At 44.3% G+C, this 72,089-nt stretch overlaps 5 non-coding genes across 5 annotated transcripts; 1 reads left to right on the forward strand and 4 right to left on the reverse strand.

Annotated features, from left to right (window-relative positions):
- Window positions 1–26,750: 26,750 nt before the first annotated feature.
- LOC135040966 (U1 spliceosomal RNA) lies at window positions 26,751–26,914 on the reverse strand. Its single transcript, XR_010234706.1, has one exon. It is a non-coding gene; the product is annotated as a U1 spliceosomal RNA (small nuclear RNA).
- Window positions 26,915–28,879: 1,965 nt separating this feature from the next.
- LOC135040970 (U1 spliceosomal RNA) lies at window positions 28,880–29,042 on the reverse strand. The gene has a single exon (XR_010234711.1). It is a non-coding gene; the product is annotated as a U1 spliceosomal RNA (small nuclear RNA).
- A 152-nt stretch (window positions 29,043–29,194) lies between these two features.
- Window positions 29,195–29,358, reverse strand: LOC135040964 (U1 spliceosomal RNA). The gene has a single exon (XR_010234704.1). It is a non-coding gene; the product is annotated as a U1 spliceosomal RNA (small nuclear RNA).
- Window positions 29,359–30,033: 675 nt separating this feature from the next.
- LOC135040968 (U1 spliceosomal RNA) lies at window positions 30,034–30,196 on the reverse strand. Its single transcript, XR_010234708.1, has one exon. It is a non-coding gene; the product is annotated as a U1 spliceosomal RNA (small nuclear RNA).
- Window positions 30,197–34,094: 3,898 nt separating this feature from the next.
- TRNAN-AUU (transfer RNA asparagine (anticodon AUU)) lies at window positions 34,095–34,168 on the forward strand. Its single transcript has one exon. It is a non-coding gene; the product is annotated as a tRNA-Asn (tRNA).
- The last annotated feature ends 37,921 nt before the right edge of the window (window positions 34,169–72,089 follow it).

A 72,089-nucleotide genomic window follows, 5' to 3' on the forward strand; every position in this document is an offset into this window, starting at 1 on the left:
AACTGAGGAATGCCTAAGGCCTTAGCCCAAGTTAAATCCATAAAGTTTCCTGCAGCTCCACTGTCAACAAAAGCCGACACCAAAGAACTGAGGCTGCCAAAGGAAACTTTAACTGGGACTAAAAGGGAGTTATTCGAGGAGATAAGCTGCAGACCTAGGTGAACCCCCTCACAATTCACCTGGTCAAAGCGTTTCCCGACTTGTTCGGACAATTACGAGCAAAATGTCCCTTACCCCCACAGTACAGACAAAGACCAGAATTTTGCCTTCTGGCTCTTTCTTCAGGAGACAGCCGGAAGAGACCCATCTGCATGGTCTCCTCTACGTCTTCAGGAATGGAATATACACACGGACTTGACCTTACAGGTGCTCCCTTTTCAGCCCTCCGCTCTCTGAGACGACGATCAATCTTAATAGAAAGCTCCATGAGTTTATCGAGAGTCTCAGGAGCGGGGTACTGAAGGAGACTGTCTTTTATAGACTCTGATAAGCCGAGGCGAAACTGACTGCGCAGGGCTGGGTCATTCCAGCCACAGTCGTTCGACCAACGGCGAAACTCCGTACAATAAACCTCTGCAGGATTTCTACCCTGTCTGAGAGCGCGCAACTGACTTTCAGCGGACGCCTCTCTATCAGGGTCATCATACAAGAGCCCTAAAGACTCAAAAAAAGCGTCAATTGACAACAATGCCGGATCCTCTGCTCTTAAACCAAATGCCCAGGTCTGAGGATCCCCCTGGAGCAAAGAAATAATAAACCCGACCCGCTGAGATTCAGTACCCGAGGAAGTCGGTCTTAAACGAAAATAAAGTTTACAGGATTCTTTAAAATTAAAAAAACTCTTTTCTATCACCAGAAAAACGGTCAGGCAAATGCATCTTTGGTTCAGGGACTACCCTTGGGGAAGCTCGCAAAAGATCTTCCTGCGACTTCACCCGAAGAGAAAGATCCTGAACCATCTGAGTAAGTTCTAGAATCTGGCTGACTAAGAGCTGACCAGGATTTGGCCCTAAACCTGTTGGATTCATGAGGCCGATAAACTCTCACAAAACTGAATGAGAAAAAATTAAACCCTGTTTAATTTTAAGTTTTGGTATGGCCGGTAATAATGTTATGATTCCAGCACTCTGGTCAGAGAAGATCTTATGGCAAAGACTGGAGCACTGGAACGGAATGCTGGGGAAGGGAGCAGGACAGGAAAATAGCCCCTGGCGCCCTAACTCTGTTGTCTCACCCGTGTTGTCAGAAATCCCCTGCGAGACTATGGTTTCTTGAGCCCTTGGCAGCCGCGTTTGAAGGGCGGATTATGTCTGCCCAACTTCGATGCCCCCCGGTCTTAATGAGAGACAAAGGGAAACCTGAGACAGGGTGATAACAAGAGGCCCTCTAACTAAACAACCAGGCCAGGGGCTAAGCAAACTCAAAACTATAATATGTGCGGAGAAACCGCCAGGAAAAAGGACAACCAAAATATCCACTTGTCCAATTCTCCTACCCGGCACCGCCAAGTACCAGAGAGGACTTGTGGAAGCGGAACCCTCCGCAAGTGCTCCAAACACAAAATATAAAAGGTAAAGCGGCTGAGCCGCAACACACGGCAGAGCCGCAACTCACGAACACCACTGGATATAAAACGGTGATCAGTCAGGACTCCAGGGAACCAAACGACCTCTTGGGATGAGATGATAACTCCCGAATACCGGACTTCTGCGGACTGGAATGATCGGATACAGCAGGACTGGAAACAGACTCTCAGCAAACAAAGGCAGCATGCAGGAAGCTATTACCGGCGTCTGTGAGAAGCCCTGGGAGTGTATTTAACAAGGAGTCCTCCAATCAGCTGCTAAAGGCTGATTAGAATAAATGCCGTGCAGCTGCCTTGCTGCACGGCCAGAGAGCAGGTGAATATCTTAATTTCCTAAAGCCTAGCAATGGGGAACGCGGTCCGCCAGTGGCGTCCCCGTTGCTAGGGTCCGTGCGGCTCAGCGCGCCCGGCGTCTAGCGTTGCTAGGGAGCCGGCGGCTGTACGTGCACGGCGTCTCTAGTTGCTAGGCGCCGGGCCGCGCAGACCATCAAGCGGACCCCGGCGCCTAACAGTATGACTCCCAAAAACAACAACCGCGTCATTGGGACCAACTGCGATTTTGGCAAGTTTAGGAGCCAACCATGTTGTTGAAGAACTGTCAGGGAGAGTGCAATGTTTTGCACCAACTGGTCCCTGGATCTCGCCTTTATCAGGAGATCATCCAAGTACGGGATAATTGTGACTTCTTGCTTGCGAAGGAGAACCATAATTTCCGCCATCACCCTGGTGAAAATCCTCGGAGCCGTGGACAGACCAAACGGCAATGTCTGAAATTGGTAATGACAATCCTGAATTGCAAACCTTAGGTAGCTTGAGGCAGTGGCTAAATGGGAACATGTAAGTAGGCATCCTTTATGTCTACCAAAACCATGAAATCTCCGTCCTCCGGACTGGAGATCACTGCCCTGAGAAATTCCATCTTGAAATTGAATTTCTTTAGGAAGAAATTGAGGGATTTCAGATTTAAGATTGGTCTGACTGAGCCGTCCGGCTTCGGGACCACGAAGAGGCTTGAATAAAAACCTTCTCCCTGCTGACTAAGGCCAATTTGAACAATCGGTGAGGGGGAACGTCTTGAAACCCCAGTTTGTACCCTTGGGACACTATTTGTAAAACCCACGAGTCCAGGTCCGAATGAATCCAGAACTGACTGAAGAGTTTTAGACGTGCCCCCACTGGTGTGGGCTCCTGCAAGAAAGCCCCAGTGTCATGCAGTGGATTTGGCAGAAGCAGAGGACAATCTCTGGTCCTGCGATCTTGAAGAGGCTACAGACCTCTTCCTTTTCCTTCCTTTACCTGCAAAGAAAGGGGAATCTAAACTTCTTGCATATCTATTGGGCCAAAATGACTGCGGTAGATAATGATGCGTCTTCATCCGTTGACAGGGAACATAGGGCAAGAAGGTTGACTTACCATTGAAATGAGGATGCATCTTGCTGCCTTTCCAATGAAGCAAGTTTAATTTAGTAATAGGTGAAAAACCATCCTTACAAAGGTGTTAATCAGAGACTTGGCTTTGTGGACACTTTTCAGAGAACAAATTTGTTAGCATAAAAATAAAGCCAGAAAATGAAGAGCTGTTTAATCACTCAATTGGATTTTTCTGCCAGCATATTTTTTTTCTCTGCAACCCACTGCTAAATTGTGCTTTCTAGCTGTTTTTATAAAATCACTGAATCAAATCTAACTCTGATTACATCAGAGAAGGCCAGGTACCCTACACCATAACAGGGGGTTTGAAATTTTGACTTGTCTACTTAAAGATCACCAAAATCTGATAACAAGGTCAATTAGGTCCCTGGGTGGGATTGAACCACCAACCTTATGGTTAATAGCCGTACATACTAACTGATTGCGCCACAGAGACACTTTGCAAAAGTCCATACTGACAAAGGCTAATAAGCATTCATCTAAAACGTTTCCTAGAAAAACTTTAAAAAGTCAATAATCTGGAGAGTTTTTGTAAGATGTTTCTTCCATCAACCAACGAAGAAACACATTGGTACTTTCCCATGATGAGTGAGTGCTTCAGGATCTCTTGCACTTACATGTGCAGCAGAGTACTGCAATGGAAGCATGCTGGGCCCATAACCCAGAGGTAGGCAGATTGAAACTATCCTCTGCTATATGCATTTTTTTTTGTTAATTAAAGTAATCCAAAACTGGGATTGATATTTTGTCTCTTTTATTTTTACTTAAAGTACAATAACTTTTACCATTTTAATTTGTTTTAATAGTATATTGACAGTATTGTTTTCTTTCAAAAATCCACTTCATTTTCTTTACCCTATTATTAAAATGGTAATTGACAAAAACAAACTACATTGTCACCAGAAGAGCAATACAAAATGTACAAGTGATATATTAAAATCATCTTTCCAGCTTGAATTTCAATGATGCATTGGGTCAACAATTTTGTGAGAAACATCTTCACCCTTAAATAAAGATTTTCTTAATTCCTTACCTGTGTGCTAATTAGATATCACCTTGTTTTAACATTAAACAGACTTCCACATGAGAAAGCAGCAAGGATGCAGTGGCGTTAATGTTTCCTGGTGTCAACCTGTATTATTTCAGTAGACATTGAAATGAGGATACATCTTGCTGCCTTTCCAATGAAGCAAGTTTAATTTAGTAATAGGTGAAAAACCATCCCTACAAAGGTGTTAATCAGAGACTTGGCTTTGTGGACACTTTTCAGAGAACAAATTTGTTAGCATAAAAATAAAGCCAGAAAATGAAGAGCTGTTTAATCACGCAATTTGATTTTTTTGCCAGCATATTTCTTTTTCTCTGCAACCCACTGCTAAATTGTGCTTCCTAGATGTTTTTATAAAATCACTGAATCAAATCTAACTCTGATTACATCAGAGAAGGCCAGGTACCCTACACCATAACAGGGGGTTTGAAATTTTGACTTGTCTACTTAAAGATCACCAAAATCTGATAACAAGGTCAATTAGGTCCCTGGGTGGGATTGAACCACCAACCTTTTGGTTAATAGCCGTACATACTAACTGATTGCGCCACAGAGACACTTTGCAAAAGTACATACTGACAAAGGCTAATAAGCATTCATCTAAAACGTTTCCTAGAAAAACTTTAAAAAGTCAATAATCTGGAGAGTTTTTGTAAGATGTTTCTTCCATCAACCAACGAAGAAACACATTGGTACTTTCCCATGATGAGTGAGTGCTTCAGGATCTCTTGCACTTACATGTGCAGCAGAGTACAGCAATGGAAGCATGCTGGGCCCATAACCCAGAGGTAGGCAGATTGAAACTATCTTCTGCTATATGCATTTTTTTTTGTTAATTAAAGTAATCCAAAACTGGGATTGATATTTTGGCTCTTTTATTTTTACTTAAAGTACAACAACTTTTACCATTTTAATTTGTTTTAATAGTATATTGACAGTATTGTTTTCTTTCAAAAATCCACTTCATTTTCTTTACCCTATTATTAAAATGGTAATTGACAAAAACAAACTACATTGTCACCAGAAGAGCAATACAAAATGTACAAGTGATATATTAAAATCATATTTCCAGCTTGAATTTCAATGATGCATTGGGGCAACGATTTTGTGAGAAACATCTTCACCCTTAAATAAAGATTTTCTTAATTCCTTACCTGTGTGCTAATTAGATATCACCTTGTTTTCATATTAAACAGACTTCCACATGAGAAAGCAGCAAGGATGCAGTGGCGTTAATGTTTCCTGGTGTCAACTTGTATTATTTCAGTAGACATTGAAATGAGGATGCATCTTGCTGCCTTTCCAATGAAGCAAGTTTAATTTAGTAATAGGTGAAAAACCATCCTTACAAAGGTGTTAATCAGAGACTTGGCTTTGTGGACACTTTTCAGAGAACAAATTTGTTAGCATAAAAATAAAGCCAGAAAATGAAGAGCTGTTTAATCACTCAATTGGATTTTACTGCCAGCATATTTTTTTTTCTCTGCAACCCACTGCTAAATTGTGCTTCCTAGCTGTTTTTATAAAATCACTGAATCAAATCTAACTCTGATTACATCAGAGAAGGCCAGGTACCCTACACCGTAACAGGGGGTTTGAAATTTTGACTTGTCTACTTAAAGATCACCAAAATCTGATAACAAGGTCAATTAGGTCCCTGGGTGGGATTGAACCACCAACCTTATGGTTAATAGCCGTACATACTAACTGATTGCGCCACAGAGACACTTTGCAAAAGTCCATACTGACAAAGGCTAATAAGCATTCATCTAAAACGTTTCCTAGAAAAACTTAAAAAAGTCAATAATCTGGAGCGTTTTTGTAAGATGTTTCTTCTATCAACCAACGAAGAAACACATTGGTACTTTCCCATGATGAGTGAGTGCTTCAGGATCTCTTGCACTTACATGTGCAGCAGAGTACAGCAATGGAAGCATGCTGGGCCCATAACCCAGAGGTAGGCAGATTGAAACTATCCTCTGCTATATGCATTTTTTTTTGTTAATTAAAGTAATCCAAAACTGGGATTGATATTTTGGCTCTTTTATTTTTACTTAAAGTACAATAACTTTTACCATTTTAATTTGTTTTAATAGTATATTGACAGTATTGTTTTCTTTCAAAAATCCACTTCATTTTCTTTACCCTATTATTAAAATGGTAATTGACAAAAACAAACTACATTGTCATCAGAAGAGCAATATAAAATGTACAAGTGATATATTAAAATCATCTTTCCAGCTTGAATTTCAATGATGCATTGGGTCAACAAATTTGTGAGAAACATCTTCACCCTTAAATAAAGATTTTCTTAATTCCTTACCTGTGTGCTAATTAGATATCACCTTGTTTTCACATTAAACAGACTTCCACATGAGAAAGCAGCAAGGAAGCAGTGGCGTTAATGTTTCCTGGTGTCAACTTGTATTATTTCAGTAGACATTGAAATGAGGATGCATCTTGCTGCCTTTCCAATGAAGCAAGTTTAATTTAGTAATAGGTGAAAAACCATCCTTACAAAGGTGTTAATCAGAGACTTGGCTTTGTGGACACTTTTCAGAGAACAAATTTGTTAGCATAAAAATAAAGCCAGAAAATGAAGAGCTGTTTAATCACTCGATTGGATTTTTCTGCCAGCATATTTTTTTTTCTCTGCAACCCACTGCTAAATTGTGCTTCCTAGCTGTTTTTTTATAAAATAACTGAATCAAATCTAACTCTGATTACATCAGAGAAGGCCATGTACCCTACACCATAAGAGGGGGTTTGAAATTTTGACTTGTCTACTTAAAGATCACCAAAATCTGATAACAAGATCAATTACATCCCTGGGTGGGATTGAACCACCAACCTTTTAGTTAACAGCCGTACACACTAACTGATTGCGCCACAGAGACACTTTGCGAAAGTGCATACTGACAAAGGCTAATAAGCATTCATCTAAAACGTTTCCTAGAAAAACTTTAAAAAGTCAATAATCTGGAGAGTTTTATAAGATGTGTTGAATACTGTGACAGAGGCAACCTGCTGAAGGCCTAACAGTTATGTGTGTGCACTACGGGATAGTACGTATATTATGTATACATCCAATAAGCAAAGGGTTCTCATATTCACTAGTATAATATGAAAGCATAACAGAATCCATTTTGATTCTAGCTAGATGATATAGCAAATTCATCTTGAACTTTTTACACACCCTGAGAGAAAAACAACTTTGTTGGCTAAGTATTGTTTCCACATACGCACTTTCTAAAAGCTCATAGAGACCAGATGTAATTCCTAATATGGACACAGTTGAAGCTCACGAGTATCTTTTTAGTATTCTTGACAATTGTCCCAATATTGCATAACTCTATTGCCTAACATTGTATTCCTGGGGTATGAAATCATATGGGAGGAATATACAAAAGGGGTGTAACTGTGTATTATATAAAACTCATTGTTGATACGTGTATGTTGTTGTTAAATGATTTGACACAGGACGAGAGAATGCTACTTCTCCCCTGTATACGGGCGTGGCCCTTTGAATAAATAATAATTGATTTTTATAAATCCATTTTCAATTCATTCTTTTACCTAACAACCCAAACAGCAACAAGATGGTTAATTTAGTTAATCCAAGAGAATTCAACAGATGGGGGCTATGTCCTTGGAACTATAGATCTCGATCTCTTCATCAAATTCTCAAAGGGGTGTGCCAGCCAGCCAGCAGCTGATGATGGAAGGAACATCCCAAGTCATAACAGCACTGGTAAGTATAGAATACCATGGTATGTGCTGTATTCCAGTACATGCTGTTTCTATACCTGCCAGCTGTCTGTGTGATTGTATTTTTTATAATATGAGAATGAGAAGTGGAGAGATTGAAAAAAAACTAGTAAAATAACTCAGGGACCTGTTTGTTGTTGCTTGTTTGTAAAATGAATACCAAAATTATGTCCAAATCGGTTGAAGGACCAAGTAACTCGGAAATGATGATTGACAGATGCTGTTGCATGTAAATAAGAATACCAAAATTAATTCAAAGATTTGAGCAAAGAAACAGTGACCTGTGTTTTTCACTCTATGAATGATTGCATGAATAAGTGCTTTGGACCAAGAGCCAAATAAAGTAAAAAGCACATAGATCACCTCCACTTGTTAGTCAGCTACACGTGTATAAGAAGGGTACATTAGAAAAAAATAGAGTGAACAACCCGAGGTTATAGGGATTATATGTAACTGAGTGTAAGTATATATTGCAATACTGAGCTGCTAAGAGCTGCTGGTTGTTTTAAGCATAACCTAAGCATGTTGCTTTGTGATTGTAGTTGTGATAAGAGGATCTACTGCAGCTTCCCAGTTGACAGACGTGTCGCGTGTGTGAAAAATTGCAGGGATTGCGAATTTTTCCAGCGTATGGGAAGGGCAGGGAGGATTAACCCTAAGTGTGCATATCATGTATGGAAGAAATATTCCATAGAAGCACAAATTTTGTATAGTACTGTGACAAAGGGTACAGTATATGTTTTGCATTTAAATCATGCTGTATAATATTGGCCTGATCAACCAATACTAAGCGTATTTTGAAATCGGCAAAACTGTTGAAATCTGCAAGAAATTGAAGTTTGCAAACTGTATTTAAATTTGTGTGTTATGGTTTTGTGTGTGGGACATAATGTTCAGTTAAGTATATTCTCAGATCTGTGTCTAATGGAAACCTTCTGTCTGTGATTGGCATGGTTACAAGTTTTGAAATAATAAGGTTTGTGGTACCGAAACCGGACGGTTCGGTGAGACCCATTTTAAATTTTAAATCTTTGAACACGTATATAAAACGGTTCAAGTTCAAGATGGAATCGCTCAGGGCGGTTATCTCAAGCCTGGAGGAAGGGGATTACATGGTATCACTGGACATCAAGGATGCTTACCTGCATGTCCCCATTTACTCTCCTCACCAGGAGTACCTCAGATTTGTGGTACAGGACTGTCATTACCAATTCCAGACGCTGCCGTTTGGTCTGTCCACGGCACCGAGGGTGTTTACCAAGGTAATGGCCGAGATGATGATACTCCTGCGAAAAAAGGGAGTTATAATTATCCCGTACTTGGACGATCTCCAGATAAAGGCGAGGTCCAAGGAACAGTTGTTGATCGGAGTAGCACTAGAATTAAAATTTTAAAGCCTCCTGTTAGGCCATCATCTACACGACATAGCCCTGAATTTTCCAATGCGCAGCTCTTTGCAAAAGAGAGATATTGGCAAGGAAAAGCTGTCTTGTACCTTTGCATTTTTCTCCCAAACGAAGGACACTAGAAAGAAAATTTTAAAGCCTCCTGTTAGGCCATCATCTACACGACATAGCCCTGAATTTTCCAATGCGCAGCTCTTTGCAAAAGAGAGATATTGGCAAGGAAAAGCTGTCTTGTACCATTGCATTTTTCTCCCAAACGAAGGACACTAGAAAGAAAATTTTAAAGCCTCCTGTTACGCCATCATCTACACGACATAGCCCTGAATTTTCCAATGCGCAGCTCTTTGCAAAAGAGAGATATTGGCAAGGAAAAGCTGTCTTGTACCTTTGCATTTTTCTCCCAAACGAAGGTCACTAGAAAGAAAATTTTAAAGCCTCCTGTTAGGCCATCATCTACACGACATAGCCCTGAATTTTCCAATGCGCAGCTCTTTGCAAAAGAGAGATATTGGCAAGGAAAAGCTGTCTTGTACCTTTGCATTTTTCTCCCAAACGAAGGTCACTAGAAAGAAATTTTTAAAGCCTCCTGTTAGGCCATCATCTACACGACATAGCCCTGAATTTTCCAATACGTAGCTCTTTGCAAAAGAGAGATATTGGCAAGGAAAAGCTGTCTTGTACCTTTGCATTTTTCTCCCAAACGAAGGACACTAGAAAGAAAATTTTAAAGCCTCCTGTTAGGCCATCATCTACACGACATAGCCCTGAATTTTCCAATGCGCAGCTCTTTGCAAAAGAGAGATATTGGCAAGGAAAAGCTGTCTTGTACCTTTGCATTTTTCTCCCAAACGAAGGACACTAGAATAAAAATTTTAAAGCCTCCTGTTAGGCCATCATCTACACGACATAGCCCTGAATTTTCCAATGCGCAGCTCTTTGCAAAAGAGAGATATTGGCAAGGAAAAGCTGTCTTGTACCTTTGCATTTTTCTCCCAAACGAAGGTCACTAGAAAGAAAATTTTAAAGCCTCCTGTTAGGCCATCATCTACACGACATAGCCCTGAATTTTCCAATGCGTAGCTCTTTGCAAAAGAGAGATATTGGCAAGGAAAAGCTGTCTTGTACCTTTGCATTTTTCTCCCAAACGAAGGACACTAGAAAGAAAATTTTAAAGCCTCCTGTTAGGCCATCATCTACACGACATAGCCCTGAATTTTCCAATGCGCAGCTCTTTGCAAAAGAGAGATATTGGCAAGGAAAAGCTGTCTTGTACCTTTGCATTTTTCTCCCAAACGAAGGACACTAGAAAGAAAATTTTAAAGCCTCCTGTTAGGCCATCATCTACACGACATAGCCCTGAATTTTCCAATGCGCAGCTCTTTGCAAAAGAGAGATATTGGCAAGGAAAAGCTGTCTTGTACCATTGCATTTTTCTCCCAAACGAAGGACACTAGAAAGAAAATTTTAAAGCCTCCTGTTAGGCCATCATCTACACGACATAGCCCTGAATTTTCCAATGCGCAGCTCTTTGCAAAAGAGAGATATTGGCAAGGAAAAGCTGTCTTGTACCATTGCATTTTTCTCCCAAACGAAGGACACTAGAAAGAAAATTTTAAAGCCTCCTGTTAGGCCATCATCTACACGACATAGCCCTGAATTTTCCAATGCGCAGCTCTTTGCAAAAGAGAGATATTGGCAAGGAAAATCTGTCTTGTACCTTTGCATTTTTCTCCCAAACGAAGGTCACTAGAAAGAAAATTTTAAAGCCTCCTGTTAGGCCATCATCTACACGACATAGCCCTGAATTTTCCAATGCGCAGCTCTTTGCAAAAGAGAGATATTGGCAAGGAAAAGCTGTCTTGTACCTTTGCATTTTTCTCCCAAACGAAGGTCACTAGAAAGAAATTTTTAAAGCCTCCTGTTAGGCCATCATCTACACGACATAGCCCTGAATTTTCCAATGCGTAGCTCTTTGCAAAAGAGAGATATTGGCAAGGAAAAGCTGTCTTGTACCTTTGCATTTTTCTCCCAAACGAAGGACACTAGAAAGAAAATTTTAAAGCCTCCTGTTAGGCCATCATCTACACGACATAGCCCTGAATTTTCCAATGCGCAGCTCTTTGCAAAATAGAGATATTGGCAAGGTAAAGCTGTCTTGTACCTTTGCATTTTTTTCCCAAACGAAGGACACTAGAATTAAAATTTTAAAGCCTCCTGTTAGGCCATCATCTACACGACATAGCCCTGAATTTTCCAATGCGCAGCTCTTTGCAAAAGAGAGATATTGGCAAGGAAAAGCTGTCTTGTACCTTTGCATTTTTCTCCCAAACGAAGGACACTAGAAAGATAATTTTAAAGCCTCCTGTTAGGCCATCATCTACACGACATGGCCCTGAATTTTCCAATGCGCAGCTCTTTGCAAAAGAGAGATATTGGCAAGGAAAAGCTGTCTTGTACCTTTGCATTTTTCTCCCAAACGAAGGACACTAGAATTAAAATTTTAAAGCCTCCTATTAGTGCTTCATCTAAACGGCATAGCCCTGAATTTTCCAATGCGTAGCTCTTTGCAATAGAGAGATATTGGCAAGGAAAAGCTGTCTTGTACCTTTGCATTTTTCTCCCAAACGAAGGACACTAGAATTAAAATTTTAAAGCCTCCTGTTAGGCCATCATCTACACGACATAGCCCTGAATTTTCCAATGCGCAGCTCTTTGCAAAAGAGAGATATTGGCAAGGAAAAGCTGTCTTGTACCTTTGCATTTTTCTCCCAAACGAAGGACACTAGAAAGAAAATTTTAAAGCCTCCTGTTAGGCCATCATCTACACGACATAGCCCTGAATTTTCCAATGCGCAGCTCTTTGCAAAAGAGAGATATTGGCAAGGAAAAGCTGTCTTGTACCATTGCATTTTTCTCCCAAACGAAGGACACTAGAAAGAAAATTTTAAAGCCTCCTGTTAGGCCATCATCTGCACGACATAGCCCTGAATTTTCCAATGCGCAGCTCTTTGCAAAAGAGAGATATTGGCAAGGAAAAGCTGTCTTGTACCTTTGCATTTTTCTCCCAAACGAAGGTCACTAGAAAGAAAATTTTAAAGCCTCCTGTTAGGCCATCATCTACACGACATAGCCCTGAATTTTCCAATGCGCAGCTCTTTGCAAAAGAGAGACATTGGCAAGGAAAAGCTGTCTTGTACCTTTGCATTTTTCTCCCAAACGAAGGACACTAGAAAGAAAATGTTAAAGCCTCCTGTTAGGCCATCATCTACACGACATAGCCCTGAATTTTCCAATGCGTAGCTCTTTGCAAAAGAGAGATATTGGCAAGGAAAAGCTGTCTTGTACCATTGCATTTTTCTCCCAAACGAAGGACACTAGAAAGAAAATGTTAAAGCCTCCTGTTAGTGCTTCATCTACACGGTATAGCCCTGAATTTTCCAATGCGCAGCTCTTTGCAAAAGAGAGATATTGGCAAGGAAAAGCTGTCTTGTACCTTTGCATTTTTCTCCCAAACGAAGGACACTAGAATGAAAATTTTAAAGCCTCCTGTTAGTGCTTCAGCTACACGGCATAGCCCTGAATTTTCTAATGCGTAGCTCTTTGCAAAAGAGAGATATTGGCAAGGAAAAGCTGTCTTGTACCTTTGCATTTTTCTCCCAAACGAAGGACACTAGAAAGAAAATTTTAAAGCCTCCTGTTAGGCCATCATCTATACGACATAGCCCTGAATTTTCCAATGCGTAGCTCTTTGCAAAAGAGAGATATTGGCAAGGAAAAGCTGTCTTGTACCTTTGCATTTTTCTCCCAAACGAAGGACACTAGAAAGAAAATTTTAAAGCCTCCTGTTAGGCCATCATCTACACGGCATAGCCCTGAATTTTCCAATGCGCAGCTCTTTGCAAAAGAGAGATATTGGCAAGGAAAAGCTGTCTTTACCTTTGCATTTTTCTCCCAAACGAAGGTCACTAGAAAGAATTTTTTAAAGCCTCCTGTTAGTGCTTCAGCTACACGGCATAGCCCTGAATTTTCTAATGCGTAGCTCTTTGCAAAAGAGAGATATTGGCAAGGAAAAGCTGTCTTGTACCTTTGCATTTTTCTCCCAAACGAAGGACACTAGAAAGAAAATTTTAAAGCCTCCTGTTAGGCCATCATCTATATGACATAGCCCTGAATTTTCCAATGCGTAGCTCTTTGCAAAAGAGAGATATTGGCAAGGAAAAGCTGTCTTGTACCTTTGCATTTTTCTCCCAAACGAAGGACACTAGAAAGAAAATTTGAAAGCCTCCTGTTAGGCCATCATCTACACGGCATAGCCCTGAATTTTCCAATGCGCAGCTCTTTGCAAAAGAGAGATATTGGCAAGGAAAAGCTGTCTTTACCTTTGCATTTTTCTCCCAAACGAAGGACACTAGAAAGATAATTTTAAAGCCTCCTGTTAGGCCATCATCTACACGACATAGCCCTGAATTTTCCAATGCGTAGCTCTTTGCAAAAGAGAGATATTGGCAAGGAAAAGCTGTCTTGTACCTTTGCATTTTTCTCCCAAACGAAGGACACTAGAATTAAAATTTTAAAGCCTCCTGTTAGTGCTTCATCTAAACGGCATAGCCCTGAATTTTCCAATGCGTAGCTCTTTGCAATAGAGAGATATTGGCAAGGAAAAGCTGTCTTGTACCTTTGCATTTTTCTCCCAAACGAAGGACACTAGAATTAAAATTTTAAAGCCTCCTGTTAGGCCATCATCTACACGACATAGCCCTGAATTTTCCAATGCGCAGCTCTTTGCAAAAGAGAGATATTGGCAAGGAAAAGCTGTCTTGTACCTTTGCATTTTTCTCCCAAACGAAGGACACTAGAAAGAAAATTTTAAAGCCTCCTGTTAGGCCATCATCTACACGACATAGCCCTGAATTTTCCAATGCGCAGCTCTTTGCAAAAGAGAGATATTGTCAAGGAAAAGCTGTCTTGTACCATTGCATTTTTCTCCCAAACGAAGGACACTAGAAAGAAAATTTTAAAGCCTCCTGTTAGGCCATCATCTACACGACATAGCCCTGAATTTTCCAATGCGCAGCTCTTTGCAAAAGAGAGATATTGGCAAGGAAAAGCTGTCTTATACCTTTGCATTTTTCTCCCAAACGAAGGTCACTAGAAAGAAAATTTTAAAGCCTCCTGTTAGGCCATCATCTACACGACATAGCCCTGAATTTTCCAATGCGCAGCTCTTTGCAAAAGAGAGATATTGGCAAGGAAAAGCTGTCTTGTACCTTTGCATTTTTCTCCCAAACGAAGGTCACTAGAAAGAAAATTTTAAAGCCTCCTGTTAGGCCATCATCTACACGACATAGCCCTGAATTTTCCAATGCGCAGCTCTTTGCAAAAGAGGGATATTGGCAAGGAAAAGCTGTCTTGTACCTTTGCATTTTTCTCCCAAACGAAGGACACTAGAAAGAAAATGTTAAAGCCTCCTGTTAGGCCATCATCTACACGACATAGCCCTGAATTTTCCAATGCGTAGCTCTTTGCAAAAGAGAGATATTGGCAAGGAAAAGCTGTCTTGTACCATTGCATTTTTCTCCCAAACGAAGGACACTAGAAAGAAAATTTTAAAGCCTCCTGTTAGTGCTTCATCTACACGGTATAGCCCTGAATTTTCCAATGCGCAGCTCTTTGCAAAAGAGAGATATTGGCAAGGAAAAGCTGTCTTGTACCTTTGCATTTTTCTCCCAAACGAAGGACACTAGAATGAAAATTTTAAAGCCTCCTGTTAGTGCTTCAGCTACACGGCATAGCCCTGAATTTTCTAATGCGTAGCTCTTTGCAAAAGAGAGATATTGGCAAGGAAAAGCTGTCTTGTACCTTTGCATTTTTCTCCCAAACGAAGGACACTAGAAAGAAAATTTTAAAGCCTCCTGTTAGGCCATCATCTATACGACATAGCCCTGAATTTTCCAATGCGTAGCTCTTTGCAAAAGAGAGATATTGGCAAGGAAAAGCTGTCTTGTACCTTTGCATTTTTCTCCCAAACGAAGGACACTAGAAAGAAAATTTTAAAGCCTACTGTTAGGCCATCATCTACTAGACATAGCCCTGAATTTTCCAATGCGTAGCTCTTTGCAAAAGAGAGATATTGGCAAGGAAAAGCTGTCTTGTACCTTGCATTTTTCTCCCAAACGAAGGACACTAGAAAGAAAATTTGAAAGCCTACTGTTAGGCCATCATCTACAAGACATAGCCCTGAATTTTCCAATGCGTAGCTCTTTGCAAAAGAGAGATATTGGCAAGGAAAAGCTGTCTTGTACCTTTGCATTTTTCTCCCAAACGAAGGACACTAGAAAGATAATTTTAAAGCCTCCTGTTAGGCCATCATCTACACGACATAGCCCTGAATTTTCCAATGCGCAGCTCTTTGCAAAAGAGAGATATTGGCAAGGAAAAGCTGTCTTGTACCTTTGCATTTTTCTCCCAAACGTAGGACACTAGAAAGAAAATTTTAAAGCCTCCTGTTAGGCCATCATCTACACGGCATAGCCCTGAATTTTCCAATGCGCAGCTCTTTGCAAAAGAGAGATATTGGCAAGGAAAAGCTGTCTTTACCTTTGCATTTTTCTCCCAAACGAAGGGCACTAGAAAGATAATTTTAAAGCCTCCTGTTAGGCCATCATCTACACGACATAGCCCTGAATTTTCCAATGCGTAGCTCTTTGCAAAAGAGAGATATTGGCAAGGAAAAGCTGTCTTGTACCTTTGCATTTTTCTCCCAAACGAAGGGCACTAGAAAGATAATTTTAAAGCCTCCTGTTAGGCCGTCATCTACACGACATAGCCCTGAATTTTCCAATGCGCAGCTCTTTGCAAAAGAGAGATATTGGCAAGGAAAAGCTGTCTTGTACCTTTGCATTTTTCTCCCAAACGAAGGACACTAGAAAGATAATTTTAAAGCCTCCTGTTAGTGCTTCATCTACACGGCATAGCCCTGAATTTTCCAATGCGTAGCTCTTTGCAATAGAGAGATATTGGCAAGGAAAAGCTGTCTTGTACCTTTGCATTTTTCTCCCAAACGAAGGACACTAGAAAGATAATTTTAAAGCCTCCTGTTAGTGCTTCCTCTACACGGCATAGCCCTGAATTTTCCAATGCGTAGCTCTTTGCAATAGAGAGATATTGGCAAGGAAAAGCTGTCTTGTACCTTTGCATTTTTCTCCCAAACGAAGGACACTAGAAAGATAATTTTAAAGCCTCCTGTTAGTGCTTCATCTACACGGCATAGCCCTGAATTTTCCAATGCGTAGCTCTTTGCAAAAGAGAGATATTGGCAAGGAAAAGCTGTCTTGTACCTTTGCATTTTTCTCCCAAACGAAGGACACTAGAAAGATAATTTTAAAGCCTCCTGTTAGGCCATCATCTACACGACATAGCCCTGAATTTTCCAATGCGCAGCTCTTTGCAAAAGAGAGATATTGGCAAGGAAAAGCTGTCTTGTACCTTTGCATTTTTCTCCCAAACGAAGGACACTAGAAAATAAGAATTTACTTACCGATAATTCTATTTCTCGGAGTCCGTAGTGGATGCTGGGGTTCCTGAAAGGACCATGGGGAATAGCGGCTCCGCAGGAGACAGGGCACAAAAGTAAAGCTTTTACAGGTCAGGTGGTGTGTACTGGCTCCTCCCCCTATGACCCTCCTCCAGACTCCAGTTAGGTACTGTGCCCGGACGAGCGTACACAATAAGGGAGGATTTTGAATCCCGGGTAAGACTCATACCAGCCACACCAATCACACCGTACAACTTGTGATCTAAACCCAGTTAACAGTATGATAACAGAGGAGCCTCTGAAAGATGGCTTCCTAAACAATAACCCGAATTAGTTAACAATAACTATGTACAAGTATTGCAGATAATCCGCACTTGGGATGGGCGCCCAGCATCCACTACGGACTCCGAGAAATAGAATTATCGGTAAGTAAATTCTTATTTTCTCTATCGTCCTAAGTGGATGCTGGGGTTCCTGAAAGGACCATGGGGATTATACCAAAGCTCCCAAACGGGCGGGAGAGTGCGGATGACTCTGCAGCACCGAATGAGAGAACTCCAGGTCCTCCTTTGCCAGGGTATCAAATTTGTAAAAATTTACAAACGTGTTCTCCCCTGACCACGTAGCTGCTCGGCAGAGTTGTAATGCCGAGACCCCTCGGGCAGCCGCCCAAGATGAGCCCACCTTCCTTGCGGAATGGGCCTTAACAGATTTAGGCTGTGGCAGGCCTGCCACAGAATGTACAAGTTGAATTTTGTTACAAATCCAACGAGCAATCGACTGCTTAGAAGCAGGTGCACCCAACTTGTTGGGTGCATACAGTATAAACAGCGAGTCAGATTTTCTGACTCCAGCCGTCCTTTAAATGTATATTTTTAAGGCTCTGACAACGTCCAACAACTTGGAGTCCTTCAAGTCGTCTGTAGCCGCAGGCACTACAATAGGCTGGTTCAGGTGAAACGCTGATACCACCTTAGGGAGAAAATGCGGACGCGTCCGCAGCTCTGCCCTATGTCGAATGGAAAATTAAATATGGGCTTTTATAAAACAAAGCCGCCAGTTCAGATACTCTCCCGGCCGAAGCCAGGGCCAGTAACATAGTCACTTTCCATGTGAGATATTTCAAATCCACATTCTTTAGTGGTTCAAACCAATTGGATTTGAGGAAATCTAAAACTACATTTAGATCCCACGGTGCCACCTTAGGCACCACAGGAGGCTGTATATGCAGTACTCCTTTGATAAAAATCTGGACCTCAGGGACTGAGGCCAATTCTTTTTGGAAGAATATTGATAGGGCCGAAATTTGAACCTTAATAGATCCCAATTTGAGACCCATAGACAATCCTGATTGCAGGAAATGTAGGAAAACGACCCAGTTGAAATTCCTCCATCGGAGCACTCCGCTGCTCGCACCACGCAACATATTTTCGCCAAATACGGCGATAATGCTTCGCGGTGACTTCCTTCCTTGCCTTTATCAAGGTAGGAATGACTTCTTCTGGAATGCCTTTTCCTTTTAGGATCTGGCATTCAAACGCCATGCCGTCAAAACGCAGCCGCGGTAAGTCTTGAAAAAGACAAGGACCCTGCTGAAGCAGGTCCCTTCTCAGAACTAGAGGCCACGGATCGTCCGTGACCATCTCTTGAAGTTCCGGGTACCAAGTCCTTCTTGGCCAATCCGGAGCCACTAGTCTTACTCCTCTTTGCCGTATAATCCTCAATACCTTTGGTATGAGAGGCAGAGGAGGAAACACATATACCGACTGGTACACCCAAGGTGTTACCAGCGCGTCCACAGCTATTGCCTGCGGATCTCTTGACCTGGCGCAATACCTGTCCAGTGTTTTGTTGAGGCGAGACGCCATCATGTCCACCATTGGTTTTACCCAACGGTTTAATAGCATGTGGAAAACTTCTGGATGAAGTCCCCACTCTCCCGGGTGAAGGTCGTGTCTGCTGAGGAAGTCTGCTTCCCAGTTGTCCACGCCCGGGATGAATACTGCTGACAGTGCTATCACGTGATTCTCCGCCCAGCGAAGGATCCTGGCAGCTTCTGCCATTGCCCTCCTGCTTCTTGTGCCGCCCTGTCTGTTTACATGGGCGACTGCCGTGATGTTGTCCGACTGGATCAACACCGGTCTTCCTTGAAGCAGAGGTTCCGCCTGGCTTAGAGCATTGTAGATTGCTCTTAGTTCCAGAATGCTTATGTGAAGAGACTTTTTCAGGCTCGACCACACTCCCTGGAAATTTCTTCCCTGTGTGACTGCTCCCCAGCCTCTCAGGCTGGCATCCGTGGTCACCAGGATCCAATCCTGCATGCCGAATCTGCGGCCCTCCAATAGATGAGCCTCCTGCAACCACCACAGAAGGGATACCCTTGTCCTCGGCGACAGGGTTATCCGCAGGTGCATCTGAAGATGCGACCCTGACCATTTGTCCAACAGATCCCTTTGCATGGAATCTGCCGAAAGGGATTGCTTCGTAAGAAGCTACCATTTTTTCCCAGGACTCTTGTGCATTGATGTACAGACACCTTTCCTGGTTTTAGGAGGTTCCTGACCAGGTCAGATAACTCCTTGGCTTTTTCTTCGGGAAGAAAAACCTTTTTCTGAACTGTGTCCAGAATCATCCCCAGGAACAGCAGACGAGTTGTCGGCATTAATTGGGATTTTGGAATATTCAGAATCCATCCGTGCTGCTTTAGCACCTCTTGAGATAGTGCTAAACCCATCTCTAGCTGTTCTCTGGACCTTGCCCTTATTAGGAGATCGTCCAAGTATGGGATAATTAATACGCCTTTTCTTCGAAGAAGAAATATTATCTCGGCCATTACCTTTGTAAAGACCCGAGGTGCCGTGGACAAACCAAACGGCAGCGTCTGAAACTGATAGTGACAGTTTTGTACAACGAACCTGAGGTACCCCTGGTGTGAGGGGTAATTGGAACGTGGAGATACGCATCCTTGATGTCCAAGGATACCATAAAGTCCCCTTCTTCCAGGTTCGCTATCACTGCTCTGAGTGACTCCATCTTGAACTTGAACTTCTTTATGTACAGGTTCAAGGACTTCAGATTTAGAATAGGCCTTACCGAGCCATCCGGCTTCGGTACCACAAAAAGAGTGGAATAATACCCCTTCCCTTGTTGTAGAAGAGGTACCTTGACTATCACCTGCTGAGAATACAGCTTGTGAATGGCTTCCAAAACCGTCTCCCTTTCTGAGGGGGACGTTGGTAAAGCAGACTTCAGGAAACGGCGAGGTGGCTCTGTCTCTAATTTCAACCTGTACCCCTGAGATATTATCTGCAGGATCCAGGGATTTACCTGCGAGTGAGCCCACTGCGCGCTGTAATTCTTGAGACGACCGCCTACCGCCCCCGAGTCCGCTTGCGAAGCCCCAGCGTCATGCTGAGGCTTTTGTAGAAGCCGGGGAGGGCTTCTGTTCCTGGGAAGGAGCTGCCTGTTGCTGTCTCTTCCCTCGTCCTCTGCCTCGTGGCAGATATGAATAGCCCTTTGCTCTCTTATTTTTAAAGGAACGAAAGGGCTGCGGTTGAAAGGTCGGTGCCTTTTTCTGTTGGGGAGTGACTTGAGGTAGAAAGGTGGATATCCCGGCCGTAGCCGTGGCCACCAAATCCGATAGACCGACCCCAAATAACTCCTCTACGCATCGCCTGTCCACTGTCGTGTCCATAAAGCTCTTCTGGCCGAAATGGACATAGCACACTTACCCGTGATGCCAGTGTGCAGATATCTCTCTGTGCATCACGCATATAAAGAAATGCATCCTTTATTTGTTCTAACGACAGTAAAATATTGTCCCTGTCCAGGGTATCAATATTTTCGATCAGGGACTCTGACCAAACTACCCCAGCACTGCACATCCAGGCAGTCGCAATAGCTGGTCGTAGTATAACACCTGCATGTGTGTATATACCTTTTTGGATATTTTCCATCCTCCTATCTGATGGATCTTTAAGTGCGGCCGTCTCAGGAGAGGGTAACGCCACTTGTTTTGATAAGCGTGTTAGCGCTTTGTCCACCCTAGGAGGTGTTTCCCAGCGCTCCCTAACCTCTGGCGGGAAAGGGTATAAAGCCAATAACTTCTTTGAAATTAGCAGTTTTTTATCGGGGCACCCCACGCTTCATCACACACGTCATTTAATTCTTCTGATTCGGTAAAAACTACTGGTAGTTTTTTCACACCCCACATAATACCCTGTTTAGTGGTACCTGTAGTATCAGCTAAATGTAACATCTCCTTTATTGCCAAAATCATATAACGTGTGGCCCTACTGGAAAATACGGTTGATTCGTCACCTTCACCACCGGAATCAGTGCCTGTGTCTGGGTCTGTGTCGACCGACTGAGGCAAGGGGCGTTTTACAGCCCCTGACGGTGTTTGAGGCGCCTGGACAGGCACTAATTGAGTGTCCGGCCGCCTCATGTCGGCAAACGACTGCTTAAGCGAGTTGACGCTATCCCGTAATTCCACAAATAAAGGCATCCATTCTGGTGTCGACCCCCTAGGAGGTGACATCCTCATATTTGGCAATTGCTCCGCCTCCACACCAATAACGTCCTCATACATGTCGACACACACGTACCGACACACAGCAGACACACAGGGAATGCTCTATACGAAGACAGGACCCACTAGCCCTTTGGGGAGACAGAGGGAGAGTCTGCCAGCACACACCAAAAAGCGCTATATATGACAGGGATAGCCTTATGATTAAGTGCTCCCTTATAGCTGCTTTTATATTAATATATTGCCATTTATTTTGCCCCCCCTCTCTGTTATACCCTGTTTCTGTAGTGCAGTGCAGGGGAGAGACCTGGGAGCCTTCCTGACCAGCGGAGCTGTGACAGAAAATGGCGCCGTGTGCTGAGGAGATAGGCCCCGCCCCTTTTTCGGCGGGCTCGTCTCCCGCTATTTAGTACATTTAGGCAGGGGTAAATATCTCCATATAGCCTCTGGGGCTATATGTGAGGTATTTTTAGCCTTTTTAAAGGTTTTCATTTGCCTCCCAGGGCGCCCCCCCCCCAGCGCCCTGCACCCTCAGTGACTGCCGTGTGAAGTGTGCTGAGAGGAAAATGGCGCACAGCTGCAGTGCTGTGCGCTACCTTAAGAAGACTGCAGGAGTCTTCAGCCGCCGATTCTGGACCTCTTCTTGCTTCAGCATCTGTGAGGGGGCCGGCGGCGTGGCTCCGGTGACCATCCAGGCTGTACCTGTGATCGTCCCTCTGGAGCTTCATGTCCAGTAGCCAAGAAGCCAATCCATCCTGCACGCAGGTGAGTTCACTTCTTCTCCCCTCTGTCCCTCGTTGCAGTGATCCTGTTGCCAGCAGGAATCACTGTAAAATAAAAAACCTAAGCTAAACTCTCTAAGCAGCTCTTTATGAGAGCCACCTAGAATTGCACCCTTCTCGGCCGGGCACAAAAATCTAACTGGAGTCTGGAGGAGGGTCATAGGGGGAGGAGCCAGTACACACCACCTGACCTGTAAAAGCTTTACTTTTGTGCCCTGTCTCCTGCGGAGCCGCTATTCCCCATGGTCCTTTCAGGAACCCCAGCATCCACTTAGGACGATAGAGAAAGATAATTTTAAAGCCTCCTGTTAGGCCATCATCTACACGACATAGCCCTGAATTTTCCAATGCGCAGCTCTTTGCAAAAGAGAGATATTGGCAAGGAAAAGCTGTCTTGTACCTTTGCATTTTTCTCCCAAACGAAGGACACTAGAAAGAAAATTTTAAAGCCTCCTGTTAGGCCATCATCTACACGGCATAGCCCTGAATTTTCCAATGCGCAGCTCTTTGCAAAAGAGAGATATTGGCAAGGAAAAGCTGTCTTGTACCTTTGCATTTTTCTCCCATACGAAGGACACTAGAAAGAAAATTTTAAAGCCTCCTGTTATTCCATCATCTACACGACATAGCCCTGAATTTTCCAATGCGCAGCTCTTTGCAAAAGAGAGATATTGGCAAGGAAAAGCTGTCTTGTACCATTGCATTTTTCTCCCAAACGAAGGACACTAGAAAGAAAATGTTAAAGCCTCCTGTTAGGCCATCATCTACACGACATAGCCCTGAATTTTCCAATGCGTAGCTCTTTGCAAAAGAGAGATATTGGCAAGGAAAAGCTGTCTTGTACCTTTGCATTTTTCTCCCAAACGAAGGACACTAGAAAGATAATTTTAAAGCCTCCTGTTAGGCCATCATCTACACGACATAGCCCTGAATTTTCCAATGCGCAGCTCTTTGCAAAAGAGAGATATTGGCAAGGAAAAGCTGTCTTGTACCTTTGCATTTTTCTCCCAAAAGAAGGACACTAGAAAGAAAATTTTAAAGCCTACTGTTAGGCCATCATCTACAAGACATAGCCCTGAATTTTCCAATGCGTAGCTCTTTGCAAAAGAGAGATATTGGCAAGGAAAAGCTGTCTTGTACCTTTGCATTTTTCTCCCAAACGAAGGACACTAGAAAGAAAATTTTAAAGCCTACTGTTAGGCCATCATCTACAAGACATAGCCCTGAATTTTCCAATGCGTAGCTCTTTGCAAAAGAGAGATATTGGCAAGGAAAAGCTGTCTTGTACCTTTGCATTTTTCTCCCAAACGAAGGACACTAGAAAGATAATTTTAAAGCCTCCTGTTAGGCCATCATCTACACGACATAGCCCTGATTTTTACAATGCGCAGCTCTTTGCAAAAGAGAGATATTGGCAAGGAAAAGCTGTCTTGTACCTTTGCATTTTTCTCCCAAACGAAGGACACTAGAAAGATAATTTTAAAGCCTCCTGTTAGGCCATCATCTACACGACATAGCCCTGAATTTTCCAATGCACAGCTCTTTGCAAAAGAGAGATATTGGCAAGGAAAAGCTGTCTTGTACCTTTGCATTTTTCTCCCAAACGAAGGACACTAGAAAGAAAATTTTAAAGCTTCCTGTTAGGCCATCATCTACACGGCATAGCCCTGAATTTTCCAATGCGCAGCTCTTTGCAAAGGAGAGATATTGGCAAGGAAAAGCTGTCTTGTACCTTTGCATTTTTCTCCCAAACGAAGGACACTAGAATGAAAATTTTAAAGCCTCCTGATAGTGCTTCATCTACACGGTATAGCCCTGAATTTTCCAATGCGCAGCTCTTTGCAAAAGAGAGATATTGGCAAGGAAAAGCTGTCTTGTACCTTTGCATTTTTCTCCCAAACGAAGGACACTAGAAAGATAATTTTAAAGCCTACTGTTAGGCCATCATCTACACGACATAGCCCTGAATTTTCCAATGCGCAGCTCTTTGCAAAAGAAAGATATTGGCAAGGAAAAGCTGTCTTGTACCTTTGCATTTTTCTCCCAAACGAAGGACACTAGAAAGAAAATTTTAAAGCCTCCTGTTAGGCCATCATCTACACGACATAGCCCTGAATTTTCCAATGCGCAGCTCTTTGCAAAAGAGAGATATTGGCAAGGAAAAGCTGTCTTGTACCTTTGCATTTTTCTCCCAAACGAAGGACACTAGAAAGAAAATTTTTAAGCCTCCTGTTAGGCCATCATCTACACGGCATAGCCCTGAATTTTCCAATGCGCAGCTCTTTGCAAAAGAGAGATATTGGCAAGGAAAAGCTGTCTTGTACCTTTGCATTTTTCTCCCAAACGAAGGACACTAGAAAGAAAATTTTAAAGCCTCCTGTTAGTGCTTCATCTACACGGTATAGCCCTGAATTTTCCAATGCCCAGCTCTTTGCAAAAGAGAGATATTGGCAAGGAAAAGCTGTCTTGTACCTTTGCATTTTTCTCCCAAACGAAGGACACTAGAAAGAAAATTTTAAAGCCTCCTGTTAGGCCATCATCTACACGACATAGCCCTGAATTTTCCAATGCGCAGCTCTTTGCAAAAGAGAGATATTGGCAAGGAAAAGCTGTCTTGTACCTTTGCATTTTTCTCCCAAACGAAGGACACTAGAAAGATAATTTTAAAGCCTCCTGTTAGGCCATCATCTACACGACATAGCCCTGAATTTTCCAATGCGCAGCTCTTTGCAAAAGAGAGATATTGGCAAGGAAAAGCTGTCTTGTACCTTTGCATTTTTCTCCCAAACGAAGGACACTAGAAAGATAATTTTAAAGCCTCCTGTTAGGCCATCATCTACACGACATAGCCCTGAATTTTCCAATGCGCAGCTCTTTGCAAAAGAGAGATATTGGCAAGGAAAAGCTGTCTTGTACCTTTGCATTTTTCTCCCAAACGAAGGTCACTAGAAAGAAAATTTTAAAGCCTCCTGTTAGGCCATCATCTACACGACATAGCCCTGAATTTTCCAATGCGCAGCTCTTTGCAAAAGAGAGATATTGGCAAGGAAAAGTTGTCTTGTACCTTTGCATTTTTCTCCCAAACGAAGGACACTAGAAAGAAAATTTTAAAGCCTCCTGTTAGGCCATCATCTACACGACATAGCCCTGAATTTTCCAATGCGCAGCTCTTTGCAAAAGAGAGATATTGGCAAGGAAAAGCTGTCTTGTACCTTTGCATTTTTCTCCCAAACGAAGGACACTAGAAAGAAAATGTTAAAGCCTCCTGATAGGCCATCATCTACACGACATAGCCCTGAATTTTCCAATGCGCAGCTCTTTGCAAAAGAGAGATATTGGCAAGGAAAAGCTGTCTTGTACCTTTGCATTTTTCTCCCAAACGAAGGACACTAGAAAGAAAATTTTAAAGCCTCCTGTTAGGCCATCATCTACACGACATAGCCCTGAATTTTCCAATGCGCAGCTCTTTGCAAAAGAGAGATATTGGCAAGGAAAAGCTGTCTTGTACCTTTGCATTTTTCTCCCAAACGAAGGACACTAGAAAGATAATTTTAAAGCCTCCTGTTAGGCCATCATCTACACGACATAGCCCTGAATTTTCCAATGCGCAGCTCTTTGCAAAAGAGAGATATTGGCAAGGAAAAGCTGTCTTGTACCTTTGCATTTTTCTCCCAAACGAAGGACACTAGAAAGATAATTTTAAAGCCTCCTGTTAGGCCATCATCTACACGACATAGCCCTGAATTTTCCAATGCGCAGCTCTTTGCAAAAGAGAGATATTGGCAAGGAAAAGCTGTCTTGTACCTTTGCATTTTTCTCCCAAACGAAGGTCACTAGAAAGAAAATTTTAAAGCCTCCTGTTAGGCCATCATGCTTCGTGTGTCAGGAGCATGTGAGTGTCAGGTGCGTGTGTGTGTCAGGCGCTGCGTGTGTCAGGCGCTGCATGTGTCAGGCGCTGCGTGTGTCAGGCGCTGCGTGTGTCAGGCGCTGCCTGTGCGTTAGGCGCTGCGTGTCTGTGTGTGTCAGGCGCTGCGTGTCTGTGTGTGTCAGGCGCTGCGTGTGTGTCAGGCGCTGCCTGTGCGTGTGTGCCAGGCGCTGCCTGTGCGTGTGTGTCAGGCGCCGCGTGTCTGTCAGGCGCCGCGTGTGCGTCAGGCGCCGCTTGTGCGTCAGGCGCCGCGTGTGCGTCAGGCGCCGCGTGTCTATGTGCGTCAGGCGCCGCGTGTCTATGTGCGTCAGGCGCCGCGTGTGAGTGTGTGCGTGTGTGTCAGGTCCGTGTGAGTGTCAGGTGCTGCGTCTGTGTGTGCGTGTGTCAGGTGCTGCGTGTGAGTGTGTGCGCGTGTGTCAGGTCCGTGTGAGTGTCAGGTGCTGTGTGTGTGTGTGTCAGGTGCTGTGTGTGTGCGTGTGTGTCAGGTGCTGTGTGTGTGTGTGTGTGTGTGTCAGGTGCTGTGTGCGTGTGCGTCCAGCGCTGCATATGCGTATGCGTGTCAGGCGTTGCATGTCTGTGTGTGTCAGGCGCTGCGTGTCTGGGGGGGGTGGCCGGACACACAGCTGAGAGGGGGGGGGGTGGCTGGACACACAGCAGAGAGGGGAGGGTGACCGGACACACGGCAGGGAGGGGAGGGGGTAGGGGGTGGCCGAACACAGCAGGAAGAGGGGGGAGTTGACCAGAAGAAAGCACAAACACAGTCCCCCACTACCACAAATAATGCAGTTGAGTTTCCCACATTTGGGGAAATCACAGGGGTCAGCATACCCAGAATGCAATGAATGAACCTCACCCTGGGAGAACAATCTTCATGACCATGGTATCTCCTATGCAAAATAAGTATGATTTGGGATAGGGCTGGGGAGGGCCGCTGCAGCCCTTGTAGATTCTTATAAATAAAAGTTCTTCTTTTCTTGTCAAAATTAATAGCTAAGAATAGGCTGCCTGAGGCAGCCCCCTCTTAAGTGGCCTGCTACTGAAGGCACCAACTACAAACTGAGCTCCCTGTTCATGGAAGCGAGGTTATAGAGGAGGGGGCGCTGAGCATCTTGGGAACAGTCAAAAGCTTTGAGCCTGTTGGTGCCTCAGATCAAGATCCTACTCTACACCCCAATGTGAATCCTTGTGGAGTCCAGTGTACCCCACAGAAGAAATGAATGTGTCACACCCATTGGCAGCAACATTAGAATAGCTGCTGATGGGCACAATTGAGAAAGGAAGGGGGGAAAACATTTGAATCCAGCACATATATGTAATTTGAATATGTAATTTGTACCTTCCTACTTTAAAATGTAATGGATGAACCTCACCCTGTGAGAACTATCTTCATGATCAAGAGATCTCATACGCAAGAAAAGCATGTGCTGGGATAGGGCTGTGGAGGGCGGCTGCTCGGGCACACACCCGTCAAGTTAAGGAGATTCAACTGAGGAAGCACAAGGGAACTGCAGGGAGACCACATATTTTCAGATGAACATGAGAGGGCGGAAGGCTGCCTAATACTGAAGCACCCTCAAACATCAAACCATATGCAACAACTAGTACAAGCATTCCTGGGGAAAGGTCTGCAGCAGACGGATTTGCATACGGTGATGTCATCCAAGCAATGGGCATAGTTGGCTGCAACCCTCGTCTGCATATGAAAAGAGAAAATGGTCACGCAGGGCATGGCGGCCTTTGTGGGGTTGCGCTTGGATGACCCCTAGATCGCTTTATACACCCCCATCAGTGTGGGGCTCATGTTGGCCATGCCCAAGCCCCTGAAGCATTCAAGCTGATTTCTTGCAGCAGCTGGACCCAGTAACAGCTCCAGAGTTGCTCTACAAGACAAGTAAAAGGGTGTGAGCCCTGCAGCACCACCTGTAGTTTGCATACACACATATATAGGACAGCATCTCTTATATGCCCCAGGGGCAATAAAATAGTAGCCTTATCTAGGGTATCCGTCCATGCCGCTACAGCACTACACACCCAGGCCGACGCAATTGCCGGTCTGAGTAAGGTACCTGAATGTGTATAAATGGACTTCAGGGTAATCTCCTGTTTGCGGTCAGCAGACTCTTTGAGGGTAGCCGTATCCTGGGACGGGAGGGCTACCTTCTTGGATAAGCGTGTTAATGCTTTGTCCACCCAAGGGGAGGATTCCCATCGTAACCTATCCGTTGATGGGAAAGGGGAATCCTTTTGGAAATCTGCAGGAGATTCCCAAGCTTTTTCACATAACTCGTTCAGCTCGTGTGAGGGGGGAAAGGTTACCTCAGGCTTCTTTCCCTTGTACATATGTACCCTCTTGTCAGGGATAGGGGGCTCCTCTGTGATGTGCAAAACATCTTTTATTGCCATAATCATATATCAAATGTATTTTGCCAATTTTGGCTGTAACTTTGCATCATCGTAATCGACACTGGAGTCAGAATCCGTGTCGGTATCTGTGTCAACAATCTGGATAGTGGGCGCTTATGAGACCCTGACAGTCCCTGCGACATAGGATTAGGCATTGGTTGAGACCCTGACTGTCCCAAAGCTTCTGCCTTGTCTAATCTTTTGTGCAATGAGTTTACACTAGCATTTTAAACATTCCACATATCCATCCAATCAGGTGTCGGCGGAGACACCACGTTCATTTGCTCCCGCTCCTCTCTAATATAGCCTTCTTCCTCAGACATGTCGACACACGTGTACCGACACACTACACACACAGGGAATGCTTTTTCTGAAGACAGTTTCCCCACAAGGCCCTTTGGAGAGACAGAGAGAGAGTATGCCAGCAGACAGCAAACTAGGCTGGAGAGAGACCTAAGACAAAGAAATCTGAATTATATGAAAGCCGACCAGTGGAAACACAAATTATGCAGCCAAGTTTCCCACATTTGGGGAAATCACAGGGGCAGCACACCCAGAGTGCAATGGGTGAGTCTTGCCCTGGGAGAAGCACCTTCATGATCATAGTATCTCACCTGGCAGGTAAGTAGGAGTTGGGCTAGAGCTGGGGAGGGTCGCTGCTCGGGCACCCCCCTGTCAAATGAAGGAGATCCAACTGAGGCAGCACAAGGGAACTCTCGAAAGAAGAACAAGGCTAGAGGAAGATCTGAGACAAAGAAATCTGACTTTTACCAGAGCTGACCAGAGGAAAGCACAAACACAGTCCCCCACTACCACAAATAATGCAGTCGAGTTTCCCACATTTGGGGAAATCACAGGGGTTAGCATACTCAGAATGCAATGAATGAACCTCACCCTGGGAGAACAATCTTCATGACCATGGTATCTCCTATGCAAAATAAGTATGATTTGGGATAGAGCTGGGGAGGGCCGCTGCTCAGGCACATCTCTGTCAAGTAAAGGAGATTCAACTGAGGCAGCACAAGGGAACTCTCATCTGGGGACAACAACTGCAGGGAGAACACATATTTTCAGATGAACATGGGAGGGCAGAAGGCTGCCTAATACTGAAGCACCCCCAAACAACAAACCAAATGCAACAACTAGTACAAGCATTCCTGGGGGAAGGCCTGCAGCAGATGGATTTGCATACGGTGATGTCATCCAAGCAGTGGGTCAAAGTTGGCTTCAACCCTCATCTGCATATGAAAAGAGAAAAGGGGCGTGCAGGGCATGGCGGCCTTTTGCGGCGCTTGGATGACCCCTAGTTCGCATTAAACACCTCCACCCTCCTTCGGTGTGGGGCTCATGTTGGCTATGCCCCAGCCCCTGAAGCATTCAAGCTGATTTCTTGCAGCAGCTGGGCACTGTAACAGCTCCAGAGCTGCTCTGTAAGGCAAGTAAAAGGGTGTGGGCACTGCAGCACTACCTGTAGTTCGCATTGTGCGTTGGAAGGCACAAAGTAAGCAGACAGGAGGAGAAGTCAGGATAGTGCACAAGGGTATAGAAGGGAGGGGCTCAAAAAAAAAAGAAGTGGAAACAGACAGCAAACTAGGCTGGAGAGAGACCTGAGACAAAGAGATCTGAATTATATGAAAGCAGACCAGTGGAAACACAAATTATGCAGTCAAGTGTCCCACATTTGGGGAAATCGCAGGAGCAGCACACCCAGAGTGCAATGGGTGAGCCTTGCCCTGGGAGAAGCACCTTCCTGATCATAGTATCTCACTTGGCACGTAAGTAGGAGTTGGGCTAGAGCTGGGGAGGGTCGCTGCTCGGGCACCCCCCTGTCAAGTGAAGGAGATCCAACTGAGGCAGCACAAGGGAACTCTCAAAAGAAGAACAAGGCTAGAGGAAGATCTGAGACAAAGAAATCTGACCTGTTTTTCCCAAGAGGAAACTATATTAGGAATGCAGACATATGATGGTGGCCCTGTTGGCACCACCGATAACTGACTGGGTAAATGTTTCAGTAATATCAGAGTAAGGTTGGATAAATCTGTGTCCCAGACACAGACGTAGAGAATAGATGTGATATTCATGGCTATGTTTCTTTTCCCTCAGGCCCCGCTGGGTCGCAAAAATGTTATTTTGCCCAGTTACTACACACTGATACTGACACGGATACTGATACTTATGTCGACCATAAGTTTCCTGATTAGATCCAATATTGGCAAGGAGCATTCAGTACATGATTGTGGATATTATGGACATATTAAAATCACTGAAGACCCTGCTGTTCCTGACAAAGGGGTCTATATGTATGTATATATAGATATATAATGAAAGCTGATGTAACGTTCCTCCATCTCTGTTTGAGAAAGTCTGGGCCAGCTCGACAAAATGGTTTCAAATCCCCAAAAGGATTCTGGTTGTTTATTCATTTCCCGCCGCGGACAGAATACAAATACATGTGCATGGGTGAGTAGTAGTATTCAAGAATTGGTCGAATACCTTGTCATCCGATATAGATACCCTGGAGAGATGGGATACTCCTTACGTTGTATCATATCAAGGACACTGCAGCATACTTACGTGAGACTGCAAGGGATATAGGACTCTTGAGTTCACGGGCCAATTTCATGGCAGTGTCGGATAGGAGGGCATTGTGGATTCACCAAGAGAATGCTGATGCTGACTCCAAGAAGAAAGGGAGTCTCTTCCCTATGAAGGTGAAGCCTTGTTTGGTGATATCTAATTAGCACACAGGTAAGGAATTAAGAAAATCTTTATTTAAGGGTGAAGATGTTTCTCACAAAATCGTTGCCCCAATGCATCGTTGAAATTCAAGCTGGAAAGATGATTTTAATATATCACTTGTACATTTTGTATTGCTCTTCTGGTGACAATGTAGTTTGTTTTTGTCAATTACCATTTTAATAATAGGGTAAAGAAAATTAAGTGGATTTTTGAAAGAAAACAATACTGTCAATATACTATTAAAACAAATTAAAATGGTAAAAGTTATTGTACTTTAAGTAAAAATAAAAGAGACAAAATATCAATCCCAGTTTTGGATTACTTTAATTAACAAAAAAAAATGCATATAGCAGAGGATAGTTTCAATCTGCCTACCTCTGGGTTATGGGCCCAGCATGCTTCCATTGCTGTACTCTGCTGCACATGTAAGTGCAAGAGATCCTGAAGCACTCACTCATCATGGGAAAGTACCAATGTGTTTCTTCGTTGGTTGATAGAAGAAACATCTTACAAAAACTCTCCAGATTATTGACTTTTTTAAGTTTTTCTAGGAAACGTTTTAGATGAATGCTTATTAGCATTTGTCAGTATGTACTTTTGCAAAGTGTCTCTGTGGCGCAATCAGTTAGTATGTACGGCTATTAACCAAAAGGTTAGTGGTTCAATCCCACCCAGGGACGTAATTGACCTTGTTATCAGATTTTTGTGATCTTTAAGTAGACAAGTCAAATTTCATACCCCCTGTTATTGTGTAGGGTACCTGGCCTTCTCTGATGTAATCAGAGTTAGATTTGATTCAGTGATTTTATAAAAAAAGCTAGGAAGCACAATTTAGCAGTGGGTAGCAGAGAAAAAAAATATGCTGGCAGAAAAATCCAATTGAGTGATTAAACAGCTCTTTATTTTCTGGCTTTATTTTTATGCTAACAAATTTGTTCTCTGAAAAGTGTCCACAAAGCCAAGTCTCTGATTAACACCTTTGTAAGGATGGTTTTTCACCTATTACTAAATTAAACTTGCTTCATTGGAAAGGCAGCAAGATGCATCCTCATTTCAATGTCTACTGAAATAATACAGGTTGACACCAGGAAACATTAACGCCACTGCATCCTTGCTGCTTTCTCATGTGGAAGTCTGTTTAATGTGAAAACAAGGTGATATCTAATTAGCACACAGGTAAGGAATTAAGAAAATCTTTATTTAAGGGTGAAGATGTTTCTCACAAAATCGTTGCCCCAATGCATCATTGAAATTCAAGCTGGAAAGATGATTTTAATATATCACTTGTACATTTTGTATTGCTCTTCTGGTGACAATGTAGTTTGTTTTTGTCAATTACCATTTTAATAATAGTGTAAAGAAAATTAAGTGGATTTTTGAAAGAAAACAATACTGTCAATATACTATTAAAACAAATTAAAATGGTAAAAGTTATTGTACTTTAAGTAAAAATAAAAGAGCCAAAATATCAATCCCAGTTTTGGATTACTTTAATTAACAAACAAAAAAATGCATATAGCAGAGGATAGTTTCAATCTGCCTACCTCTGGGTTATGGGCCCAGCATGCTTCCATTGCTGTACTCTGCTGCACATGTAAGTGCAAGAGATCCTGAAGCACTCACTCATCATGGGAAAGTACCAATGTGTTTCTTCGTTGGTTGATAGAAGAAACATCTTACAAAAACTCTCCAGATTATTGACTTTATTAAGTTTTTCTAGGAAACGTTTTAGATGAATGCTTATTAGCCTTTGTCAGTATGTACTTTTGCAAAGTGTCTCTGTGGCACAATCAGTTAGTGTGTACGGCTTTTAACCAAAAGGTTGGTGGTTCAATCCCACCCAGGGACGTAATTGACCTTGTCATCAGATTTTGGTGATATTTAAGTAGACAAGTCAAAATTTCAAACCCCCTCTTATTGTGTAGGGTACCTGGCCTTCTCTGATGTAATCAGAGTTAGATTTGATTCAGTGATTTTATAAAAACATCTAGGAAGCACAATTTAGCAGTGGGTTGCAGAGAAAAAGAAATATGCTTGCAAAAAAATCAAATTGCTTGATTTAACAGCTCTTAATTTTCTTGCTTAATTTTTATGCTAACAAATTTGTTCTCTGAAAAGTGTCCACAAAGCCAAGTCTCTGATTAACACCTTTGTAGGGATGGTTTTTCACCTATTACTAAATTAAACTTGCTTCATTGGAAAGGCAGCAAGATGCATCCTCATTTCAATGTCTACTGAAATAATACAGGTTGACACCAGGAAACATTAACGCCACTGCATCCTTGCTGCTTTCTCATGTGGAAGTCTGTTTAATGTGAAAACAAGGTGATATCTAATTAGCACACAGGTAAGGAATTACGAAAATCTTTATTTAAGGGTGAAGATGTTTCTCACAAAATTGTTGCCCCAATGCATCATTGAAATTCAAGCTGGAAAGATGATTTTAATATATCACTTGTACATTTTGTATTGCTCTTCTGGTGACAATGTAGTTTTTTTTGTCAATTACCATTTTAATAACAGGGTTAAGAAAATTAAGTGGATTTTTGAAAGAAAACTATACTGTCAATATACTATTAAAACAAATTAAAATGGTAAAAGTTATTGTACTTTAAGTAAAAATAAAAGAGCAAAAATATCAATCCCAGTTTTGATTACTTAAATTAACAAAAAAAATGCATATAGCAAAGGATAGTTTCAATCTGCCTACCTCTGGGTTATGGGTCCAGCATGCTTCCATTGCAGTACTCTGCTGCACATGTAAGTGCAAGAGATCCTGAAGCACTCACTCATCATGGGAAAGTACCAATGTGTTTATTCGTTGGTTGATGGAAGAAACATCTTACAAAAACTCTCCAGATTATTGATTTTTTTATGTTTTTCTAGGAAACGTTCTAGATGTATGCTTATTAACCTTTGTCAGTATGCACTTTTTGCAAAGTGTCTCTGTGGCGCAATCGGTTAGTGTGTTCGGCTATTAACCGAAAGGTTGGTGGTTCAATCCCACCCAGGGACGTAATTAAACTTGTGATCAGATTTTGGTGATATTTAAGTAGACAAGTCAAAATTTCAAACCCCCTCTTATGGTGTAGGGTACATGGCCTTCTCTGATGTAATCAGAGTTAGATTTGATTCAGTGATTTTATAAAAAAACAGCTAGGAAGCACAATTTAGCAGTGGGTTGCAGAGAAAAAAAATATGCTGGCAGAAAAATCCAATCGAGTGATTAAACAGCTCTTCATTTTCTGGCTTTATTTTTATGCTAACAAATTTGTTCTCTGAAAAGTGTCCACAAAGCCAAGTCTCTGATTAACACCTTTGTAAGGATGGTTTTTCACCTATTACTAAATTAAACTTGCTTAATTGGAAAGGCAGCAAGATGCATTCTCATTTCAATGTCTACTGAAATAATACAAGTTGACACCAGGAAACATTAACGCCACTGCATCCTTGCTGCTTTCTCATGTGGAAGTCTGTTTAATATGAAAACAAGGTGATATCTAATTAGCACACAGGTAAGGAATTAAGAAAATCTTTATTTAAGGGTGAAGATGTTTCTCACAAAATCGTTGCCCCAATGCATCATTGAAATTCAAGCTGGAAATATGATTTTAATATATCACTTGTACATTTTGTATTGATCTTCTGGTGACAATGTAGTTTGTTTTTGTCAATTACCATTTTAATAATAGGGTAAAGAAAATGAAGTGGATTTTTGAAAGAAACCAATACTGTCAATATACTATTAAAACAAATTAAAATGGTAAAAGTTGTTGTACTTTAAGTAAAAATAAAAGAGCCAAAATATCAATCCCAGTTTTGGATTTCTTTAATTAACAAAAAAAATGCATATAGCAGAAGATAGTTTCAATCTGCCTACCTCTGGGTTATGGGCCCAGCATGCTTCCATTGCTGTACTCTGCTGCACATGTAAGTGCAAGAGATCCTGAAGCACTCACTCATCATGGGAAAGTACCAATGTGTTTCTTCGTTGGTTGATGGAAGAAACATCTTACAAAAACTCTCCAGATTATTGACTTTTTAAAGTTTTTCTAGGAAACGTTTTAGATGAATGCTTATTAGCCTTTGTCAGTATATACTTTTACAAAGTGTCTCTGTGGCGCAATCAGTTAGTATGTACGGCTATTAACCAAAAGGTTGGTGGTTCAATCCCACCCAGGTACCTAATTGACCTTGTTATCAGATTTTGGTGATCTTTAAGTAGACAAGTCAAAATTTCAAACCCCCTGTTATGGTGTAGGGTACCTGGCCTTCTCTGATGTAATCAGAGTTAGATTTGATTCAGTGATTTTATAAAAACAGCTAGGAAGCACAATTTAGCAGTGGTTTGCAGAGAAAAAAAATATGCAGGCAGAAAAATCCAATTGAGTGATTAAACAGCTCTTTATTTTCTGGCTTTATTTTTATGCTAACAAATTTGTTCTCTGAAAAGTGTCCACAAAGCCAAGTCTCTGATTAACACCTTTGTAAGGATGGTTTTTCACCTATTACTAAATTAAACTTGCTTCATTGGAAAGGCAGCAAGATGCATCCTCATTTCAATGTCTACTGAAATAATACAGGTTGACACCAGGAAACATTAACGCCACTGCATCCTTGCTGCTTTCTCATGTGGAAGTCTGTTTAATGTGAAAACAAGGTGATATCTAATTAGCACACAGGTAAGGAATTAAGAAAATCTTTATTAAAGGGTGAAGATGTTTCTCACAAAATCGTTGCCCCAATGCATCATTGAAATTCAAGCTGGAAAGATGATTTTAATATATCACTTGTACATTTTGTATTGCTCTTCTGGTGACAATGTAGTTTGTTTTTGTCAATTACCATTTTAATAATAGGGTAAAGAAAATTAAGTGGATTTTTGAAAGAAAACAATACTGTCAATATACTATTAAAACAAATTAAAATGGTAAAAGTTATTGTACTTTAAGTAAAAATAAAAGAGCCAAAATATCAATCCCAGTTTTGGATTACTTTAATTAACAAACAAAAAAATGCATATAGCAGAGGATAGTTTCAATCTGCCTACCTCTGGGTTATAGGCCCAGCATGCTTCCATTGCTGTACTCTGCTGCACATGTAAGTGCAAGAGATCCTGAAGCACTCACTCATCATGGGAAAGTACCAATGTGTTTCTTCGTTGGTTGATAGAAGAAACATCTTACAAAAACTCTCCAGATTATTGACTTTTTTAAGTTTTTCTAGGAATCGTTTTAGATGAATGCTTATTAGCAATTGTCAGTATGGACTTTTGCAAAGTGTCTCTGTGGCGCAATCAGTTAGTGTGTACGGCTATTAACCAAAAGGTTGGTGGTTCAATCCCACCCAGGGACGTAATTGACCTTGTTATCAGATTTTGGTGATCTTTAAGTAGACAAGTCAAATTTCATACCCCCTGTTATGGTGTAGGGTACCTGGCCTTCTCTGATGTAATCAGAGTTAGATTTGATTCAGTGATTTTATAAAAACATCTAGGAAGCACAATTTAGCAGTGGGTTGCAGAGAAAAAGAAATATGCTGGCAAAAAAATCAAATTGCGTGATTAAACAGCTCTTCATTTTCTGGCTTTATTTTTATGCTAACAAATTTGTTCTCTGAAAAGTGTCCACAAAGCCAAGTCTCTGATTAACACCTTTGTAGGGATGGTTTTTCACCTATTACTAAATTAAACTTGCTTCATTGGAAAGGCAGCAAGATGTATCCTCATTTCAATGTCTACTGAAATAATACAGGTTGACACCAGGAAACATTAACGCCACTGCATCCTTGCTGCTTTCTCATGTGGAAGTCTGTTTAATGTGAAAACAAGGTGATATCTAATTAGCACACAGGTAAGGAATTAAGAAAATCTTTATTTAAGGGTGAAGATGTTTCTCACAAAATTGTTGACCCAATGCATCATTGAAATTCAAGCTGGAAAGATGATTTTAATATATCACTTGTACATTTTGTATTGCTCTTCTGGTGACAATGTAGTTTGTTTTTGTCAATTACCATTTTAATAATAGGGTACAGAAAATGAAGTGGATTTTTGAAAGAAAACAATACTGTCGATATTCTATTAAAACAAATTAAAATGGTAAAAGTTATTGTACTTTAAGTAAAAATAAAAGAGACAAAATATCAATCCCAGTTTTGGATTACTTTAATTAACAAAAAAAAATGCATATAGCAGAGGATAGTTTCAATCTGCCTACCTCTGGGTTATGGGCCCAGCATGCTTCCATTGCAGTACTCTGCTGCACATGTAAGTGCAAGAGATCCTGAAGCACTCACTCATCATGGGAAAGTACCAATGTGTTTCTTCGTTGGTTGATGGAAGAAACATCTTACAAAAACTCTCCAGATTATTGACTTTTTAAAGTTTTTCTAGGAAACGTTTTAGATGAATGCTTATTAGCCTTTGTCAGTATGAACTTTTGCAAAGTGTCTCTGTGGCGCAATCAGTTAGTATGTACGGCTATTAACCATAAGGTTGGTGGTTCAATCCCACCCAGGGACCTAATTGACCTTGTTATCAGATTTTGGTGATCTTTAAGTAGACAAGTCAAAATTTCAAACCCCCTGTTATGGTGTAGGGTACCTGGCCTTCTCTGATGTAATCAGAGTTAGATTTGATTCAGTGATTTTATAAAAACAGCTAGGAAGCACAATTTAGCAGTGGGTTGCAGAGAAAAAAAATATGCTGGCAGAAAAATCCAATTGAGTGATTAAACAGCTCTTCATTTTCTGGCTTTATTTTTATGCTAACAAATTTGTTCTCTGAAAAGTGTCCACAAAGCCAAGTCTCTGATTAACACCTTTGTAAGGATGGTTTTTCACCTATTACTAAATTAAACTTGCTTCATTGGAAAGGCAGCAAGATGCATCCTCATTTCAATGGTAAGTCAACCTTCTTGCCCTATGTTCCCTGTCAACGGATGAAGACGCATCATTATCTACCGCAGTCATTTTGGCCCAATAGATATGCAAGAAGTTTAGATTCCCCTTTCTTTGCAGGTAGAGGAAGGAAAAGGAAGAGGTCTGTAGCCTCTTCAAGATTGCAGGACCAGAGATTGTCCTCTGCTTCTGCCAAATCCACTGCATGACACTGGGGCTTTCTTGCAGGAGCCCACACCAGTGGGGGCACGTCTAAAACTCTTCAGTCAGTTCTGGATTCATTCGGACCTGGACTCGTGGGTTTTACAAATAGTGTCCCAAGGGTACAAACTGGGGTTTCAAGACGTTCCCCCTCACCGATTGTTCAAATTGGCCTTAGTCAGCAGGGAGAAGGTTTTTATTCAAGCCTCTTCGTGGTCCCGAAGCCGGACGGCTCAGTCAGACCAATCTTAAATCTGAAATCCCTCAATTTCTTCCTAAAGAAATTCAATTTCAAGATGGAATTTTCTCAGGGCAGTGATCTCCAGTCCGGAGGACGGAGATTTCATGGTTTTGGTAGACATAAAGGATGCCTACTTACATGTTCCCATTTAGCCACTGCCTCAAGCTACCTAAGGTTTGCAATTCAGGATTGTCATGACCAATTTCAGACATTGCCGTTTGGTCTGTCCACGGCTCCGAGGATTTTCACCAGGGTGATGGTGGAAATTATGGTTCTCCTTCGCAAGCAAGGAGTCACAATTATCCCGTACTTGGATGATCTCCTGATAAAGGCGAGATCCAGGGACCAGTTGGTGCAAAACATTGCACTCTCCCTGACAGTTCTTCAACAACATGGTTGGCTCCTAAACTTGCCAAAATCGCAGTTGGTCCCAATGACGCGGTTGTTGTTTTTGGGAGTCATACTGTTAGGCGCCGGGGTCCGCTTGATGGTCTGCGCGGCCCGGCGCCTAGCAACTAGAGACGCCGTGCACGTACAGCCGCCGGCTCCCTAGCAACGCTAGACGCCGGGTGCGCTGAGCCGCACGGACCCTAGCAACGGGGACGCCACTGGCGGACCGCGTTCCCCGTTGCTAGGCTTTAGGAAATTAAGATATTCACCTGCTCTCTGGCCGTGCAGCAAGGCAGCTGCACGGCATTTATTCTAATCAGCCTTTAGCAGCTGATTGGAGGACTCCTTGTTAAATACACTCCCAGGGCTTCTCACAGACGCCGGTAATAGCTTCCTGCATGCTGCCTTTGTTTGCTGAGAGTCTGTTTCCAGTCCTGCTGTATCCGGTCATTCCAGTCCGCAGAAGTCCGGTATTCGGGAGTTGTCATCTCATCCCAAGAGGTCGTTTGGTTCCCTGGAGTCCTGACTGATCACCGTTTTATATCCAGTGGTGTTCGTGAGTTGCGGCTCTGCCGTGTGTTGCGGCTCAGCCGCTTTACCTTTTATATTTTGTGTTTGGAGCATTTGCGGAGGGTTCCGCTTCCACAAGTCCTCTCTGGTACTTGGCGGTGCCGGGTAGGAGAATTGGACAAGTGGATATTTTGGTTGTCCTTTTTCCTGGCGGTTTCTCCGCACATATTATAGTTTTGAGTTTGCTTAGCCCCTGGCCTGGTTGTTTAGTTAGAGGGCCTCTTGTTATCACCCTGTCTCAGGTTTCCCTTTGTCTCTCATTAAGACCGGGGGGCATCGAAGTTGGGCAGACATAATCCGCCCTTCAAACGCGGCTGCCAAGGGCTCAAGAAACCATAGTCTCGCAGGGGATTTCTGACAACATGGGTGAGACAACAGAGTTAGGGCGCCAGGGGCTATTTTCCTGTCCTGCTCCCTTCCCCAGCATTCCGTTCCAGTGCTCCAGTCCTTGCCATAAGATCTTCTCTGACCAGAGTGCTGGAATCATAACATTATTACCGGCCATACCAAAACTTAAAATTAAACGGGGTTTAATTTTTTCTCATTCAGTTTTGTGAGAGTTTATCGGCCTCATGAATCCAACAGGTTTAGGGCCAAATCCTGGTCAGCTCTTAGTCAGCCAGATTCAAGAACTTACTCAGATGGTTCAGGATCTTTTTCTTCGGGTGAAGTCGCAGGAAGATCTTTTGCGAGCTTCCCCAAGGGTAGTCCCTGAACCAAAGATGCATTTGCCTGACCGTTTTTCTGGTGATAGAAAAGAGTTTTTTAATTTTAAAGAATCCTGTAAACTTTATTTTCGTTTAAGACCGACTTCCTCGGGTACTGAATCTCAGCGGGTCGGGTTTATTATTTCTTTGCTCCAGGGGGATCCTCAGACCTGGGCATTTGGTTTAAGAGCAGAGGATCCGGCATTGTTGTCAATTGACGCTTTTTTTGAGTCTTTAGGGCTCTTGTATGATGACCCTGATAGAGAGGCGTCCGCTGAAAGTCAGTTGCGCGCTCTCAGACAGGGTAGAAATCCTGCAGAGGTTTATTGTACGGAGTTTCGCCGTTGGTCGAACGACTGTGGCTGGAATGACCCAGCCCTGCGCAGTCAGTTTCACCTCGGCTTATCAGAGTCTATAAAAGACAGTCTCCTTCAGTACCCCGCTCCTGAGACTCTCGATAAACTCATGGAGCTTTCTATTAAGATTGATCGTCGTCTCAGAGAGCGGAGGGCTGAAAAAGGAGCACCTGTAAGGTCAAGTCCGTGTGTATATTCCATTCCTGAAGACGTAGAGGAGACCATGCAGATGGGTCTCTCCCGGCTGTCTCCTGAAGAAAGAGCCAGAAGGCAAAATTCTGGTCTTTGTCTGTACTGTGGGGGTAAGGGACATTTTGCTCGTAATTGTCCAAACAAGTCGGGAAACGCTTTGACCAGGTGAATTGTGAGGGGGTTCACCTAGGTCTGCAGCTTATCTCCTCGAATAACTCCCTTTTAGTCCCAGTTAAAGTTTCCTTTGGCAGCCTCAGTTCTTTGGTGTCGGCTTTTGTTGACAGTGGAGCTGCAGGAAACTTTATGGATTTAACTTGGGCTAAGGCCTTAGGCATTCCTCAGTTACCTTTGGGTAGGTGTGTCACCATGCATGGCTTAGATGGGAGTCCGCTGTCTAATGGGATTATTTCTCTCCGTACACCCCCTGTACTACTTACAGTAGGAGCTCTACATTCCGAGAAAATCGAGTTCTTTCTTACACATTGCCCAGCAGTTCCAGTTGTTCTGGGTCACCCTTGGCTGGCCTTTCATAATCCCACCATTGATTGGCGGTCGGGGGAGATTTCACATTGGGGTACTTTTTGTGATAAGGAATGTATCACGTTTCCAGTCAGAGTAGCAGCTATCATTCCAGAACTCATTCCGGTGGAATACCAGGAGTTTGCTGATGTTTTCTCCAAAGGCAATGCGGACATTCTGCCTCCCCATCGGCCTTATGATTGTGCTATTGAGTTAATTTCTGGTGCCGCATTGCCAAAGGGAAGATTATATGCATTATCCGGGCCAGAAACTGCGGCTATGAATGATTATGTAAAGGAGAGCCTTGAGAAAGGATTTATTAGACCATCAAAATCTCCTTTAAGTGCAGGCTTCTTCTTTGTGGAGAAAAAGGATGGCTCGCTTAGACCTTGCATTGATTTTAGAGCCCTGAATAAGATCTCAGTTAAAAACACCTATCCTTTGCCGTTGATTTCTGTACTCTTTGATCAGTTACGTTCTGCTGTGATTTTTTCTAAAATTGACCTTAGAGGAGCGTACAACCTCATCCGAATTAAATCTGGAGATGAGTGGAAAACGGCCTTCAGTACTCAGTCGGGTCACTACGAATACCTGGTGATGCCGTTCGGCCTGTCCAATGCTCCGGCAGTTTTTCAAGACCTCATTAACGATGTGCTCCGTGACTTCCTAGGGAAATTCGTGGTCGTTTACTTAGACGACATCCTGATTTTTTCTAAATCAATGGAACAACATGTTACCCAGGTGCGTCTGGTTCTTCAAAATTTATGTGAGAATCATTTATATGCCAAGCTGGAGAAGTGTGAGTTTCATGTCACGGAAGTATCTTTTTTAGGGTACATAATTTTCCATGGAACCAAAGAAACTCCAGGCCATCCTTAGTTGGGCGCAACCCACCAATTTAAAAGCAATTAAGCGTTTTTTAGGGTTTGCGAATTATTATAGAAGGTTCATTCATTCTTTTTCTGACCTGGTTGCTCCCATTGTAGCTCTGACAAAGAAAGGAGCGGATCCTACCAACTGGTCGCGTGAAGCTGAGTTGTCCTTTCGGGCCTTGAAACAAGCCTTTGTCTCGGCTCCAGTCCTCAGACATCCTAATCCGGAATTGCCCTTTGTGGTGGAGGTTGATGCCTCGGAGGTTGGAGTGGGGGCTATCCTTTCTCAAAAGGATCCGGAGTCTCTGGAGTTACATCCTTGTGCCTTTATGTCCAGGAAATTCTCCTCCGCTGAATCCAACTATGACGTTGGTAATCGGGAGTTACTGGCGGTAAAATGGGCTTTCGAGGAGTGGAGGCATTGGCTGGAGGGAGCAAAACATACTATTTCGGTATTGACTGACCATAAGAACCTGCAATAGATTGAATCGGCTAAGCGGCTTAATGCCCGGCAGGCACGTTGGGCATTATTTTTTTTACGCGTTTCAAATTTATAATCACTTTCAGGCCTGGTTCCAAGAATACTAAGGCTGATGCCCTGTCACATAGCTTTCTTCCGGTTCACAATAACAATCCTGTTACCCCCATACTTCCATCTTCGGTCATCTGGGCGGGCCTCACACAAGATTTATTTACCCAGTTAAAACAGCTTCAACACCAAGCTCCTAGAATTACTCCTGCTGGTCGTCTTTACGTCCCTGAGTTTTTGAGAGTTACTGTTTTAACGGAATTCCATGATAACAAAGTTTCAGGGCATCCAGTAGTCTCTAAGACATTGGAGTTAGTCTCTCGCTCAGTATGGTGGCCTGGTCTTTCTAAAGACGTCAAGGAATTTGTTTATTCATGTCAGGTTTGTGCACAGCATAAGGTTCCCCGTTCCTTGCCCATCGGGCAACTTATGCCCTTAAATGTTCCTCTCAGGCCATGGTCTCATATTTCCATGGATTTTGTGGTTGACCTTCCCCTTTCAGCCGGATTCCGAGTCATATGGGTGGTAGTGGACCGTTTTAGTAAAATGGCTCATTTTATTGCTCTTCCCCGATTGCCTTCTGCCCAAGGGTTGGCAGTTTTGTTTCTCCGCCATGTATTCAGGCTTCATGGGTTGCCTACTGATATTGTTTCTGATCGGGGTCCACAATTCATCGCACAATTCTGGAAATGTTTTTGTGCCTCATTGAAGATGAAATTGTCGTTAACATCCGGTTACCACCCACAATCCAACGGGCAAACCGAACGAGTTAACCAATCATTGAAACAATATTTGCGCTTGTATTCAGCCAAACTCCAGAATGATTGGTCCGAGTTTCTTCCGTTGGCTGAATTTGCTTACAATAATTCTTGTCATTCCTCCACTAAAGAGTCTCCATTCTTTTCAGTTTTTGGTTTTCACCCCAGAGCTAATTCTTTTTTTCATCATTCCTCAGTCTCCTCGCTTACCTTAACCTCCCATCTCAGAGCCATTTGGAAAAAGGTGCACCTTGCTCTCAGAAAAGCGGCCTTTCGAGAGAAGAAATTTTCTGACAGGCTCCGACGTCCTTGCACTTTTAAGGTGGGAGATAGGGTGTGGTTGTCGACTCGCAACATCAGGCTTCGACAATCCTCAGCTAGACTGGGACCCAAATTTATTTGGCCATTTCTTATTATTAAAAGAGTCAACCCAGTTGCCTTTCGGTTACGTTTACCAAGATCTCTCAGGATTGGAAATACGTTTCATTGTTCCCTGTTGAAACAATACGTTTCTTCCAGTAGATTTCCTCGGAAGATCTCTCAGGGTAGATCTCCAGTGGATGTACAGGGACAACAGGAGTTCTTGGTAGAGAAGGTTCTCGATTCCAAATTGTCCCGGGATCGGCTGTATTTTCTGGTTCACTGGAAAGGCTATGGTCCGGAGGAAAGGTCTTGGGTCCTGGATAAGGATCTTCATGCCCCGAGGCTCAAGAGGGCATTTTTTCGGGAATTTCCTCAGAAACCTGGCTTTAGGGGTTCCTTGACCCCTCCTCAAGGGGGGGGTACTGTTAGGCGCCGGGGTCCGCTTGATGGTCTGCGCGGCCCGGCGCCTAGCAACTAGAGATGCCGTGCACGTACAGCCGCCGGCTCCCTAGCAACGCTAGACGCCGGGCGCGCTGAGCCGCACGGACCCTAGCAACGGGGACGCCACTGGTGGACCGCGTTCCCCGTTGCTAGGTTTTAGGAAATTAAGATATTCACCTGCTCTCTGGCCGTGCAGCAAGGCAGCTGCACAGCATTTATTCTAATCAGCCTTTAGCAGCTGATTGGAGGACTCCTTGTTAAATACACTCCCAGGGCTTCTCACAGATGCCGGTAATAGCTTCCTGCATGCTGCCTTTGTTTGCTGAGAGTCTGTTTCCAGTCCTGCTGTATCCGGTCATTCCAGTCCGCAGAAGTCCGGTATTCGGGAGTTGTCATCTCATCCCAAGAGGTCGTTTGGTTCCCTGGAGTCCTGACTGATCACCGTTTTATATCCAGTGGTGTTCGTGAGTTGCGGCTCTGCCGTGTGTTGCGGCTCAGCCGCTTTACCTTTTATATTTTGTGTTTGGAGCATTTGCGGAGGGTTCCGCTTCCACAAGTCCTCTCTGGTACTCGGCGGTGCCGGGTAGGAGAATTGGACAAGTGGATATTTTGGTTGTCCTTTTTCCTGGCGGTTTCTCCGCACATATTATAGTTTTGAGTTTGCTTAGCCCCTGGCCTGGTTGTTTAGTTAGAGGGCCTCTTGTTATCACCCTGTCTCGGGTTTCCCTTTGTCTCTCATTAAGACCGGGGGGCATCGAAGTTGGGCAGACATAATCCGCCCTTCAAACGCGGCTGCCAAGGGCTCAAGAAACCATAGTCTCGCAGGGGATTTCTGACAACACGGGTGAGACAACAGAGTTAGGGCGCCAGGGGCTATTTTCCTGTCCTGCTCCCTTCCCCAGCATTCCGTTCCAGTGCACCGGTCCTTGCCATAAGATCTTCTCTGACCAGAGTGCTGGAATCATAACACATACTGGACACAGAAGAGGTTTTCTTCCAGTGGAAAGGCTATGGAGATCCAGAGTCTGGTCAAACAAATTCTGAAACCAGCAAGAGTGTTAATCCATCAATGCATTCAGTTGCTGGGGAAGATGGTTGTGGCCTACGAGACCATTCAGTTTGGCAGGTTCCATGCCAGAGTGTTCCAGTGGGACCTGTTGGACAATTGGTCCGGATCCCACCTACACATGCACCGGAGGATAATCCTGTCTTCCAAGACCAGAATCTCACTCCATTGGTGGCTGCACAGTTCTCACCTCCTAGAGGGGCGATGGTTCGGGATCCAGGACTGGATCCTAGGGACCACAGATGCAACCCTCCGAGGCTGGGGAGCAGTCACACAGGGGGAAAACGTCCAAGGAAGATGGTCAAGTCAGGAAAGTTGTCTCCACATAAATGTTCTGGAGTTAAGGGCCATTTAATAACTGCAGACACAGTACACACTGGGACGAGTGCCCAGCATCCTCAACAGACTAAGAGAAAAGGATTTACCGGTAGGTATTAAAATCCTAGTTTCTCTAACGTCCTAGAGGATGCTGGGGACTCCGTAAGGACCATGGGGATAGTCGGGCTCCACAGAGTTCATGATCTTCACTGAGGTAGCGCACAGCACTGCAGCTGTGCGCCATTGCTCCCATACACCTCACATACTCCGGTCACTGTAAGGGTGCAGGGCGCAGGGGGGGCGCCCTGGGCAGCAATATAAACCTCTTTTTAGCAAAAATATAACATATATACAGCTGGGCACTGTATATATGTATGAGCCCCCACCAATTTTACAGTTTAAGCGGGACAGAAGCCCGCCGCCGAGGGGGCGGGGCTTCTCCCTCAGCACTCACCAGCGCCATTTTTTCTCCACAGCACCGCTGAGAGGAAGCTCCCCGGACTCTCCGCTGCTTATACCACGGTAGAGAAGAGGGTTGAAAAGAGAGGGGGCACATAATTCGGCGCAAATTACATACAGCAGCGCTACTGGACAAACATTAAGTTACTGTGTTATTCCTGGGTTATATAGCGCTGGGGAGTGTGCTGGCATACTCTCTCTCTGTCTCTCCAAAGGGCCTTGTGGGGAAACTGTCTTCAGAAAAAGTATTCCCTGTGTGTGTGGTGTGTCGGTACACGTGTGTCGACATGTCTGAGGAAGAAGGCTATATTAGAGAGGAGCGGGAGCAAATGAATGTGGTGTCTCCGCTGACACCTGATTGGATGGATATGTGGAATGTTTTAAATGCTAGTGTAAACTCATTGTACAAAAGATTAGACAAGGCTGAAGCTTTGGGACAGTCAGGGACTCAACCCATGCCTGATCCTATGTTGCAGGGACTGTCAGGGTCTCATAAGCGCCCACTATCCCAGATTGTTGACACAGATACCGACACGGATTCTGACTCCAGTGTCGATTACGATGATGCAAAGTTACAGCCAAAATTGGCAAAATCCATTCGATATATGATTATGGCAATAAAAGATGTTTTGCACATCACAGAGGAACCCCCTGTCCCTGACAAGAGGGTACATATGTACAAGGGAAAGTAACCTTTGAGGGGGTCACACGAGCTGAACGAGTTATGTGAAAAAGCTTGGGAATCTCCAGATAAAAGACTGCAGATTTCCAAAAGGATTCTTATGGCGTATCCTTTTCCATCAACGGATAGGTTACGATGGAAATCCTCCCGTAGGATGGACAAAGCATTAACACGCACAGCTACAGTTGGAAAATCAAATTTTTTACCTTATGTTCCCTCACAGCATAAGAAAGCTCCGCATTATCAAATGCAGTCCTTTCGGTCACAAAGAAACAAGAAAGTGCGAGGTGCGTCCTTTCTTGCCAGAGGTAGGGGCAGAGGAATAAAGCTGCACAACACAGCTAGTTCCCAGGAACAGAAGTCCTCCCCGGCCTCTACAAAATCTACCTCATGACGCTGGGGCTCCACTGGCAGAGTCCGGCCCATGTGATGTCATGCAGCTGCTCTGACCACGCCTCCTGTTTCTCCGTTGCCGACCCCATTTTGAAACCGTGCCCCCGCACCGCTCCATCTCCGACTTGGAAATGGAGTGTTGTTGACCCCCCTCCCCCTCCCCTTCACCGATTCACAGGCAGAGGTGATCGCATTATCTGCGGGGTGCCGCAGAAAATGCAGGCGGATGCGTATGCTCTTAGCAGTTTTTGCAGTTGGATTGCGATCCAACCTGAATCAGGCCCCATTACCTATCACAATGCACTGCGGGTAGTACAAAATGGGGTTAATATAGGAGAAAAAACCCCAGAGCTGTGCTCCTTAACTGTCCCTGGTGGCTAGTGGAGCGGCTGCCCAGTAATCAGTGTCCACGCCAGTGCGCACACGGCCCGCCCCCATCAGCGGCCTCGTGATCCCGGAGGGCGGTGTGTGTGTGACTGACCTTAGGAAGAAACCGGAGCCTCCGCTGCAGTGACCCAGCAACCGGGGCACGGGAGTATACTGCGCCACTGGGAGTGATGGAGCTGCAGTAAAGAGGTCTATTAGACCTAGCCTGCTGCAGCCCTTGTAGATTCTTATAAAAAAAGTTCTTCTTTTCTTGCCAAAATTAATAGCTAAGAATAGGCTGCCTGAGGAAGCCCCCTGTTAAGTGGCCTGCTACTGAAGGCACCAACTACAAACTGAGCTCCCTGTTCATGGAAGCGAGGTTATAGAGGAGGGGGCGCTGAGCATCTTGGGAACAGTCAAAAGCTTTGAGCCTGTTGGTGCCTCAGATCAAGATCCTACTCTGGTGTACATATACAATGTGAATCCTTGTGGAGTCCAGTGTACCCCACAGAATAATGAATGCGTCACACCCATTGGCAGCAACATTAGAATAGCTGCTGATGGGCACAATTGAGAAAGGAAGGGGGGAAAACATTTGAATCCAGCACATATATGTAATTTGAATATGTAATTTGTACCTTCCTACTTTAAAATGTAATGGATGAACCTCACCCTGTGAGAACTATCTTCATGATCAAGAGATCTCATATGCAAGATAAGTATGTGTTGGGATAGGGCTGTGGAGGGCGGCTGCTCGGGCACACCCCTGTCAAGTTAAGGAGATTCAACTGAGGAAGCACAAGGGAACTCTCATCTGGGAACAACAACTGCAGGGAGAACACATTTTCAGACGAATGTGGGAGGGCAGAAGGCTGCCTAATACTGAAGCACCCCCAAACAACAAACCAAATGCAACAACTACTGCAAGCATTCCTGGGGGAAGGCCTGCAGCAGATGGATTTGCATATAGTGATGTCATCCAAGCAGTGGGCATAGTTGGCTGCAACCCTCGTCTGCATATGAAAAGAGAAAAGGGTCACGCAGGGCATGGCGGCCTTTGTGGGGTTGCGCTTGGATGACCCCTAAATCGCTTTATACACCCCCACCCCCCATCAGTGTGGGCTCATGTTGGCCATGCCCCAGCCCCTGAAGCATTCAAGCTGATTTCTTGCAGCAGCTGGACCCAGAAACAGCTCCAGAGTTGCTCTAAAAGACAAGTAAAAGGGTATGAGCCCTGCAGCACCACCTGTAGTTTGCATACACACATATATAGGACAGCATCTCTTATATGCCCCAGGGTCAATAAAATAGTATCCTTATCTAGGGTATCCATCCCCACAGATAAGGTATCCGTCCATGCCGCTACAGCACTACACACCCAGGCCGACGCAATTGCCGGTCTGAGTAAGGTACCTGAATGTGTATAAATGGACTTCAGGGTAATCTCCTGTTTGCGGTCAGCAGACTCTTTGAGGGTAGCCGTATACTGGGACGGGAGGGCTACCTTCTTGGATAAGCGTGTTAATGCTTTGTCCACCCTAGGGGAGGATTCCCATCGTAACCTATCCATTGATGGGAAAGGATACGCCATAAGAATCCTTTTGGAAATCTGCAGTCTTTTATCTGGAGATTCCCAAGCTTTTTCACATAACTCGTTCAGCTCGTGTGACCCCCTCAAAGGTTACCTCAGGCTTTTTCACCTTGTACATATGTACCCTCTTGTCAGGGACAGGGGGTTCCTCTCTGATGTGCAAAACATCTTTTATTGCCATAATCATATATCGAATGGATTTTGCCAATTTTGGCTGTAACTTTGCATCATCGTAATCGACACTGGAGTCAGAGTCCGTGTCTGTATCTGTGTCAACAATCTGGGATAGTGGGCGCTTATGAGACCCTGACAGTCCCTGCAACATAGGATCAGGCATGGGTTGAGACCCTGACTGTCCCAAAGCTTCAGCCTTGTCTAATCTTTTGTGCAATGAGTTTACACTAGCATTTAAAACATTCCACATATCCATCCAATCAGCTGTCGGCGGAGACACCACATTCATTTGCTCCTGCTCCTCTCTAATATAGCCTTCTTCCTCAGACATGTCGACACATGTGTACCGACACACCACACACACAGGGAATGCTTTTTCTGAAGACAGTTTCCCCACAAGGCCCTTTGGAGAGACAGAGAGAGAGTATGCCAGCACACACCCCAGCGCTATATAACCCAGGAATACACAGTAACTTAATGTTTGCCCAGTAGTACTGCAGCATGTAATTTGCGCCAAATTATGTGCCCCCCCCCCCTCTTTTCAACTCTCTTGTCTACCGTGGTATAGGCAGGGGAGAGTCCGGGGAGCTTCCTCTCAGCGGTGCTGTGAAGAAAAAATGGCGCTGGTGAGTGCTGAGGGAGAAGCCCCGCACCCTCGGCGGCAGGCTTCTGTCCCGCTTAAACTGTAAAATTGGCGGGGGCTCATACATATATACAGTGCCCCGCTGTATATGTGTTATATTTTTGCCAAAAAGAGGTTTATATTGCTGCCCAGGGTGCCCCCCCCCCCCCCCCCTGCGCCCTGCACCCTTACAGTGACCGGAGTGTGTGAGGTGTATGGGAGCAATGGCGCACAGCTGCAGTGCTGTGCGTTACTTCAGTGAAGATCATGAAGTCTTCTGCCGCCTCTGAAGTCTTCTTTTCTTCTCATACTCACCCGGCTTCTATCTTCCGGCTCTGCAAGGGGGACGGAGGCGCGGCTCTGGGACGGACGGCGAGGGTGAGATCCTGCGTACCAATCCCTCTGGAGCTAATGGTGTCCAGTAGCCTAAGAAGCAGGACCTTGCAACTCAGAGAGTAGGGCTGCTTCTCTCCCCTCAGTCCCTCGATGAGGGAGTCTGTTGCCAGCAGTGCTCCCTGAAAATTAAAAACCTAACAAAATACTTTCTGTCAGAAAGCTCAGGAGAGCTCCTGAAAAGCACCCAGTCTCCACTGGGCACAGTATCAAACTGAGGTCTGGAGGAGGGGCATAGAGGGAGGAGCCAGTGCACACCCAGAACTAAAGTCTTTCTTAAAGTACCCATGTCTCCTGCGGAGCCTATCTATCCCCATGGTCCTTACGGAGTCCCCAGCATCCTCTAGGACGTTAGAGAAAATAGGATTTTAATACCTACCGGTAAATCCTTTTCTCTTAGTCCGTAGAGGATGCTGGGCACCCGTCCCAGTGCGTACTGTGTCTGCAGTTATTAAATGGCCCTTAACTCCAGAACATTTATGTGGAGAAAACTTTCCTGACTTGACCATCTTCCTTGGATGTTTTCCCCCTGTGTGACTGCTCCCCAGCCTCGGAGGGTTGCATCCATGGTCCCTAGGATCCAGTCCTGGATCCCGAACCATCGCCCCTCTAGGAGGTGAGAACTGTGCAGCCACCAATGGAGTAAGATTCTGGTCTTGGAAGACAGGATTATCCTCCGGTGCATGTGTAGGTGGGATCCGGACCACTTGTCCAACAGGTCCCACTGGAACACTCTGGCATGGAACCTGCCAAACTGAATGGCCTCGTAGGCCGCAACCATCTTCCCCAGCAACAGAATGCATTGATGGATTAACACTCTTGCTGGTTTCAGAATTTGTTTGACCAGACTCTGGAACTCCATAGCCTTTCCACTGGAAGAAAGCCTCTTCTGTGTCCAGTATGACTCCCAGAAACAACAACCGCGTCATTGGGACCAACTGCGATTTTGGCAAGTTTAGGAGCCAACCATGTTGTTGAAGAACTGTCAGGGAGAGTAGATGTTTTGCACCAACTGGTCCCTGGATCTCGCCTTTATCAGGAGATCATCCAAGTACGGCATAATTGTGACTCCTTGCTTGCGAAGGAGAACCATCATTTCCACCATCACCCTGGTGAAAATCCTCGGAGCCGTGGACAGACCAAACGGCAACGTCTGAAATTGGTAATGACAATCCAGAATTGCAAACCTTAGGTAGCTTGATGCAGTGGCTAAACGGGAACATGTAATTAGGCTTCCTTATGTCTACCAAAACCATGAAATCTCCTTCCTCCGGACTGGAGATCCCTACCCTGAGAGATTCCATCTTGAAATTGAATTTCTTCAGGTAGAAATTGAGGGATTTCAGATTTAAGATTGGTCTGACTGAGCCGTCCGGCTTCGGGAGCACGAAGAGGCTTGAATAAAAACCTTCTCCCTGCTGACTAAGGCCGATTTGAACAATCGGTGAGGGGGAACGTCTTGAAACCCCAGTTTGTACCCTTGTGACACTATTTGTAAAACCCACGAGTCCAGGTCCAAATTAATCCAGAACTGACTGAAGTGTTTTAGACGTGCCCCCACTGGTGTGGGCTCCTGCAAGAGAGCCCCAGCGTCATGCAGTGGATTTGGCAGAAGCAGAGGACGATCTCTGCTCCTGCGATCTTGAAGAGGCTACAGACCTCTTCCCTCTTCTCCTTCCTCTACCTGCAAAGAAAGGGGAATCTTAACTTCTTGCATATCTATTGGGACAAAATGACTGCGTTAGACAATGATGCGTCTTCATCCGTTGAGAGGGAACATAGGGCAAGAAGGTTGACTTACCTGCGGGAGCTGCCGAGATCAAATTAACTAGGCCGTTGCCAAACAAGGCTTCACCTTCATAGGGAAGAGACTCCCTTTCTTCTTGGAGTCAGCATCAGCATTCCCTTGGTGAATCCACAATGCCCTCCTATCCGAGACTGCCATGAAATTGGCCCGTGAACTCAAGAGTCCTATATCCCTTGCAGTCGTAAGTATGCTGCAGTGTCCTTGATATGATCCAACGTAAGGAGTATCCCATCTCTCCAAGATATCTATATCGGAAGACAAGGTATTCGACCAATTCTTGAATACTACTACTCACCCATGCGCATGTAATGGCAGGTCTAAGTAATGTACCCATGGTTACATAACTAGAAATAATGTAGCTTCCTGCATATGATCCGCTGGATTTGTGACAGGGCCCCGTGCAGAACAGGGGGTGACTCCCACTTTATTCTGTCCGCAGCAGGAAATGAATAAACAATCGGAAACCTTTTGGGGATTTGAAACCATCTTGTCGAGCTGGCCCAGACTTTCTCAAACAGAGATGGAGGAACGTTACATCAGCTTTCATTATATATCTATATATACATACATATAGACCCCTTTGTCAGGAACAGCAGGGTCCTCAGTGATGTTAATATGTCCTTAATATCCACAATCATGTACTGAATGCTCCTTGCCAATATTGGATCTAATCAGGAAATATTATGGTCGACATAGGAATCAGTATCCGAGTCAGTATCAGTGTGTAGTAACATTTTTGCGGGCCTGAGGGAAAAGAAGCATAGCCATGAACATCACATCTATTCTCTACGTCTGTGTCTGGGACACAGATTTATCCAACCTCACTCTGATATTATTGAAACTTTCACCCAGTCAGTTATTGGTGGTGCCAACAGGGCCACCATCATATGTCTGCATTCCTAATATAGTTTCCTCTTGGGAAAAACATTCAGCCACCGACATGTTGACACACATGTACCAAGTACCCACAGACACATCGGCTTATCGGGGATAGACCTACAGTAAATCTGTCAGAGGGACAGAGAGGATTTTTCAGCTCACAACCCAGCGCCAAAAGTACACAGTCTGGGAAATAATAAACTCTATAGTGATAGACTTGTAACGCTCTATAGATGTGCTGGTGAGGTGAGGAAGAAGCCCCGCCGCTGTAATGGCACGCTTCTGTCCCGCTCAGAAACAAATAATTAATTACGCTGGCGGGGTAAGGACAGTGCCCAGGCACTAATGTCCACTTTTGCCAGCCTTTTGTGAGGAATTTATGCTGCCCAGGGTGCCCCCCCCCCCCCCCACCCACATGCCCTGCACCCTGCAGTGCCTGTGTTTGTGTGGAAGCATGGCGCACAGCATTCCGCTCGCTGCATGGTACCTCAGAATGCCGTCACTGGAGAAGAAGTCTTCTGTTCTTCTGCTACTCGCCTGTCTTCTGACTTCTGGCTCTGTAAGGGGGTGATGGCAGGCTACGGGAGTGGGCATCTAGGCGTACCCAGCGATCAGCACCCTCAGGAGCTAATGGTGTCCTGTCAGCCAGAAGCAGAGCCATTGAACTCACTAGAAGTTGGTCATACTTCTCTCCCCTAAGTTCCACGAAGCAGGGAGACTGTTGCCAGCAGCCTCCCTGAAAATAAGAAAAACTAACATAAGTCTTTTTAGAGAAACTCAGTAGAGCTCCCCTGTAGTGCATCCAGTCTCACTGGGCACAATTCTAAAACTGGAGTCTGGAGGAGGGGCATAGAGGGAGGAGACAGTTCACACCCTTTGAAAGTCTTAAAGTGCCCATGTCTCCTGCGGATCCCGTCTATACCCCATGGTTCTTAATGTGATCCCAGCATCCTCTAGGACGTATGAGAAAACAAATAACGCACACACGAGGAGGAGAGAACAAAGGAAGCTATAAGGAGGGGAGGGGAGGGGAGGGGGGGGGGGGGGAGGTAATGTAGTAAAGGGATATTGGATAAACTACAACCTTATACATATTCATTAATGTACCAGTAGTTAGAAGTAGAAGAGCTCTAACAGAAACCACAAAGCTTATCTAAAGCCACACCACACTGGATATGCCCAATCTCATTTGATCTTTGAAGCAAAGCAGTATTGGACTTTGTTACTACCAAGCAGTCTCCCATCCATGTATTATCAGATTCTTTAGGTGTTTTTAAACTACCAACACCCTTTTCTTGGTACTGTACATTTAATTTTTACACATATTCTTTTATGTACCAGAAGTTAGAAGTAGAAGAGCTCTAACAGAAACCACGAGCTCATCTACAGCCACAGCACACTGGATTTGCCCAATCTCTCCTGATCATGGAAGCTGAGCAGTGTTGGTCCTGGTTTTAGTACTTGGATGGGAGACCACCAGGAAATACCAGGAGCTGTGTGTATTTTTACAATACCAACACCGTTCTCTTGATGCATTCCATTTTGAAACATTGGGGCAGATCTATTAAGCCTGGTGAACTGATAAAGTGCAAGGTGATAAAGTACCAGCCAGTCAGCTCCTAACTGTCATTTTTCAAACCCAGCCTGTGACATGGCAATTAGGAGCTGATTGGCTGGTACTTTATCACCATGCAAATTATCATTTCACCAGGTTTAATAAATCATCCGCTTATTCATTTATGTACGAGTAGTTAGAAGTAGAAGAACTCTAACAGAAACCACTAAGCTCATCTACAGCCACACCACACTGTATATGCCCAATATCACCTGATCTTAGGCCTGGTTTGTTCTTGGATGTGAGACCACCTGGGAATACCAGGTGCTGTAGGTAGTTTTATACTACCAACACCGTTCTCTTGATGCATTCTATTTTGAAACTTATTCATTGATGTAGAAGTTAGAAACAGCAAAAATCATCTACAGCCGCATCACACTGGATATGTCCAATCCAGTGGCGTAACTAGAAATTTTTCTCCCCCAAGCCAAAAAATTCTTCGGCGCCCCCCCCCCCCCCCCCCCTTCATGCTCCATAATTGGGAGCAAGAAAGGGATAAATATGCGCGCGCCTAAGGTGCGCGCGTCAAAAAAGGGGCGTGGTTTTGTTGGAGTGGGCGTGGTTTCGCATAAAGGGGCGTGGCATTGCAGGAAAAGACTACCTTATACCCCAGTTTTGCAACCTGCACGCCCATACGTTGGCCACCACAGGAAAGAAAAATAATCCTGATTCATGCCCCTTACATTATTTGTCATTTTTCCTCCTTATAGTAATGCCCAGTATACATTATGCCACATACTGCAATGGCCCTTAGACATTATGCCGCACACAATAATGCACGACACAATATGCACACACTGTAATGCCCCCGACACATTATGCCACACACCGTAATGTCTGTGACACATTATGCCACACACCGTAATGCCTGTGACACATTATGACAGGAATCGCAATGCCCGTTATACATTATGCTACACACTGCAATGCCCCTGATACATTATAGCACATACAATGTCTGTGACACATTATGACACACACCGCAATGTCCGTGATACATTATGCCACACACTGCAATGCCCGATACATTATAGCACATACAATGCCTGTGACACATTATGCCACACACTGCAATGACCTTGAGACATTATACCACAATGCCCGTGATATAGTATACCATACACCGTAATGCCTGTGACACATACCGCAATGCCCTGCCCGTTATACCCTATGCCACACATCGCAATGCCCGTTATGTATTATGCCACACTGCAATGACCCTGAGACATTATACCACATACCACAATGCCCGTGATATAGTATACCACACACCGTAATGCCTGACACATTATGACACACACCGCAATGTCCGTGATACATTATGCCACACACTGCAATGACCCTGAGACATTATACCACTTATCACAATGCCTGCGATATAGTATACCATACACCGTAATGCCTGCGACACATTATGACACACACCGCAATGTCCGTGATACATTATGCCACACACCGTAATGCCCATTACACATTAAGTCCTACAGTAAGGCTTCTAATTACTTTTCAATTACCTGCTCGTTGTCAGGGGTTTCATGCACTGGGTGTCATGCTCGTTGCCAGGGGTTTCATGCTCTTGGTTCCATGCACGGTGCCAGGGGTTTTCATGCTCAGGGTGTCATGCTCGTTGCCAGGGGTTTCATGCACTGGGTGTCATGCTCGTTGCCAGGTGTTTCATGCACTGGGTGTCATGCTCGTTGCCAGATGTTTCATGCACTGGGTGTCATGCTAGTTGCTAGGAGGTAGTCCTTGTTGCTAGGGCTGTGCTCCCAGTGCCACATATGTCCCCAGTGCCAGATATTCCCCCACGGTGCCAGGTACTTACATGCCCCAGTGCCAAATATAGTCGTCCCCCCCATGTGCCAGGTACACATATGCCCCCAGTGCCAGATATTCCCCCCCAGTGCCATATATGCCCCCAGTGCCAGATATTCCCCCCAGTGCCATATATGCCCCCCGTGCCATATATGCCCCCAGTGCCAGATACCCCCCCCCAGTGCCATATATGCCCCCAGTGCCAGATATTCCCCCCCAGTGCCATATATGCCCCAGTGCCAGATATCCCCCCCAGTGCCAGATATGCCCCCAGTGCCAGATATTCCCCCCAGTGCCAGAAATGCCCCAGTGCCAGATATTCCTCCCTCCCCCCCCCCGTGCCATATATGCCCCCAGTGCCAGATATTTACCCCCCCCCCGCCGTCGCTTTTTGGAGGGACACGGAGGGCACAGCTCGTCTCTCCTGTGTCCCTCCTGCTGCATCATCTCCAGCGGCCGCGGGTCTAATAGGGGGAAGTGCCGGTTCGTGAGCCAATTAGAGCTCACGGATGGCACTTCCCCCTATTAGACCCGCGGCCGCCGGAGATGATGCAGCAGGAGGGACACAGGGAGGCGCGCTGTGTGCCCTCCGTGTCCCTCCAAAAAGCGGCGGAGGGAAGGAGACTGCAGACTGACATGCGGACGCTCGTCCGCATGTCAGTCTGCTGTAAATCAGTGGCGCCCCCGCAGCCCCTCGCCCCCAAGCCACCGCGAGGACTGCGGGGGCAGTAGTTACGCCACTGGTCCAATCTCATCTGATGATGGAAGCTAAGCAGTGTTGTGCCTGGTTTGTTTTTGGATTTCAAGTCCTGACTTCTGGTTTGGCCACGGCACCTCGGATATTCACCAAGGTCATGGCCGTGATGACGACCCTTCACCATCAGAGAATCAGGATCCTGCCAAATCTGGACGACTTGCTGATCCTGGTGAACTCCCAAGAGGTTCTCCACAGTTATCTGGAACTGGCGGTCCAATTCCTAAAAGTCCACGGGTGGCTCATCAACTGAAAAAAGTCCTCGCTGGTCCCTGCTCGGAACATTGTGCACCTAGGGGCACTGCTGGACACACACAGCCAACAATTGTTTCTGTCTCCAGAGAAAGTCCTGAAAATTCAGGACAGTATCGTCCTCTCTCGCCCAAGAGTGTTGATACACACAGCGATGCAAGTACTAGACCTCATGGTGTCGGCTTTCGATATGGTAGAGTACGCTCAATTTCATTACCGCCCTCTGCAGAGGTTAATCCTCTCCAAGTGGGACGGCCTGCCTCATCGGATGATGTCTCAAATGATCTCCTTGACTCCGGAGGTTCGTCTGACACTGAGCTGGTGGCTACAGGACCAACAGTTGAGCAGGGGCCATCCCTTCTGGATCTCCAACTGTGTCCTCCTGACAATGGATGCCAGTCTTTTGGGCTGGGCCATGGTGTTGGAGCAACACTTTCTCCAGGGTCGGTGGACCAGGGAGGAATCTCTCCTCCTGATATACATTCTGGAATTGCAGGCAGTGTTCAATTAATTGACACTGGCCCTGCCTCTAGTACAGAACAGGCCTGTTCAAGTACAATCTGACAACGCCACCACGGTAGTGTACACAAATCATCAAGGCGGCACTCGAAACTGCATGGCAAAGCTGGAAGTATCAAAAATCCTCCGTTGGGTAGAAAGTCATCTGACAGCAATATCGGCAGTGTTCATTCCCGGAGTCCTCAACTAGGAAGCGGATTTCCTCAGTCGTCAGGACGTTCACGCTGGAGAGTGGAGAGGCCGCAGCAGAAATGTCTGCACTGGTGTCAGTAGGTGACTGAGGCAGGGATGACTGGGAGATAGTGGGTGACTGAAGCATGTATGAGTGGGAGATAGTGGGTGACTGAGGCCGGGGTGACTGGGAGATAGTGGGTGACAGGGAGATAGTGGGTTACTGAGGGAGGGGTGATAGGAAGGGGTTGGGTAAGTATGGGAAGAAAGTGGGTGACAGGTATAATAAATGACTAAGGCAGGGGTGATAGGGAGATAGTGGATGACTGTGGCAGGGGTGACAGGGACAGTAAGAGACTGAGGCAGGGGTGACAGGGATAGTGGCTGACTGAGGCAGGGGTGACTGGGAGATAGTGGGTGACTGAGGCAGGGTTGACAGGGATAGTGGGTGACTGAAGCAGGGGTGATAGGGTGACAGTGGGTGACTAAAGCAGGGGTGACTGGTATAGTGGGTGACTGAGGCAGGGATCGCAGATATAGTGGTTGACTGAGGCAGCGGTGACTGGGAGATAGTGGGTAACTGAGGCATGGGTGACAGGGAAAGTGTGTGACTCAGGCAGGGGTGATAGGGAGATAGTGGGCTGCATATCTCTGCCTCACTGCAGCAGCACATTCCTGCTTCAATGACAGCAGCACATCCCTACCTCACTTATAGCAGCACATCCCTGCCTCGCTGACAGCAGCACATCCCTGCCTCGCTGACAGCAGCACATCCCTGCCTCGCTGACAGCAGCACATCCCTGCTTCACTGACAGCAGCACATCCCTGCTTCGCTGACAGCAGCACATCCCTGCTTCGCTGACAGCAGCACATCCCTGCCTCGCTGACAGCAGCACATCCCTGTCTCGCTGACAGCAGCACAGCACTGCTTCGCTGACAGCAGCACATCACTGCTTCACTACCAGCAGCACATCCCTGCCTCACTGGCAGCAGCACATCCCTGCCTTACTGACAGCTGTATATAGGGCCTAATTCAGACCTGATCCCTGCTGTGCATATTCACACAACAGGAGATCAGGTCTGAAGTGCGTGTGTGCTGGTGCCGCAGTGCACCGGCACATGCCAGAGATGCGATCAGCATCTCTGCCCAGTGAGCGCCTCTGCCTGTTTGACAGGCAGAGGCGGTCACTGGGCAGGAGGAGTCGGGCCAGCGGCGTTGTGCCGCCATTTTGGGGGCACAGTCAGGACAACGCAGACATGACCGGACCGTATGGGGGCGGGCCGTGACGGCTGCGTGACCCGGACAGCAACGGGCCTTATTTACTAAAATCTCAGATAAATTTTATGGCATTTATGTGCAGTCTAGTTTGCACAGTTGATAGAGTGTTGATCTTGCACTATCAATGTAAGCCTCACATAGGTTTGATACACATGTAAGTTTGTTTTTATTTTACTACATTGTGGTTTGTGGCTCTATACCATGTAATGCATGTCTTTTAACAGTAGTCAAGTCTTCCAATGTGCTTGTTAGTGAAACCCAATAGATAGCTTTATTTTATTTTGTTTCTTCAAATATTGAATGCATATGTCTTATAACTTTTTTTTTTTTCAATATACAGGTTGAGTATCTGTATATACATTTTTATTATAAGATTTTCAATGACACAAGTACATCCAAGTTGCAGATTATGGATTGTGAAGGACAAATCAACCATATAAACAATTTAAGCAATTTAAATTGCATGCAGGTAGTAGAATATCAAACTCCTTGGATGAGAGTTGGTCGTAATAAACTAGGATAGAAAAGAATAAAGTAGAAAATAAGATTTTAAACCTACCGGTAAATCTTTTTCTCGTAGTCCGTAGAGGATGCTGGGGACTCCGTAAGGACCATGGGGATAGACGGGCTCCACAGGAGACATGGGCACTTTAAGAAAGACTTTAGTTCTGGGTGTGCACTGGCTCCTCCCTCTATGCCACAGTTAGAGAAACTGTGCCCAGAGGAGACGGACAGTATGAGGAAAGGATTTTGTTAATCCAGGGCAAGATTCATACCAGCCACACCAATCACACCGTATAACTTGTGATAAACTACCCAGTTATCAGTATGAAAAAACAACATAGCATCAGTGCAGGACCGATGCAACTATAACATAACCCTTATTGAAGCAATAACTATATACAAGTATTGCAGAAGTAGTCCGCACTTGGGACGGGCGCCCAGCATCCTCTACGGACTACGAGAAAAAGATTTACCAGTAGGTTTAAAATCTTATTTTCTCTAACGTCCTAGAGGATGCTGGGGACTCCGTAAGGACCATGGGGATTATACCAATGCTCCAAAACGGGCGGGAGAGTGCGGATGACTCTGCAGCACCGATTGAGCAAACATGAGTTCCTCCTCAGCCAGGGTATCAAACTTATAGTATTTTGCAAAGGTGCGTGAACCCGACCAAGTAGCAGCTTGACACAGCTGTAGTGCCGAGACCCCTCGGGCAGCCGCCCAAGAAGAGCCCACTTTCCTCGTGGAATGGGCCTTGACCGATTTCAGTAACTGCAATCCAGCCATAGAATGCGCTTGCTGAATCGTGTTACAAATCCGGCGAGCAATAGCCTGCTTTGAAGCAGGGGCACCAATCTTGTTGGTTGCATACAGGACAAACAGCGCTTCAGTTTTCCTGACTCTAGCCGTCCTGGCCACGTAAATTTTCAAAGCCCTAACCACATCAAGTAACTCGGAATCCTCCAAGTCACGCGTAGCCACAGGCACCACAATAGGTTGGTTCATATGAAAAGATGAGACCACTTTTGGTAGGAATTGAGGACGGGTCTGCAATTCCGCTCTATCCACATGGAATACCAAATATGGGCTTTTATGTGACAAAGCCGCTAATTCCGACACTCGCCTAGCCGAAGCCAAGGCTAATAACATGACCACCTTCCATGTGAGATATTTTAACTCCACTGTTTTAAGTGGTTCAAACCAGTGTAATTTTAGAAAACTTAACACCACGTTAAGGTCCCAAGGTGCCACCGGAGGCACAAAAGGAGGCTGAATATGCAGCACTCCTTTTACAAAAGTCTGAACTTCTGGAAGAGAAGCCAATTCTTTTTGAAAGAAAATGGATAAGGCCGAAATCTGGACCTTAATAGAGCCTAATTTTAGGCCCAAATTCACTCCAGTTTGTAGGAAGTGAAGGAAATGGCCCAGATGGAATTCTTCCGTAGGAGCATTCCTGGCCTCACACCAAGAAACATAATTTCGCCATATACGGTGTAATGTTTTAACGTTACATCCTTCCTAGCCTTTATCAGCGTAGGGATGACCTCAACCGGAATGCTAGGATCCGGCATTCAACCGCCATGCCGTCAAACGCAGCCGCGGTAAGTCTTGGAACAGACAGGGCCCCTGATGCAACAGGTCCTGTCTTAGAGGGAGAGGCCACAGATCTTCTGTGAGCATTTCCTGCAGATCCGGATACCAGGTCCTCCGTGGCCAATCTGGAACAATGAGGATTGTTCTCACTCCTCTTTGTCTTATTATCCTCAACACCTTGGGTATGAGAGGAAGAGGAGGAAATACCGACCGGAACACCCACGGTGTCACTAGGGCGTCTACAGCTACTGCCTGAGGGTCTCTTGACCTTGCGCAATACCTCTGTAGCTTTTTGTTGAGCCGGGACGGCATCATGTCTATCTGTGGCAGTTCCCACCGACTTGTAATCTGTGCAAAGACTTCCTGATGAAGTCCCCACTCTCCCGGATGTAGGTCGTGTCTGCTGAGGATGTCTGCTTCCCAGTTGTCCACTCCCGGAATGAACACTGCTGACAGTGCGCTTGCGTGATTCTCCACCCAGCGAAGAATTCTGGTGGCTTGTGCCATCGCCACTCTGCTTCTTGTGCCGCCTTGGCGGTTTACATGAGCCACTGCGGTGACGTTGCCTGACTGGATCAGAACCGGTTGGTCGCAAAGTAAGGTCTCCGCTTGACGTAGGGCATTGTATATGGCCCTTAGTTCCAGGATGTTGATGTGAAGACAAGTCTCTTGACTTGACCAAAGACCTTGGAAATTTCTTCCCTGTGTGACTGCTCCCCAACCTTGGAGGCTTGCGTCTGTGGTCACCAGGATCCAGCCCTGAATGCTGAATCTGCATCTCTCGAGAAGGTGAGCACTCTGCAGCCACCACAAGAGTGATACCCTGACCCTGGGGGACAGGGTGATCAACCAATGCATCTGTAAATGTGACCCGGACCACTTGTCCAGTAGGTCCCATTGGAAAGTCCTCGCATGGAACCTGCCGAATGGAATGGCCTCGTATGATGCCACCATCTTTCCCAGGACTCGAGTGCAGTGATGCACTGACACCTGTTTTGGTTTCAATAGGTTCCTGACAAGAGTCATGAGTTCCTGGGCCTTTTCTATCAGGAGATAAACCTTCTTCTGGTCTGTGTCCAGAATCATGCCCAAGAAAGACAGACGAGTAGTAGGAATCAACTGCGACTTCGGGAAATTGAGAATCCAGCCGTGTTGCTGTAACACTTTCAGTGAAAGTGATACGCTGTTCAGCAACTGCTCTCTTGATCTCGCTTTTATGAGATCGCCCAAGTACGGGATAATTGTGACACCTTGCTTGCACAGGAGCACCATCATTTCCGCCATTACCTTGGTGAAAATTCTCAGGGCCATGGAGAGACCAAACAGCAACGTCTGAAATTGGCAATGACAGTCCTGTACCGCAAATCTGAGTTACGCCTGATGAGGTGGATAAATGGGGACATGAAGGTATGCATCCTGTACACAAATGCGGACAACAGGTGTCAAGCCGTGTGTTGCCTTTGTCAAGCTGTAATAAGTAGGGATAAGGACGTTAACCACCTCGGAACATCCTCCCTTATACGTCACCTGCAGCGCATTCATCATAAGTCAGTGACAAGTTCAAAAACTTTGGATGACAGCGGAAGCAGTCCACTAACCACTAAATCCCTTCCTCTTGTAACCAAGCTCCTGCAAACCACACCACCAACTCCCTCAGTGTCAATTTCCTCCTTAGACAGGAGAGCCAATAGTCCTGCAGGCCATGTCACTGGCAAGTCTGACGAGTCCTCTCCTGCCTGGGATTCCTCCGATGCATCCTTGAGTGTAACGCCTACTGCTGCTGGCGCTGCTGTTGTTGCTGCTGGGAGTCGATCATCATCCCAGAGGGGAAGTCGGAAGACCACTTGTACTTCTTCCAGTAAGCAATTGACTGTCCAACAGTCCTTTGCGAGGAAGATGAAATATCACAGCAGTCATCCTGCTGCAAAGCGGATAACTCAGGTCTGGGTGGTGAAAAACGTGGTTCCGGTATCCATCGTTAATTTAGAGGCAACTAGAGACTTGATTGAGGTACTGTGTCCACGGTACCAAATACCCTCTAGGTTCCATTTCTCTAGGCAGGCGATACCGAAAATGTACACAGACCTCAGAAAAAGAGTCACCAGTGTCCTAAAAAATGCAGTTGTACCCAATGTCCACTTGTCTGTGGTTAAGTGGAGCAGGGCAGACTCAGGACTATATGACTGTGACAGCCCACTGGGTAGATGTATTGCCTCCCGCAGCAAGAACAGCAGCGGCGGCACCAGTAGCAGCATCTCGCAATTGACAACTCGTTCCTAGGCAGGCTACGCTTTGTATCACCGCTTTCCATAAGAGGCACACAGCTGACAACCTCTTACGGAAACTGAGGAACATCATCGCAGAATGGCTTACCCCAATTGAACTCTCCTGGGGATTTGTGACATCGGACAACGCCACCAATATTGTGCGTGCATTACATCTGGGCAAATTCCAGCACGTCCCATGTTTTGCACATACATTGAACTTGGTGGTGCAGAATTATTTAAAAAACGACAGGGGCGTGCAAGAGATGCTGTCGGTGGCCCGAAGAATTGCGGGCCACTTTCTGCCTTCAGCCACCGCATGCCGAAGACTGGAGCACCACCAAACATTCCTGAACCTGCCCTGCCATCATCTAAAGCAAGAGGTGGTAACGAGGTGGAATTCAACCCTCTATATGCTTCAGAGGATGGAGGAGCAGCAAAAGGCCATTCAAGCCTATACATCTGCCCACGATATAGGCAAAGGAGGGGGAATGCACCAGACTCAAGCGCAGTGGAGAATGATTTCAACGTTGTGCAAGGTTCTGCAACCCTTTGAACTTTCCACACGTGAAGTCAGTTCAGACACTGCCAGCCTGAGTCAGGTCATTCCCCTCATCAGGCTTTTGCAGAAGAAGCTGGAGACATTGAAGGAGGAGCTAAAACAGAGCGATTCAACTAGGCATGTGGGACTTGTGGATGGAGCCCTTAATTTGCTTAACCAGGATTCAATCTGTTGAAATCAGAGCACTACATTTTGGCCGCCGTGCTCGATCCTAGATTTAAAACCTACATTGTATCTCTCTTTCCGGCAGACACAAGTCTGCAGAGGTTCAAAGACCTGCTGGTGAGAAAATTGCCAAGTCAAGCGGAACGTGACCCGTCAACAGCTCCTCCTTCACATTCTCCCGCAACTGGGGGTGCGAGGAAAAGGCTAAGAATTCCGAGCCCACCCGCTGGCGGTGATGCAGGGCAGTCTGGAGTGAGTGCTAACATCTGGTCCAGACTGAAGGACCTGGCAACGATTACTGACATGTCGTCTACTGTCACTGCATATGATTCTGTCACCTTTGAAAGAATGGTGGAGAAAAAGAGGCAATTTGGAGGCCCTTGCACAAACTGGCTTTATTCTACCTAAGTTGCCCTCCCTCCAGTGTGTACTCCGAAAGAGTGTTTAGTGCGGCCGCTCACCTTGTCAGCAATCGGCGTACAAGGTTACTTCCAGAAAATGTGGAGAAGATGATGATCATCAAAATTAATTATAATCAATTCCTCCGTGGAGACATTCACCAGCAATTGCCTCCAGAAAGTACACAGGGATCTGAGATGGTGGATTCCAGTGGGGACAAATTAATAATCTGTGAGGAGGGGGATGTACACAGTGAAAGGGGTGAGGAATCGGAGGATGATGAGGTGGACATCTTGCCTCTGTAGAGCCAGTTTGTGCAAGGAGAGATTGATTGATTCTTTTTTGGTGGGGGCCCAAACCAACCAGTCATTTCAGTCAGTCGTGTGGCAGACCCTGTCGCTGAAATGATGGGTTCGTCAATGTTTTTCTTTTCAATCTAAACCCCTGCAGTTTTCTGTAAGCATCTGCTTCGCTATGATGATCAACAAGTCACAAGGGAAAACACTCAGGGCTGGAGGCGTAGATCTTAGGACCAGCTGCTACAAGCATGGCAGAGGTGTCACTATCACTGGTGACACCCAGAGAGGCGGCGAGGGAGATTGTAATGCAGTGCGCGCAGATAAGCAGCGCAATGGTAAAAAGGAGGCATGGTCTCATAGGTAGGGGCGTGGCCTGAATCACCATTTTGTTGCTGCGGGTATCCCGGGGGTTGGGGGCTGTACCCGGGGACTAGTGTGTGAGTGGTGCTGGCTCCTGCACAGTGACAGAAACTGGGTGTTGCACGTAATGTCACAGTGAAACACCCATATTCTGTCACTGAAGAATAGCCGGCACTTTGGTGTCACCCCACTTGGCGGGTGACACTCGGGTGTGTGCCGCAACCCCGTTGTGATGCCACTGACCCATGGGAAGCTTTACGTGGCTTACCCATGTGTTAGTAGCCCCAAGCATCTTTTGTGTTAGTCCCTGAAGAAAAACTTCAAATATTGTTTACAATTTTGTAATCAATGGCCTAATTCAGTAAGGATTGCAAATTCTGCTAAGTAACAGAATTTGCAATCCTTTGGTTCGCATGCTGGGGCCACCCATCACAGGGCATGGCCACCCAGCATGCCGCCTCCCTTCTTGACCACGCTGAAATTGCAGTCTCAGTGCAGTTCAGCGTGATCATAAAAAATGGGTTAGCCTCCTGTTGGTGCAGACTGTACGTGTGCGCAGGAAGCCGCCACCATTTTTGTGATCGCAACGGCTGCATGTGATGTCATGCAGCCGCTCTGACCACGCCTCCTGTTTCTCCGTTGAAGCCCTGCCCCCGCACCGCTCCATCTCCGACTTTGAAATGGAGTGTTGCTGACCCCCCCCCCCCGCACCGATTGACAGTCACAGAAAATGCAGGCGCATGCGTATGCTCTTAGCAATTTTTGCAGTTGGATTGCCTATTGTGATTGCAATCCAACCTGAATCAGGCTCTATTACCTATCACAATGCACTGCAGGTAGTACAAAATGGGGTTAATATAGGAGAAAACCCCCCAGAGCTGTGCTCCTTAACTGTCCCTGGTGGCTAGTGGAGCGGCTGCCCAGTAATCAGTGTCCACGCCAGTGCGCACACGGCCCGCCCCCTACAGCCATGCTGGATCACGGTATAGTGTGGGCACAGAAGCCCCTTACCTCCCTTTCATCAGCGGCCTCGTGATCCCGGAGGGCGGTGTGTGTGTGACTGACCTTAGGAAGAAACCGGAGCCTCCGCTGCAGTGACCCAGCAACCAGGGCACGGGAGTATACTGCGCCGCTGGGAGTGATGGAGCTGCAGTAAAGATGTCTATTAGACCTAGCCTGCTGCAGCCCTTGTACATTCTTATAGGTGATATTTAAGTAGACAAGTCAAAATTTCAAACCCCCTCTTATGGTGTAGGGTACATGGCCTTCTCTGAAGTAATCAGAGTAAGATTTGATTCAGTTATTTTATAAAAAAACAGCTAGGAAGCACAATTTAGCAGTGGGTTGCAGAGAAAAAAAATATGCTGGCAGAAAAATCCAATCGAGTGATTAAACAGCTCTTCATTTTCTGGCTTTATTTTTATGCTAACAAATTTGTTCTCTGAAAAGTGTCCACAAAGCCAAGTCTCTGATTAACACCTTTGTAAGGATGGTTTTTCACCTATTACTAAATTAAACTTGCTTCATTGGAAAGGCAGCAAGATGCATCCTCATTTCAATGTCTACTGAAATAATACAAGTTGACACCAGGAAACATTAACGCCACTGCTTCCTTGCTGCTTTCTCATGTGGAAGTCTGTTTAATGTGAAAACAAGGTGATATCTAATTAGCACACAGGTAAGGAATTAAGAAAATCTTTATTTAAGGGTGAAGATGTTTCTCACAAATTTGTTGACCCAATGCATCATTGAAATTCAAGCTGGAAAGATGATTTTAATATATCACTTGTACATTTTGTATTGCTCTTCTGATGACAATGTAGTTTGTTTTTGTCAATTACCATTTTAATAATAGGGTAAAGAAAATGAAGTGGATTTTTGAAAGAAAACAATACTGTCAATATACTATTAAAACAAATTAAAATGGTAAAAGTTATTGTACTTTAAGTAAAAATAAAAGAGCCAAAATATCAATCCCAGTTTTGGATTACTTTAATTAACAAAAAAAAAATGCATATAGCAGAGGATAGTTTCAATCTGCCTACCTCTGGGTTATGGGCCCAGCATGCTTCCATTGCTGTACTCTGCTGCACATGTAAGTGCAAGAGATCCTGAAGCACTCACTCATCATGGGAAAGTACCAATGTGTTTCTTCGTTGGTTGATAGAAGAAACATCTTACAAAAACGCTCCAGATTATTGACTTTTTTAAGTTTTTCTAGGAAACGTTTTAGATGAATGCTTATTAGCATTTGTCAGTATGTACTTTTTCAAAGTGTCTCTGTGGCGCAATCAGTTAGTGTGTACGGCTATTAACCAAAAGGTTGGTGGTTCAATCCCACCCAGGGACGTAATTGACCTTGTTATCAGATTTTGGTGATCTTTAAGTAGACAAGTCAAATTTCATACCCCCTGTTATGGTGTAGGGTACCTGGCCTTCTCTGATGTAATCAGAGTTAGATTTGATTCAGTGATTTTATAAAAACATCTAGGAAGCACAATTTAGCAGTGGGTTGCAGAGAAAAAGAAATATGCTGGCAAAAAAATCAAATTGCGTGATTAAACAGCTCTTCATTTTCTGGCTTTATTTTTATGCTAACAAATTTGTTCTCTGAAAAGTGTCCACAAAGCCAAGTCTCTGATTAACACCTTTGTAGGGATGGTTTTTCACCTATTACTAAATTAAACTTGCTTCATTGGAAAGGCAGCAAGATGTATCCTCATTTCAATGTCTACTGAAATAATACAGGTTGACACCAGGAAACATTAACGCCACTGCATCCTTGCTGCTTTCTCATGTGGAAGTCTGTTTAATGTGAAAACAAGGTGATATCTAATTAGCACACAGGTAAGGAATTAAGAAAATCTTTATTTAAGGGTGAAGATGTTTCTCACAAAATCGTTGCCCCAATGCATCATTGAAATTCAAGCTGGAAAGATGATTTTAATATATCACTTGTACATTTTGTATTGCTCTTCTGGTGACAATGTAGTTTGTTTTTGTCAATTACCATTTTAATAATAGGGTAAAGAAAATGAAGAGGATTTTTGAAAGAAAACAATACTGTCAATATACTATTAAAACAAATTAAAATGGTAAAAGTTATTGTACTTTAAGTAAAAATAAAAGAGACAAAATATCAATCCCAGTTTTGGATTACTTTAATTAACAAAAAAAAATGCATATAGCAGAGGACAGTTTCAATCTGCCTACCTCTGGGTTATGGGCCCAGCATGCTTCCATTGCAGTACTCTGCTGCACATGTAAGTGCAAGAGATCCTGAAGCACTCACTCATCATGGGAAAGTACCAATGTGTTTCTTCACTGGTTGATGGAAGAAACATCTTACAAAAACTCTCCAGATTATTGACTTTTTAAAGTTTTTCTAGGAAACGTTTTAGATGAATGCTTAGTAGCCTTTGTCAGTATGGACTTTTGCAAAGTGTCTCTGTGGCGCAATCAGTTAGTATGTACGGCTATTAACCATAAGGTTGGTGGTTCAATCCCACCCAGGGACCTAATTTTCCTTGTTATCAGATTTTGGTGATCTTTAAGTAGACAAGTCAAAATTTCAAACCCCCTGTTACGGTGTAGGGTACCTGGCCTTCTCTGATGTAATCAGAGTTAGATTTGATTCAGTGATTTTATAAAAACAGCTAGGAAGCACAATTTAGCAGTGGGTTGCAGAGAAAAAAATATGCTGGCAGTAAAATCCAATTGAGTGATTAAACAGCTCTTCATTTTCTGGCTTTATTTTTATGCTAACAAATTTGTTCTCTGAAAAGTGTCCACAAAGCCAAGTCTCTGATTAACACCTTTGTAAGGATGGTTTTTCACCTATTACTAAATTAAACTTGCTTCATTGGAAAGGCAGCAAGATGCATCCTCATTTCAATGTCTACTGAAATAATACAAGTTGACACCAGGAAACATTAACGCCACTGCATCCTTGCTGCTTTCTCATGTGGAAGTCTGTTTAATATGAAAACAAGGTGATATCTAATTAGCACACAGATAAGGAATTAAGAAAATCTTTATTTAAGGGTGAAGATGTTTCTCACAAAATCGTTGCCCCAATGCATCATTGAAATTCAAGCTGGAAATATGATTTTAATATATCACTTGTACATTTTGTATTGCTCTTCTGGTGACAATGTAGTTTGTTTTTGTCAATTACCATTTTAATAATAGGGTAAAGAAAATGAAGTGGATTTTTGAAAGAAAACAATACTGTCAATATACTATTAAAACAAATTAAAATGGTAAAAGTTGTTGTACTTTAAGTAAAAATAAAAGAGCCAAAATATCAATCCCAGTTTTGGATTACTTTAATTAACAAAAAAAAAATGCATATAGCAGAAGATAGTTTCAATCTGCCTACCTCTGGGTTATGGGCCCAGCATGCTTCCATTGCTGTACTCTGCTGCACATGTAAGTGCAAGAGATCCTGAAGCACTCACTCATCATGGGAAAGTACCAATGTGTTTCTTCGTTGGTTGATGGAAGAAACATCTTACAAAAACTCTCCAGATTATTGACTTTTTAAAGTTTTTCTAGGAAACGTTTTAGATGAATGCTTATTAGCCTTTGTCAGTATGTACTTTTGCAAAGTGTCTCTGTGGCGCAATCAGTTAGTATGTACGGCTATTAACCAAAAGGTTGGTGGTTCAATCCCACCCAGGGACGTAATTGACCTTGTTATCAGATTTTGGTGATCTTTAAGTAGACAAGTCAAAATTTCAAACCCCCTGTTATGGTGTAGGGTACCTGGCCTTCTCTGATGTAATCAGAGTTAGATTTGATTCAGTGATTTTATAAAAACAGCTAGGAAGCACAATTTAGCAGTGGTTTGCAGAGAAAAAAAATATGCTGGCAGAAAAATCCAATTGAGTGATTAAACAGCTCTTTATTTTCTGGCTTTATTTTTATGCTAACAAATTTGTTCTCTGAAAAGTGTCCACAAAGCCAAGTCTCTGATTAACACCTTTGTAAGGATGGTTTTTCACCTATTACTAAATTAAACTTGCTTCATTGGAAAGGCAGCAAGATGCATCCTCATTTCAATGTCTACTGAAATAATACAGGTTGACACCAGGAAACATTAACGCCACTGCATCCTTGCTGCTTTCTCATGTGGAAGTCTGTTTAATGTGAAAACAAGGTGATATCTAATTAGCACACAGGTAAGGAATTAAGAAAATCTTTATTTAAGGGTGAAGATGTTTCTCACAAAATCGTTGCCCCGATGCATCATTGAAATTCAAGCTGGAAAGATGATTTTAATATATCACTTGTACATTTTGTATTGCTCTTCTGGTGACAATGTAGTTTGTTTTTGTCAATTACCATTTTAATAATAGGGTAAAGAAAATTAAGTGGATTTTTGAAAGAAAACAATACTGTCAATATACTATTAAAACAAATTAAAATGGTAAAAGTTATTGTACTTTAAGTAAAAATAAAAGAGCCAAAATATCAATCCCAGTTTTGGATTACTTTAATTAACAAACAAAAAAATGCATATAGCAGAGGATAGTTTCAATCTGCCTACCTCTGGGTTATGGGCCCAGCATGCTTCCATTGCTGTACTCTGCTGCACATGTAAGTGCAAGAGATCCTGAAGCACTCACTCATCATGGGAAAGTACCAATGTGTTTCTTCGTTGGTTGATAGAAGAAACATCTTACAAAAACTCTCCAGATTATTGACTTTTTTAAGTTTTTCTAGGAAACGTTTTAGATGAATGCTTATTAGCATTTGTCAGTATGTACTTTTGCAAAGTGTCTCTGTGGCGCAATCAGTTAGTGTGTACGGCAATTAACCAAAAGGTTGGTGGTTCAATCCCACCCAGGGACGTAATTGACCTTGTTATCAGATTTTGGTGATCTTTAAGTAGACAAGTCAAATTTCATACCCCCTGTTATGGTGTAGGGTACCTGGCCTTCTCTGATGTAATCAGAGTTAGATTTGATTCAGTGATTTTATAAAAACATCTAGGAAGCACAATTTAGCAGTGGGTTGCAGAGAAAAAGAAATATGCTGGCAAAAAAATCAAATTGCGTGATTAAACAGCTCTTCATTTTCTGGCTTTATTTTTATGCTAACAAATTTGTTCTCTGAAAAGTGTCCACAAAGCCAAGTCTCTGATTAACACCTTTGTAGGGATGGTTTTTCACCTATTACTAAATTAAACTTGCTTCATTGGAAAGGCAGCAAGATGTATCCTCATTTCAATGTCTACTGAAATAATACAGGTTGACACCAGGAAACATTAACGCCACTGCATCCTTGCTGCTTTCTCATGTGGAAGTCTGTTTAATGTTAAAACAAGGTGATATCTAATTAGCACACAGATAAGGAATTAAGAAAATCTTTATTTAAGGGTGAAGACGTTTCTCACAAAATTGTTGACCCAATGCATCATTGAAATTCAAGCTGGAAAGATGATTTTAATATATCACTTGTACATTTTGTATTGCTCTTCTGGTGACAATGTAGTTTGTTTTTGTCAATTACCATTTTAATAATAGGGTAAAGAAAATGAAGTGGATTTTTGAAAGAAAACAATACTGTCAATATACTATTAAAACAAATTAA

Source organism: Pseudophryne corroboree, unplaced genomic scaffold, assembly GCF_028390025.1.
Source record: "Pseudophryne corroboree isolate aPseCor3 unplaced genomic scaffold, aPseCor3.hap2 scaffold_785, whole genome shotgun sequence".
Taxonomy (NCBI): domain Eukaryota; kingdom Metazoa; phylum Chordata; class Amphibia; order Anura; family Myobatrachidae; genus Pseudophryne; species Pseudophryne corroboree.